This window comes from Cervus elaphus, chromosome 4 (assembly GCF_910594005.1).
Source record: "Cervus elaphus chromosome 4, mCerEla1.1, whole genome shotgun sequence".
Taxonomy (NCBI): Eukaryota; Metazoa; Chordata; class Mammalia; order Artiodactyla; family Cervidae; genus Cervus; species Cervus elaphus.
In genome coordinates, this window is record NC_057818.1 from 4,461,811 (window position 1) to 4,515,155 (window position 53,345).

The 53,345-nt window shown below is 47.6% G+C and overlaps 2 protein-coding genes and 1 long non-coding RNA gene across 6 annotated transcripts; 2 read left to right on the plus strand and 1 right to left on the minus strand.

Moving 5' to 3' along the window:
* Nucleotides 1-1,622: 1,622 nt before the first annotated feature.
* Nucleotides 1,623-29,366, plus strand: ZFP1 (ZFP1 zinc finger protein). 4 transcript variants are annotated; one of them, XM_043898062.1, is made up of 5 exons: nucleotides 1,623-1,849; nucleotides 8,004-8,062; nucleotides 18,084-18,703; nucleotides 23,429-23,555; nucleotides 25,295-29,366. In XM_043898062.1, the coding sequence occupies exons 3-5, from the start codon at nucleotides 18,542-18,544 to the stop codon at nucleotides 26,377-26,379; spliced, it is 1,374 nt and encodes a 457-aa protein (XP_043753997.1). In that variant the 5' UTR covers nucleotides 1,623-1,849; nucleotides 8,004-8,062; nucleotides 18,084-18,541; the 3' UTR covers nucleotides 26,380-29,366. The 4 variants fall into 4 exon arrangements, with proteins under 4 accessions (XP_043753997.1, XP_043753999.1, XP_043753998.1 ...); XM_043898064.1 differs by lacking the exon at nucleotides 18,084-18,703 and having other exon boundaries at nucleotides 1,627-1,849; nucleotides 23,413-23,555; XM_043898063.1 differs by lacking the exon at nucleotides 18,084-18,703 and having other exon boundaries at nucleotides 1,629-1,849.
* On the minus strand, nucleotides 15,153-46,881 carry LOC122691506. The gene is made up of 6 exons (XR_006340427.1): nucleotides 46,768-46,881; nucleotides 29,963-30,228; nucleotides 19,932-20,065; nucleotides 19,026-19,106; nucleotides 17,170-17,322; nucleotides 15,153-15,340 (listed from the first exon to the last, which is right to left on the minus strand). It is a non-coding gene; the product is annotated as an uncharacterized LOC122691506 (long non-coding RNA).
* A 5,042-nt stretch (nucleotides 46,882-51,923) lies between these two features.
* On the plus strand, nucleotides 51,924-52,944 carry LOC122690458 (proteasome assembly chaperone 3-like). Its single transcript, XM_043897425.1, has one exon. It carries the CDS (start codon nucleotides 52,271-52,273, stop codon nucleotides 52,637-52,639), a length of 369 nt encoding a protein of 122 aa, XP_043753360.1. The 5' UTR covers nucleotides 51,924-52,270; the 3' UTR covers nucleotides 52,640-52,944.
* The last annotated feature ends 401 nt before the right edge of the window (nucleotides 52,945-53,345 follow it).

A 53,345-nucleotide genomic window follows, 5' to 3' on the forward strand; every position in this document is an offset into this window, starting at 1 on the left:
AAACTAGTTGCTTCCACTACACACCTATTAGCATGGCCAAAATCCACAACACCGACAACAGCAAAAGCTGGCAGCGATGTGAAGCAATAGGAACTCTCATTCATTGCTGGTGGGGATGCAAAATGGTACAGCCATTCTGGAAGGCAGTCTGGCAGTTTCTACAAAACTATATTTTCACTATACAACCTAATGTGTTCCTTGACATTTACACAAATGAGAAACATTTTATTTCCATGCAAAACACTGCACAGGGACGCTTAGAGAAGCTTTTGTAATTGGCAAAACTTGGAAGCAGCCAAGATGTCTTTCAGTTGCTGAATGGGTAGATAAAATGGTGGTACATGCAGACAATGGAATATTCAGTGCTAAAAAGAAATGAGCTGTCAAGCCATGAAAAGACATGGAGGAACTTTAAATGCATATTACTAAGTGAAAGAAACCAACTTGAAAAGGCTACAAACTGAATGATTCTAACTATATTACATTCTGAAAAAGACAACTGTAATAGGGAAGAAATTTTGTATTCTATTACAAGTTAATCACTAAAAGGATGTTGCCTCAAAGCTTACATTATACATATGGGAATATGTATATTCTCTGGGAACCCTGCTTCCCAGGTCATGTGCATTAAGCTAAAATACCCTTCTTCAGCTCACTGTAAGCACCTTGACCAGGCCTACCTGTGAATAACTGCACGAAGGAGAAATTAATATATCCTCTCCAGAGGCTGCCGGAAACCAGGAACTGTTTGACTCCACCCCCTCCCCTTTTAGGGGATGTGTAAAAGATGCCTGAATCCAAAAGTAGGCAAGATGGTTCTTTGGGACATGAGTTCATCTTCTTGGTCTGCTTGCTTTCCCAGTTCAGTCGCTATTCCTTGCCCCAACAACTTGTCTGTTGAGTTATTGGTCTTGCGTGCAGCTTGGACTCGGTAATAATCCAAGCTGTACAGTAAAAAGGTCAGTGACTTTCAGGGACTTAGGGAGAGGGAGGGAAGGATGAATGGATGGAGCACAGGGGAATTTGTGTGCAGTAAAACTATTCTGTGTGATACTGTGGTGGTGGATCCATGTCACCGTATGTTTGTCAAAACCCACAGAATGTTCAACACCCAGCGTGAACCCTAATGTAAACTATGGACTTTGGGTGACTTGTCAGTGCATGTTTAATTGTAACAAATATACCACTCTGGTACTGGGTGCTCTAGTGGGGGAGGCCATTCATGTGTGGGCACACGTGGTACACTGGAACTTTCTCCTCAAATTTTACTGTAAATCCAAAACTAAAAAAAAAAAAAAAACCCTACTGACAGCGCATACCTTTATAACCAATTTTATTTATTTTTAATATCAGAAAGGTAATAATATTATATATAGTTATCTTTGAAAGGTGAGATCATGGGTGATATTTGCTCTATTTTATATATATTTTCTAATTCAAATGCTGTGATCATAGATTACCTGTGTAATCTTTAAAAGCTAGGATTCTTATTTTGGGGGAGGTGGTGATTGTAACTCATAACACCCTTTGGTGGAAATGAGGTCCAGGCCAAGGGATTATCAGGTTCAGCACTCATCCGACCGGCTAAACAAGGTGAAAACTTTCCTGAGAGTCCCTACAGTGTGGCCCTGCGGGCTTATGGGAAATGTAGTCCCGAAGTTTGACGGACCACCCCTCGGAGGACCCTGGGACGGCGTGCAGCCCCTTACATCTGCGCATGCGCACTGCTGCGAGCGCGCCGGTGGCCGCCCTTCCCCCACCTGCAGCCGCGAGTGGGTGACAGGGCCCCGGTCTCCGCACCTTGACCCAGCCTGGCCCTGCGCCACGAGCGGAGGCTGTGCCCCTCCAGGTAGGAGGGGGCCTGCCAGGGCGCCCCGCGGGGCCGCGGGGGCCGAGGGGCAGGGGCCGAGGGGCGGGCTCGTGCCCGCGCGCGGCGGGAGCCCAAACTTCGGAGCCCCTCGGGGCGGCGACCCTCGGGGCGGCGTCGGCGGCTGCCCGGCGCTGTCGGCGGCGCGGGGCTGGCAAGGCCGCCCGGCCAGACGTGCGGGGGCGGGGACGGCGCGGGGGCGGGCGGCGGCGCGGGCCGGCCTCCCTCCCTTTGTCCGGCGGGGCGCCTCCGACCGGCCGCGAAGGTCTCCGGCCGCGCCGCCGTGCTCCGAGAGCCGGCGGGCGTGCGCGCGTGCTCGTGACCCGGCGGGCGGCGCAGGGCGAGGCCGGGGCGGGGCCGGGCGCGCCTCAGAGCGCGCGGGTGCCGCGTGCGCCGCGGCCGCAGCCTCGCGAAGGAGGGCGGCCAGAGCGCCCTGGCGAGGCGCGGACGGCGACGCCGGGACCTCCCCGCCGGGCCCTCAGCCGGGGCTCCCCGAGGCGCGCATTTCCACTGCGTCTCCGCTCGTTCCCGCCCTTACCCGAGGTGGCGCAGCCAACTGGTCCCGTCACACGAACGGCACAGTTTTTATTTTGCCTCTTAATCTTGCTCACCAGTAGTTTTTACCGGGGAGGCGTTACGATTCTTTCAGTGGTTGAATTGACTGCTCTTCTTTTATTGGACATCCCCAAACCTCCACCGTTTTGAGATTATACACCTTTGCTAATGATTCCCACTGATACTTTAGAATAAATTATATGTTAAAAATCTGTTCGTGCTTCGACGATCCAGTTGATGGTTACATTTAATTAGGGGGCATGGACACCTTTATAATGTTGGGTCTTACTATAGGCCTTCCCATTTGTTCAAATTTTTCATTTTTTCCCCCATTAAGAGCCCTTTGTAAGTTTTTTCATGAGTATTTGCGTTTTTATCTTATTCTTTTGTAATTTATTGCTATTGAAGATGGAATCTTTTCCCCATTATTTCATTTTTTCTCTCGTATTTGATATTTCCCACTTTGCTTATTATGTGTATCTGAGATTTCTCCTCTTTCTCCCTAATTAGTGTAGCGAGTGGTTATTAATTTTTTTAATATAAAAGAATAACTTTTTAATGTCTGTACCATCTGTAGTAATGTCTCTCCCATTATTATTGACATTGATTTTAATGCTATAACTGTCCTCTAAATACTGCTCTAGCTGCACCCCTCAAATTCTGGTATGTTTTGTTTTTCATTTCCATTTAGTTTTTTAAACTTCCCTTGTGACTTCCTTTTTCACCCATTGGTGGTTTAGAAATTTGTTGTTTAATTTCCAAACATTGGGGATATTCTAGATCTCTGTCTATTGCTGATTTCTAGTTTAATTCTGTTTTGGTTAAAGAATATACTTTGTTACATAATTCAGTTCTTTAAACCTTGTTGACTTGTATTTCCCTGGAGGTCCAGTGGTTAAGGGTCCACTTGCCAATGCATGGGACATGCTTCAATCCTGGGAGGATTCCACATACCTGGGGCAGCTACTGTCCATGCTCAGCAACAACATAAGCCACCACAGTGAGAAGCCTGCACACTTGGATGAAGAGTAGCCCCCACTCGCTGCAACTAGAGAAAGCCTGCTTGTAGCAGTGAAGACCCAGCACAGCCAAAAATAAAAATAAAAGTTTTGTTTTATTTTATGGCCAAGGATATGTTATACCTTGAGGATGTTTTTTATGTACTTTAATGACTATTGTACAGTTAGTGGTAGAGTTTTCTATAAATACTAAATGGGTCAAGTTTGTTGGTAGTGTGGTTTAGTTTTTTTGTATCCTCACTGGTTTTCTATATGAGTGTCTTGTCACCTACTGAGAAAAGAATCCTGAATTCTTGAGCTACAATTGTGGATTTTGCCTATCTTTTCTTTCAGTTTTATCAACTTTGGGTTCTTATATTTTGAAGTTCTTTTGTGCATAAACATTTAGGATTGTTACGTGTTCTGGTGATTTGATATGTTTGTCATTGTCATTTATCGCAGTGACATTATGTAATATCACACTTTATCCCTGGTAATTTTTCTTAGTCTACTTTGATATTAATCAGTCCAGCTTTCTTTTGATTAATGTGTGCAAGGAATCTTTTCTTATCCTTCTACTATTTTTTTCCCCACTGTGCTGCATGTCATGCAGGATCTTAGTTTCCCAACCAGGGATAGAACCCATGCTCCTTGCAGTGGAAGCCATCTTACCCACGGGACTGCCAGGAGAGCCCCTGTACTTTTTGTTTTGATCTAGCTGTTGTTGGTGAAAATTCAATTAACAATCAAGAAGAAAATTTTATTTGAGCCAACCTGAGGATTATAACCCAAGAGACAGACTTAGGAGCTCGGAGAACTGTTCTGCCTGTTAGATGTTGAAGGCATAGTCATATACTTTGTTTTGAACTTTTAATTTTGTGTTGGAGTATAGCGGATTAATAAGGTTGTGATAGTTTCAAGTGAACAGCAAAGGGACTCAGCCATACGAATACATGTATCCATTCTCCCCCAAACTCCCCTCCCATCCAGGCTGCCACATAACACTGAGCAGAGTTCCCTATGCTGTCCGGTGGGCCCTTGTTGGTTATCCATTTTAAATACAGTGCTGTGTACATGTCCATCCCAAACTCCCTAACTGTCCCTTCCCCTCAGCAACCAAACAAAGTTTGTTCTCTAAGTCTGTTGAGTCTTCTTCTGTTTTGTAAGTTTACTTGTATCATTTCTTTTTAGATTCCACATATATAAGGGATATTAGACACTCTTCTGACTACTTCAGTCAGTGTGACAATCTCTTTTCCATTTTTTTTTTTTTTTTGAAGTAAAGCATGATACTTTTATTAATACTTAAAAAGATAAGGAAAGACCTTTGGAGAATAATACAAGAACAAGAAGTCATAGGAGAGAACCAAAGCAAAAGATTAGCTATGAAACTTATCGTTGTTGGTTAGTTGCTAAGTCGTGTCCCACTCTTTTGCTACCCCATGGACTGCAGCCCACCGGGGTCCTCTGTCCATGGGATTTTCTTGGCAAGAAGACTGGAGTGGGTTGCCATTTCCTCCTCCATCTTGTCCATTTTTGAGACAGAGGATCATTTACCAAAATGACATACTGACATAAAGTTCACCAAGTATACAGTAGTTCAAGTAAGCACATGCAGAGTGAACCTCAAGTCATCATGACCCCTTACAGAGTTGAGAAAGAATGTTACTCTTTTAAGAAGTTACATTGCTCACATCAGAAGAAAACATCATTATGGCAAGTAGGCATTCCTACCTTTGAGGAGGTCTGGTTAATGTGAAACGCAGATGGACGTATCATACTAAATAGGGAGGGAGGAGGCTCAAATAAACTTCTTGAGTGAATCACAGTGAACTTTTAAATATATTCCAATGCTTTGTGTGTAAGGTAAGATCTTTAAAACTATACTTCCATCAACAATTTCATCATCTCATCTTTTATGCTATTAATGTCATATTTTACTTTTACATATCCTATAAGTTCACAAAACTTTTCTGGTCTTTTTGCTTTAGACAATCAGTTATCTTTTAGATTGATTGAAAGTAAGATAAAATGTCTTTTATAGTTCTCTTCATTTTAACCACTCCCAGAGATCTTTATTTCTTTGTGTAGATCCACATTTCTGTCTGGTATCCCTTCTACCTGAAGAACGTCTTTAAAAATTTTTTATTAAAAAAAAAAAAGAATTTCTTTTTTATTGTAGTATAGGACTACTGGTAATGCATTCTCTGTTTTTGTTTGATAAGGTTTTTACCTTATTTCACTTTTTTTTTTTTTTTTTTCCCCGAGATATATTTGCTGGGTATAGAATACTGGATTGGTAGTTTTTTCTTTTTTTAAAGATGTCACTACATTGCCTTCCAGCTTATATAGTTTCTGATGAGAAACTGATTTTTTATGTTGAGTCCTCTGTACAGGCAAACCTCAGAAACAGCATTCAGTTCCAGATCACTACAATAAAGCAAGTCATATGAATCTTTTGTTTTCTCAATTCATATAAATTTGTTTGCCTTTATACTGCAGTCTATTAAGTCTGTAATAGTGTTATGCCTAAAAACAATGTATATAACTTTATTTATTTGGCTGTGCTGGGTCTTAGTTGCACAGGCGAGATCTTTGATCTGAGTTGCAGCACGTGGGATCTTTAGTTGTGGCAGGGCCGTCCCTGGTGGCTCATTGGTAAAGAATCTACCTGCCCATGCAAGAGAATTGGGTTCTATCCCTGGGTCGAGAAGATTCCTTGGAGGAGGAAATGGCAACCCACTCTAGTATTCTCACCTGGAAAATTCCACAGATGGAGGAGCCTGGTGGGCTCCAGTCCATGGGGTCATAGAGTCAGACATGACTTCCTGACAGCACACACAAGGGATCTTCCGGTTGGGGCCTGTGAACTCTTAGTTGCAGCATGTGGGATCTTGTTCCCCAACCAAGGGTCAAATCCAAGCCCCCTGCTTTGAGATCGTGGAGTTTTAGCCACTGGACAACCAGGGAAGTCCTCTACATACCTTAATTTAAAAATGCATTATTACTGGGACTTGCCTGATAGTCCAGTGGCTAAGATTCTGTGCTTCCAACGTAGGGGGCCTGGGTTCAATCCCTGGTCAGGGAATTAGATCAACATGCCACCACTAAGAGTTTGTATGCTGCAATGAGGAGATCCTATGTCTGAACTAACACTGAAGATCCTGCATGCTGCAGCCAAGACCCAGTGCAACCAAATGAATAAATAAATATTTTAAAATGTTATTACTACAAAGTGCTAACCATTATTTAACAATGCTGAGTTGCCACAAACTTTTAATTTGTTTTTTAAGAAGAACAATTTAAAAAAAAAGATATGTCTTTATGTAATATGTCAGGTTTTTTTTTTCTGGCTGCTTTCAAGAATTTCTCTTTAACTTTGACTTAAATATTATATGTCTAGGTGTATCTTTGTTTTGTTTTTTGATACTTACCCTTTTTATCCTAGTTTTTGGATCTGAGGTTTGATATTAGCCATTTTTGGAAAATTCTTGGACATTATTTCTTCAAATACTACTTGTAAAAATATTTATTTATATATTTGGCTGTGTTGAGTCCTAGTTGCAGCCCGTGGGATTGTCATTGTGTCATGTGGAATCTTTTGTTGCGGCCCCCAGAGGATAGTTGTGGCATGCGGGCTCAATAATTGCAATGAGCATGCTTGATTGCTCTGAGAGGCATGGAATCTTACTTCCTCAACCAGGGATCGAGCCTGCACCCCCTGCATTGGAAGTGCGGAGCCTTAACCACTGGACTGCCAAGTTTTTGGCAACACATTATTTTTGAAAATAATTATTTATGTATTTGCCTGTGCTGGGTCTTAGTTGGGGCGCATGGGATCTTCAGTCTTCATTGCAGCACATGGGATCTTATTTTTAGTTGTGGCATGCGAACTCTTAGTTGTGCAAGTGGGATCTAGTTCCCTGACCGAGGATTGAATCTGGGCCCCCTGTATTGGGAGTGTGCAGTCTTAGCCACTGGACCTCCAGGGAAGTCCCTCCAATACATTTTTGTTAGGCCATTTGATATTGCACTACAGCCCTTGGATTCTTTGTCCTTTTCTTTTTTTAAACTTCCTTTTTGTGTCTCAGTTTGGGTAATTTCTTTGGACCTATCTTCAGATTTACTGAAAATTTTCTCAGCTCTGTTGTAGCACTGCATATTGAAGATGGTCTTTCAACTCTGTTACTGCATTTTTTTTAGCATTTCCATTTCTTTCTTGATGGTTCCGTCTCTTGAAGTTCCCTGTTTGTTAATGCATTTTGTAAATCTTTTCCACGAAGCTTTAATATATGAATCATAATTTTAAATTCCCTGTTTGATAATTTAACCAGTTATGTTTTCTGTTGTTTTGTCAGGTAATATTTGTCTTAGTCTTACCTTTTCAGATGTTTCATAATGTTTGATTGAAAGTGGGTTCTGCCAGCATGATCCTTTTTGCCCTTTCTGAACAAGCAAAAGGACTAGCCCACGAGGTGGAATTTTCTCAGATGATGTGTAAGGATTTATAAACAAGTCATCCTGGAAGTTCTGAGGCAAGTCAGACCTTTAATAACAATACCTTCTGTTTTCCTCTATTCCAGTTCTGCCTTCATAGTTCTCTGCCTTTATCCAGAAGCTGCAGAAAATGAACAAATCCCAGGTGAGTTGTTTATTCCTAATATTTCTGTGCATTTGAGGAAATATATAAGGACCTAGAAAATGAAATGAAAGGTATAAATGAGTAAAATTCAGAAAAACATAGTAAGAATAATCAATACCAGCAGACAAAAAGTAAAATCAAGTTAATCAGGTATTAAAAAAAAAAGTTAAGTAAATCAAGTTAATTAATTAAGCAATTCTTGCATTGATTATGAATACCACTTCCTTGGTTCTCGAGTATTAGGTCTAAATTAGTTTTATGAACGTTCATATAGATGGTGTTTTGAGCAGCATTCCCAGGAAGAAAAACAGGTTATTATTTTGTCTCTGGTTATTTCATATAGCATTCTTCAGGGTAATACAGTGTGTATTTTATTTTTCCAGTGAGATTAACATGATGCCAGAAAACTCACTAAAGATCTGGATATGTATTTAAATTCTCCCTCTAACTTAAATGAGTTCTGTTGTCATTACTTTCTTGAGTAGCATTCCAGAATGTACTTCTACATATTTACACAAGTACAGCTTATTATGAGATGGCATACTAATTATACTGTTCTGTTTATATGTGTTTTGTTTTGCTTTTAATGAATAGACTTCATTTTTTTAGAATAGTTTTGAGCTTACCGAAAATTTCAGTGAAAAGTACAGAATTCCTTTTCTCCCTCTGCACACATGGTTTCCTCTGTTATTAACATCTTGCATTAATGTGGTATAGCTGTTAAAATTGATGAGCCAGTACTGATACTCCACCTAAAGTTCATAGTTTACATTAGGATTTGCTTTTGGTGTTGTGCATTCTGTATGTTTTGACAAATGTGTAATGACATGTATCCACCATTATTGTATCTTAGAGAATAGCTTCACTATTCACAAAATCCCCTGTGCTTCATCTATTCATCCCTCCCTCCCTTTCCTTGAGCACCTGGCAGAATTGGAGGGGCAGTAATATAATGTGTATATATATATATAATATATATATATAATGTAATGTATATATATATATCAGTGGTTTCTTTTTCCAGAATGTTACATAGTTGGAATCAGTCAGTATGTAGCCTTTTCAGACTTCCATTAATAATCTGCATTTAAAGTTCTTCTATGTCTTTTCATGACTTGACAGCTTGTTTCTTTTTAGCACCCAATAATATCTCATGGTCTGAATGTACCACTATTTATTTACCCATTGAGCAATTGAAGGACATCTTGGTTGCCTCCAGGTTTTGACTGTTACGAATTAAGCAGCTATAAACATGTCTGTGTAGTGTGTTGATGAATGTGAGTTAATCATTTGGGTAAATGCTGAGGAAGACTAATGCGGGGTGGTACAGCTAGATGGTGCAGCAAGAGTAGCTTGTGAGAAGCTGCCCAGCTGTCTCTCAGAGTGTCTTAGTGTCTGCACTCCCACCAGCAGCGAGAGAGTGCGTGTTGCTCCACGTCCTTGCCAGCGTTTGGTGTTGTCAGGGTTGTGAACTTTGGCCACTTTAATAGCTGTTTCACAGTATAATTAGATACTTCTCTGACATCTTAAGTGTCTTTACACACGTTTACTTTACCATCCGTATATCTTTAGTGAAGTGCCTGTTAAGGTCTTTGGCCCTTTAAAAAAAATTATTTTTTAACTGAAGTATAGTTGATGTACAATGTTGTGTTACTTTCTGCTATACAGTGAAGTAATTCAGTTATACATACATATGCATTCTTTTTAAAAAATATTCTTTCTCATTATAGTTTATCATAGGATATTGAATATAGTTCCCTGTGTTATATCTTGGGACTTCGTTGTTTATCTGTATGTAATAGCTTATATCTGCAGACCCTAACCTCTCACTCCATCTCTCCTGCAACCCCCGCCGCTTGGCAACCACAGGTATGTTCTCTGTGGGCATGATTCTGTTTCTGTTTCACAGATAGGTTAGTTTGTTTTATTTTTTAGATTCCGTATATAAGTAATTTTATATGGTATTTGTCATTCTCTTTCTGACTTACTTCATTTAGTATGCTATTGTGTGTGGCCCACTAGTGGATTCCATTATACTTAAGTATCTGATCTCTTTTGGATTCTCTTCCCCTGTAGCTTATGACAGTGTTGAGCACACTTCTTTGTTCTGTCCAATGCTTGTTCATTTTTCTTTGATGTATCTGTGGGTGTCTCTTTATGACATTCTGTCTGTGTATAAGTGTGTATGGTTTCATCCCAATCTCCTTGGTTATTTCTTCAATCACTGTATATTTGCCTTTTTTAAGCCTAAGCCTTTGTCTAACTCTGGGAATCTCTTTGCATTTCCTAAGTTAATTCATTGTATTTATTTTTAGATTGAGGTTTAGGGAATCCCCTGTGCTGTTTTTCTTTTCAGATTGCATTTGTAAGGCATTCCCTAAGCCAGTTGTCTCTGTCTCAGTTACTTGATATAGTGTGATCATCTCCAGTATCTGCCATGTTGCTGCAAATAACACGATTTCATTCTTTTCTAAGGCTGAGTAATCACAACTTCAATATATAAACCTGGGTGCATAGGTGTTGTGGTTGCTTCCATATCTTGGCTATTGTAAATAATGGGTTCCTGAACATTGGGGTGCCTTATTTCATAGTATAGTTTTCCATGCATATAGGCTTGGACAATCTTGCTGTAGGTCTGGGTTTCGTTTTAAAAGAACCCGCATAAGGTTCTGCATCTTGTCTCAGCAATTTCCATTCCCACAGGCAGCGGAGGAGGGTTCCCTTGTGGCTCAGCTGGTAAAGAATCCTCCTGCAATGCGGGTGACCTGGGTTCAATTCCTGGTTTGGGAAGATCCGCTGGAGAAGGGAAAGGCTACCCACTCCAGTATTCTGGCCTGGAGAATTCCAGGGACTGTATAGTCTATGGGGTCGCAAAGAGTCAGACACCACTTTCACTTTCAGTATTTATCCCTGTGTTGAGGTATTATGGCTGCTTTGGGGCCTTGGCGCCGGGAAAGAGTGCCTTCCTGAAGTGTGGGGTGCCTGTGTTGTTTCGAAGGATGCATTTCCCAGAATACAGGGCCTGCTGAGGGCTTGCAGGATCTCCTGGTAGGTGCTCGTTTTGTTTTCAAGGAACCTGCATGAGGTTCTCCATTGTGGCTGGTCGCAATTTCCATTTCCAGGAGCAGCGGAGGAGGGTTCCCTTCTCTCCCTGCGGGTCTCCAGCGTTGATTGTTCTGATTTGCTGGTGAGGGCTGCCTGATGATAGTTGGTTGTAGGTTTGCTTGGCATTTCTCTAAGAGTTAGGAGGCGGAGTTTCTTTACAGGTGCGGATAGTTGGTTTCCACTAAGTGTGAGGAAAATTTACCGTTTGCGGTCGGGTTTTGAAAGTCGGGCCTGTTTTGAATTCTGTCTCTCTGAGCTACCCTAGGTTATTTGTCGAGGGCGGGGTCATTTAGCTTAATCAGGCAGGCCTCTGACTGGGAAGAGCCTGTTCAGTTCAGTCACTCAGTCGTGTCCGACTCCGTGCGACCCCGTGAACTGCAGCACGCCAGGCCTCCCTGTCCATCACCAACTCCCAGAGCTTATCCAAACCCATGTCCACTGAGTCAGTGATGCCATCCAACCGTCTCATTCCCTGTCGTCCCCTTCTTCTCCCGCCCTCAATCTTTCCCAGCATCAGGGTCTTTTCCAAGGAGTCAGCTCTTCGCATGAGGTGGCCAAAGTATGGGAGTTTCAGCTTCAGCATCAGTCCTTCCAATGAACACCCAGGACTGATCTCCTTTAGGATGGACTGGTTGGATCTCCTTGCAGTTCAGGGACTCTCAAGAGGCTTCTCCAACACCACAGTTCAGAGACCCTGGTTTGACGATGTTGTTCCAGGAAACGGCCACAAGGCGGAAGCACTTTTGCCGGCTCTGGTCAGTCAAGTGGGCACCCAGAACCTGAGCTGTAGAGTAGCGTGCAGACTGCCCGAGTAGGCACCAGAGAGCTTGGGTGTCCTTCCTCCATGCCCCTTTCCTTTCACAAAGCCCCCTCACCACCCCCGGCCTGGCCAGAGCCATCTCAGCCGCCAGAAAGGTGCTGTGTTGAGGCTGTTTCCTATATACGTGGATTCTGTAAGGAAGAAGTTAAAATTGGGAACCCCCCACCAGGAGAAATGGAGATGGGAACTTTAAAATGCTTCCAGCCCAGAGTGTCCAGGATTTTGGGGGTGCAGTAGCCCCGGTATAGGTGCAGGAGTGCCTGGCAGTTTGCTTAGCTGTGGCGTGTCCCAGAGGGGACCAGGCGCTGTAGATGCAGTGAGGGCTTCTGCGCCCGCACACCCTCCACAGCCCTGGGGCCGGGCCGGGCCTGGCCGGCCCGGGGAGCCGAGGGGCTCCAGGGGTGTGCCAGCACCCCGGGCAGCAGGCCTGAGGGGTTGGGTATGCGTTTGTTTTCATTTTCTCCTTTCCCTGAAACGTGTATTTTGCACTGGAGCCTATCGATTCCTGTTGCCATGTTTGTTTGTGGTGGAACAAGCAGTGGGTTATGTTCACACGTCTGTTCCTTTTGGACTTACTCCCCCCGTAGCTGCTGACAGTGTGGGGCGCACTTCCTGATTCTGTCCGGCCCGTACTTGCTCGTTGTTCTCGATGTGTCTGTGGGTCTCCCTGACCATGTGTCTGTGTCTCCGCATGGATTGTTGAATTCCAGCTTCCTCGGTGATCTTCGCACCCCGACCCCCACCCCCAGGGTCCGTCTTGAATTTGATAAGCTTACGTTTGCTGTGTAACTGGGAGTCAGACTGTGTTTGCTAATAAGTTTTAGTTGATTGTATTTTTCGATTCCACCTATAAACAATACCCTGTGCCATTTTTGTCTGTCTGTGTGACTTACTTGACACACCAAGATCATCTCTGGATCCTTCCACGTTGCTTCAAATGGCATTTTTTCATTCTTTCCTATGGCTGAGTAATTGAGGCATATATGAAGCATAGCTTCAGTGTTTACCCCTGTGTGCAAGGACTTTATGGCTGCTTTGGCGCCTTGGCACCGGGAAAGAGTGCCTTCCTGAAGTGTGGGGTGCCTGTGTTGTTTCGAAGGATGCATTTCCCAGATACAGGGCCTGCTGAGGGCTTGCAGGATCTCCTGGTAGGTGCTCGTTTTGTTTTCAAGGAACCTGCATGAGGTTCTCCATTGTGGCTGGTCGCAATTTCCATTACCAGGAGCAGCGGAGGAGGGTTCCCTTCTCTCCCTGCAGGTCTCCAGAATTTATTCTGATTTGCTGGTGAGGGCTGCCTGATGATAGTTGGCTGTAGGTTTGCTTGGCAATCTCTTAAGAATTAGGGAGGCAGAGATTGTTTCAAGGTGCGGATAGTTGGTTTCCATTAAGTGTGAGGAAAATCTACCGTTTGTATTTGGTTTTTGAAAGTCGGGCCTGTTTTGAATCCTGTCTCTCTGAACTACGCCGGGGTGTTTCTCAAGGGCGGGTTCCATCAGCATCCCGCAGGCCTCTGTCCGGGAAGCACCTGTTCGCCCCTGGTTCAGCGGTGTTGTTCCCGGAAGCGGCCACAGGGCGGCAGCACTTCCGCCAGCCGCGGTCTGCGCGGTGGGCACCCAGAACCCGAGCCGGTGTGGCGTTCCTGGGTCGTCAGGGAGAGTGCAGACCGCCGAGGAATCGCCGGAGAGCCTGGGTGTCCTTCCTCCGCGCCCCTTTTCTCTCACAACCACCCTCCCACCCCCTCCCCCTGGGTCTGAGACGGCAAGAGCCATCTGAGACCCAGAAAAGTCCTGTTTTGAGGCTGTTTCCTACATAGGTGGAGAGACTGTAAGAAGCTGAACTTGGGGACCCCCCTCCCAGGAGAAATGGAGACAGGGGGACCTCTCCAAGTGCTGCCAGCCCAGGTGTCCGGGATTTTGGGGGTGCAGTAGCCGGGTGTAGGTGCCAGTGTGCCTGACTGGTCAGCTGTGGTCTGCTCCAGAGGGGCCCAGACGCTGTAGAGGCAGCGAGGGGTTCATGTCCCGGCAGCCCTCCTTGGTGCCCCAAGCCCCACAGTGTCCAGCCCATAGATCTAGGCTGCTGGGTCCCCAGGGCTATGACACCACCCAGGTCACCGAGGCCCGGGTGGACGAGAGTGGTCATTTTTTCTTCATTTTCTCCTTTCCATGTAACTTTTTTTCATGGAAATATAATAGTTTTACATTGTTTTTAGTTTTAGATAGAAGAAATTTATTTAGTTATATATGGAGTTCTAATCAAGTTGGTCTTGAACTTATCAGAACCTTTAAAGTCATGTATTCGGTATTGTAAAAGTATTTATTAAGTTAAAAAGAAGTATGCTGAAGACTCCATTTTGTCCGGACTCATAACACCGTCACTCTTCCTTGCTGCAGTCTGTCCTTCTGCTGAGGGAGCTGGGAGGATGCACCAACAATGCCCCCCATTGGATGCGCTGGCTGTTTCCTGTGCTCGCTACCACATACTGTTGTCCATTAATGTCCTTCTACAGCTAAGGCTGTCCTTGGACACCGGAATCATGGTGAACTGTCTTTCTTCCAATAAAACTGGAATGTTACCTCATCTCCACGGGTCCTTTCACAGGGGTTCCCACCTCCATCCTTCCTCTGGTTCCACCTCCTGCTCACAGGGTCCTAACAGGTGGTTTTCCCGGGATTGCAAGTTACTCAGGGATGACAGTATCGAGGAGGACATAGTGAGCCTCAAGCCGGTGGTTGTTTGGTCAGGTGTGTTCCACTCTGATTTCCATGTCACAAACAAGACTTTCTCTATGGCTCACTTTTCCTGAGACCACAAAACGGGCTGAAGGAAATTCTGAAGCCTTCTGGCCATTTTTCCTAGCAGCAACTCTTATACTGGTGCTTACAGGCACTTCTGTGTACTAGGTCTGCTGTGCCTTAAATGACAGGTGCCCTCACAAAAATACTGTCGGTAATTGACAACGACTTCAAATAGAGAAAGACTTAAGAAACCAGTTTCAAGAGTTAAATTTTACTCACATTGTTTAAGAAATTAAGAAAATGAAAAGATTTGTAACATCACTAATTTTGGGGTAAATGCCAGTCAGCAATACAATGAGCTGCCCCTATGGCACCATTCAGAGCGGCCCTCCTCACAGAAATTACAAAGAAGAAATACAGGAGTGGGAGAGGATAAAAGGGAAACCCCCGGCTTCTGGTGGCCATGTCAGTGGTAACAGCCTCTAGGAAGATCAGTGTGGGGGTTCCTTAAAAATCTTAGAAGAGGTACTTCACTGGTGGTTCGATGCTTCAGGCTTCGCTTTCCAATGTAGAGGATGAGGCTTTGATCTCTTGTCGGGAAGCTGGGATTCCAGATGCCTGGTGGCAGTAACAACCAAAACATTACACAGAAGATGATTGTAACAAATTCAATAAAGGCTTTAAGGATAATCCACATAAAAAAATAATCTTAAAGAAATTCTAAGAATAGAGCTGCCAGATGATTCAGGAATTCCGTTCCCAGACCTGTGTCTAGGGAAAGCACAACTGGAAGAGACACGCACCCTAGGTTCTCTGTAGCACTGTTGCTAGGAAGTATTTATGTATTTGGCTGCCCCAGATCTTAGTTGTGGCACAAGGCATCCTCAGTCTCCACTGCAGCATGTGGGGTCTAGCTCCTTGGCTGGGGATCAAATCGGGACCCCCTGCATTAGGAGCTCAGAGTCTGAGCCCCTGGACCACCAGGAAGTCCCACTGTAACGCTACTGACAGCTGCCAAGCGTGGAAGCACCAAAGTGTCCACTGGTAGGTGAACAGATAAAGCCAGTGGAACACTACTGGCTCGTGAGCCAGTGATGCCATTGGCAGCAGCACGGAAGGACCTGGAGATGCTGCTGCTGAGTGATGTAAGTCACACTCAGAAGGCACGCGTAAGGTGTCATTCATAGGTTGAGTGTAAAACTTGGTAGTCATGAACTAATTTACCAACAAGAAAGAGTCACAGCTATAGAAAACAAACTTATCATTACCAGAGGGGAAAGATGGGGCCGACGGACAAGCTAGGAGGCTGGAATATACATACATTCTTGTATATGGAGAAGAGCTAATGGACAGGGACCTACTGTACTCAAACTGTACTTACCTAGATGGAAAAAAGTCCAAAACTGAGAATGTAGGCACCTGTCAATATGTGAGTCAGGTTGGTGTACACAGAACAAACAGTATTCCCCAGTTTAAAATACAAATGGTTATTCAAAGAGAAAAACAGAAATGCCTACTATATTCCCTTGGGCCCCGTTCACCAAGGCTGTGTCACATCCCTGGTGCCTGAGCAGACTTGGGTCCCAAGGCTGGACTGTCATGAAACGCAGGGTGCTGGGGCGGATGTACCAAGAAACGTGTCGCCTTTGACCCGTCGTGCCTGGTCCCCTCTGCGTGGAACCACAGTCTTCCAAGTGCAGGGGCAGCCAAAACAGGACTTGGGCAACCAAAGGACGGTGGCCCTTTTGGCCTGGAAGAGATCTGAAAGGTCACCTCATCGCCACCTCTCCTGTGGGGGGTGACCATCTCCAGCCTGCCCCGTCGGAGCCGCCCGCCTCCGATGACAGCAGCCACAACAGGAGGTTTCAGGGCTCGGGCTCTGTCTGGAGGATGAGGGGCAAGAGAGAGGAGACACAGGCCCTTGGGTGTCTGGTCAGGCGCGTCCCACTCTAATTTGTAACCAAGGAACGGGGCCTTCCCTCCCTCAGGCTCACATTCCCTGAGTAACCAGAACCGGGCAAGAAGAAACCCTGCCACCTTCTGGCCATTTCTTATTAAAAAACAGCTTTAAAGTCAGTGCTTAGGGGCACTTCATAATCACCAGACCTTTGGAGCTGTAAATGACAGGGGCCCTCAAAAAATGTCTTGGGTAGATAATCACAAACGACTTCAAATAGGGTAGGCTTTCAGGAACCCAAGTTCAAAAGGTAAATTTTACTCATGAAAAGCTCCTCAGCATTGCTAATTATTGGGGAAATACAAATCAATACTCCAGTGAGGTATCCCCTCACAGCAGTCAGAATGGCCATCATCACAGTCTACAAACAAGAAATGCTGGAAAGGCCATGGAGAAAGGGATCCCTCCTAAGCCACTGTTGGGAATATAAACTTGGTAACAGTCACTGTGGAGATTAGTATGGAGTTTTCTTTACAATCTAAAAACAGACCTGCCAGATGATTCAGTAGTTCCACTCCTGGGTGTCTGTCCAGGGAAAACCACACTTCGAAAAGGCACATGCTCACAAGATTCCCTGCAGCACTGTTTACAGTAGCAAAATGTCCACTGACAGATGAATGGATAACGATGTGGTAGAAATATTCTGCAGCCATAAAATAAAATAATGCCATTTTCAGCAACACAGATGGACTTAGAGATAATAGTGAAGTCAGTCAAACATATAAAGGCAAATATGATACCACTTACAGGTGGAATCTAAGTGAAAGTAGCTCAGTCATGTCCAGCTCTTTGTGACCCCATGGACTGTACAGGCCATGGAATTCTCCAGGCCAGAATACTGGAGTGGGTAGCCTTTCCCTCCTCCAGGGGATCTTCCCAACCCAGGGATCGAACCCAGGTTTCCCACATTGTGGGCAGATTCTTTACCAGCTGAGCCACAAAGGAAGCCCCAGAATACTGGAGTGGGTAGCCTCTCCAGGGGATCTTCCCAGCCCAGGAATCAAACTGGGGTTTCCTGCATTGAAGGTGGATTCTTTACCAACTGAGCTATCAGAGAAGCCCAGTGGAATCTAAAAATTGCTACAAATGAAATAATTTACAAAACACAATCTCAGATGTAGAAAGCAAACTTACAGTTACCAAAGGGGAAGGGTTGAGGAGAGGGATAAATTAGGGGGTTGGAATTATCATATACACCCTAGAAAAGAGATCATTAAGCATCTACTGTATAGCACAGGAATATGTACATACCCATGTATGTTAGTGAATCGAGTTGCTAAATACTTAACCACAACATTAAAAAAAAAATTTTTTTTTGGTATGGACCATTTTTTAAATCTTTATTGAATTTGTTACAGTCTTGCTTTTTTAATGTTTTGGTGGGTTTTTTTTTTTTTTTGGCAGCAAGGTGTGTGGGGTCTTAGCTCCCCAATCAGGGGTCGCACCGCACCCCTGCACTGGAAGCCGAAATCTTAACCACTGGACCTCCTGGGAAGTCTTAGCGAACGTGACATCTTAAGTGAACTACTCACCAGTGTAAAACCAAAATTAAATTCAGAAACAGAGACACGCCTGCTGCATTCCCTTAGACCTCACTGATCCCGGCGGGTGTCACATCCCTGGAGCCACAGTGGGCTCGGGCCCCAAGGCTGGACTGTCTGTGGCTGAGCGCCCCCCGCCCCCGACCTGTAGTACCAAGAGCGCCCCGAGACCTGCAGCTTCACACGTTAGGAGCTTCGTGTTTGTCCCCGCACCGAACATAGCTCGGGCACATATTCTGTGCTTACGGATCTTTCAAGTGATACAGAAGTGAGACCCTTCTCCTGAGGTCACAGGTGTGTGGACAGGAGGAAGAGGCTCAGATGAAAAAGGAAAGAGTGAAGTTTGGGGGAACTCTGGAGAGGGAGGGCACTAGCCCATCCTTCAAACAGCACCCGATCTTCCGCACGCCCTGTCACAGCCACACGCTCCATGTTCCAGGTCCTCTCACACAGGCCTCCGGCTGTCAGCCCAGGACTCAAGCAGTAAGTTTCTGAGCCCAGAGTCTTGCCTCTGGTGCGAGAATGCGCCGTTGGAGCACAACCAGCCTCCCGCAGTGTCCAGGCTCTGTGCCTGTTGGTCAGGCTGTAGGTGCCCAGTGGGGTCCTGCCAGCAAGATTCTGTCCCCTCTGTGAAGCAGCCAGTTTGGGCCAGAGAGTCAGAAGCACATGCTGAGCAGCTCCTTCTCTCTGGGCACTCCCTGAGGTTACAGCAGCCCCACCTCCAGGCCATCTCAGATGCCGAAGCCCCCGACTGGGCGGGAGACCTCCAGTGGGCGTCTGCTCTGAAGGCGCACTAGCCTCCTACCTGCTCTCAGCCCACGCAGCTGCATGGTTTGGGGACCTCCGGCAGATTTCCTCCCTCTGTCTCTGTCTGCAGTGAAGTTACCTACAGAAGTTGAGGGTTTCATGGAGAAGGAAGATCTTTGAGTCAGTGTACCTCAGCCCTGAGAAATTTATATCAAAAATGAACCTGAAATACTATGTTTGTCTCCTTTTGTTTCTAAAGAGAAACAGCTCTAGTTTTCTAACTCATACAAAGTTATTTTCTTTGAGTACCTAACTTGTGCTCATGTAGTTCGTGCTAACAGAAATACAGAGATAACAATTTCTGGTCTAAAAAATCATAACATCTAATGGGGACAGTAAGAGAAATAAGGTTTTTTTGTTTGTTTGTTTGTTTTTTTAAGAAAGCAGATTGAAATACATGCCACATGAGAAATACAACCAAAGTCCTCCAGGATTTAAAAGAGGAGGGACTCAAATTATGGAAGGTCCCATCTAGGCCATCTGTGACCTGATCCAAGTGGGAGGATCTGTGCAGAGAGAGGAGTCAGGGGAAGGAGGGTGGAGGAGGAGTTTGAAATGTGTTGAACGCTGGGCTAGTCACTAGTTTAAGAGATAATGGATGACGTTTCTATAGGATCCAGCTGATCCTATAATTAGAGCTATACTTTAGAAAAACCATGCTAGTTTATAATGTGGAGTAGATGAGAATACGAAGAGACAGGAAATCAGAGTTAGGAAGCGTTGGTAGCAGCTGAGATGCAGTGAAAGGAAGCGAAGGTTAGACTTGAGGGCTCTACAGCTTGCCTCTAAGGGTGAAGACTGATCTTGGTCCTCTGTACTCAATTTATTCCTTGGGAAATTAACCAGTGTTCCTGTTTTTGTAACGAATTTCAGAAGTGATCTGAAAACAGGAATAAATACTTACTACTGGGAAAATCTTGCTTGTTGACCTCAGTGATATTGATCCTAGGCATCGATGCCTGCCACCAGCATTCTCTGCTCCCAGGCCGCACGGTAAAGATTCCTGCAGGATGTTGTAAGACAATACTTCTGGGCTACCTGAAAATTTGTGCAATATGACTAGGTCATTTGTAGTGTTCGGATCTTTATCTCATATTTTTTTCTTACTTCCTATAAGTTTTCCTGGGCTTCCCAGGTGGCACTAGAGGTAAAGAATCTGCCTGTCAATGCAGGAGACGCAAGAGACGCAGGTTCAATCCCTAGGTCGGGAAGATCCCCTGGAAGAGAAAATGGCAACCCACTCTTTTTCTTGCTTGGAAAACCCCATGGGCAGAGGAGCCTGGCGGGCTACAGTCCATGGGGCTGCAGAGAGTCGGGTACAACTGAGCATACACACATAACTTCCTGAGTCTAAGAACTTTTAAGATCTGTTCTCAGCAACTTTCAGGCATGCAATACAATATTATTACCACAGTCACCCTGCTGTACATTATCTGACTTACTTTCTAAGGGGAAATTTGTACCTTTTGGCCCCTTTTACCTAACTTTCCTACTTCTACCATCTAGCGTCTGGCAGCCAGTCTGTTCGCTGTATCTACATGGTTGTGCTGATTTTTGTTTTTTAGATTGTACACATAATTGAGACCATAAATCTTTATCTGACTTATTTCATGTAGCATAAGGTCCATGTTGTCACAAATGGCAAGATTCCATTCTTCTTTATGGCTGAATGATATTCCATCAGTGGATACTCAGGTTGTTTGCATATTTGGTTTTTGTAAATTATACTGAAATAAACACGGTGATAAATCATCTCTCAGTATCCTCGGGGAGTTGGTTCCAGGACCCCCCTTAGATACCAAAGTCTACAGATGCTCGAGTTCTTTATATAAAAGGCGTGGTATTTGCATCTAACCCACATACATCCTCCCATATACTTTAAATCATCTCTAGATAACTGAAGCTCCTCTCGGCTGCTAAGCTTCTGCACTGTCCGTCGAAGCCTCCGTGCTTCTGCGGCACTCTCCTTCCCCTGGCGGTCCAGTGGCTAAGACTCCACACTCCCAGTGCCGGGGGCCCAGGTTCAATTCCTGGTCAGGGAACTAGATCCCATATGCCACAACTCCATGCATGCGCACGTGCCAGCCAGCCAGCTGGTGGAGTTCGGTGTGTGCATGCCCACCTTGCCCGCCTGCCTCACGCCAGGTGGGGAAGGGGAGTGCACTCAATATGCCAGCAAATTTCGAAAACTCAGCAGTGGCCACAGGAGTGGAAAACGTCAGTTTTCATTCCAATCCCAAAGAAAGGCAATCCCAAAGAATGCTCAAACTACCGTACAATTGCACTCATCTCACATGCTAGTAAAGTAATGCTCAAAATTCTCCAAGCCAGGCTTCAGCAATACGTGAACCGTGAACTTCCAGATGTTCAAGCTGGTTTTAGAAAAGGCAGAGAAACCAGAGGTCAAATTGCCAACATCTGCTGGATCATCGAAAAAGCAAGTTAGTTCCAGAAAGACATCTATTTCTGCTTTATTGACTATGCCAAAGCCTTTAACTGTGTGGGTCACAATAAACTGTGGAAAATTCTGAAAGAGATGGGAATACCAGACAACCTGACCTGCCTTTTGAGAAACCTGTATGCAGGTCCGGAAGCAACAGTTAGAACTGGACATGGAACAACAAACTGGTTCCAAATAGGAAAAGGAGTACGTCAAGGCTGTAGATTGTCACCCTGCTTATTTAACTTATATGCAGGGTACATCATGAGAAACGCTGGGCTGGAAGAAGCACAAGCTGGAATCAAGATTGCCCAGAGGAATATCAATAACCTCAGATATGCAGATGACACCACCCTTATGGCAGAAAGTGAAGAAGAACTGAAGAGCCTCTTGATGAAAGAGGAGAGTGAAAAAGTTGGCTTAAAACTCAACATTCAGAAAACTAAGATCATGGCATCTGGTCCCATCACTTCATGGCAAATAGATGGGGAAACAATGGAAACAGTGACTGAGTTTATTTTTTTGTGCTCCAAAATCACTGCAGATGGTGACTGCAGCCATGAAATTAAAAGACGCTTACTCCTTGGAAGGAAAGTTATGACCAACCTAGACAGCATATTAAAAAGCAGAGACATTACTTTGTCAGCAAAGGTCCATCTAGTCAAGGCTATGATTTTTCCAGTGGTCATGAATGGATGTGAGTTGGACTATAAAGAAAGCTGAGCGCTGAAGAATTGATGCTTTTGAACTGTGGTGTTGGAGAAGACTCTTGAGAGTCCCTTGGACTGCAAAGAGATCCAACCAGTCCATCCTAAAGGAGATCAGTCCTGGGTGTTCATTGGAAGGACTGATGCTGAAGCTGAAACTCCAATACTTTGGCCACTTGATGCAAAGAGCTGACTCATTTGAAAAGACCCTGATGCTGGGAAAGATTGAAGGCAGGAGGAGAAGGGGACGACAGAGGATGAGATGGTTGGATGGCATCACCGACTCAATGGGTGTGGGTGTGGGTGGACTCCGGGAGTTGGTGATGGACAGGGAGGCCGGGCGTGCTGCGGTTCATGGGGTCGCAAAGAGTCGGACACGACTGAGCAACTGAACTGAACTGAGGTAACTTAAAGTGCCGTGTATAATGTAAAGGATATGCAAATAGTTATGTCTTTATATACATATATATATATATATATATTGTATATATATATAGGCACCACACCTGTAAGAATGGCTATTTCACTGTGATTTTGATTCGCATTTCCCTGATGAATAGTGATTCTGAACACCTCATGTACCTGTTGGCCATTTGTATGTCTTCAGAAAAATGTCTGTTTCCTCTGCCTGTTTTTTTAATCATATTGGCGTTTTTTTCTGCTAAATTCACCCCTCATCAGATGCGTGACTTGCAAGTATCTCCTGTCATTTGGTAGATTATTTGCAGCTCGTGTCTGACGAGGTTTCCGTCTGTTGGCGGTTTCCTCTGCTGGGCAGAAGCCTTTTAGTTTGTAGTCTCATGTGTTAGTTTTTACTTTTCTGCCTTTTTCATGGTGTGGATGTGGTAGAGAGATCTTTACCCATGCTTCATAGTTTATCTTGTAATTGGAATTTCATATTCTGCCTTTAAATATTCAGAGCTTTAACTCTTTAAATATTGTCTAGTTTGAGACCTCGAAAGTAATGCGTATACGAGCAACACCACTAACTGGTAGCATTAAATACTGCACATTAATATTTAATCTGAATGTCTGCCAAACATAACAGCGCTGGGATTTATGGGAATCTGAATAAATGCTTTAACTATTATAAAGGTATTTTTGGAGGCATGACAAAACAATGAAATTTTACAGTTGGTGTCATATGTAAATTTTAAAGATGATTCTTTTACAACATAAAGTATGTTTTTATGTGTCCTTCCTGCATCACCAAATGCTGATCATATCAGAATAAATAGCAATATGCCATTTCAGGGATCAGTTTCATTCACCGATGTGACTGTGGACTTCACCCAGGAGGAATGGGAGCAACTGGACCCCTCTCAGAGGATCCTCTACATGGACGTGATGCTGGAGAATTACAGCAACTTACTGTCAGTGGGTAAGGACAGCTTTCGGGTATAATTCAAGGTTTCGGTCCTCTCTCAGTTACCCAAGATTACAAGCTTCTGAATTACTAGGTGGTTTTGGTCTCAAGCTTCATGTATTAAAGCTGAGGTAGTACAGAATCTGAAGTTCTGCCGCCTTTATTTTCAGGCTTTCACAAGTCCAAACAGTTAGGAGTGATGTTCCATTATCAAGGTCTCTAATATTATCAAACCAGATTTTCAAGTTGGGTCAGTAAGAATAGTTGTGGGTATCAGAGTTAGAATTTCCAGTCAGAACTTTCTAGGGAGGGACTTCTCTGGTGGTCCAGTGGCCAAGACTTCACGTTCCCAATTCAAGGGGTCCAGGTTCACTCCCTGGTCAGGGAACTAGATCCCCCGTGCATCACTCAGACCCATTGTAAGCCAAATTCTGCCCCCCCCCCCAAAAAAAGGAACATACTAGGAAAAATGTGGAAGGTGGGAAGGAGAATCTTATAGAAGCCAGTGGAAGTGATATCCTAGAGATTATGAATGGGTTGGTACCTTTGAAGTATTGTTTAGGAATCTGTTTTTCAAATCCCTAAACCTTTAGAGAAAGCTGAGGACAGATGACTTGTGCACCTCATATCTTGAGTCATGCCTCCAAACATCAGTCTCTTCCTGCTTAGCTTTTTTCCTGTTTCATTTTTATATCTATTCGCCTCTCGTACTCAAGCCTTGATTCTTTCCTAGCATGTTTTAAACCTTTGTTTCACGATTAGTTTCTCTTTCATTAGTATTGTCATCTAGCCAGAATGGTGACTTCTGTATTGTAGGTCATGGGAATTGGAATATAGCCTCAAGGGAAATACACATTTTTCAGTACAAGAGTGACACAGATGGCCTCAGGACCCCGAGGGTCAGGAATACCCAGTAATACAGAGATGGGAGTAAAGGGTCGCACAGCATAGGTGATCCTTGGGATTCCTTGGAATAAAAGCAGGGACTTAGACTGGTTTGAGAAAGAAATTAAACACATGAAAGGAGAAAAATAAGATATAATGATAGAAACACTTTCTCCAACAACTTTGATTGAAAAAAATAGTGCACCCAGCAGTAGCATTGAGTGATTCTGTCAAAAGGATCCTGGATGCCTTTTATATTTTCTACAGAATATATGAGTTTCTGGATTTTGCCTTCCAACTTGCAAAAGTCTGACTTTGGAGATTTGGAGCTCCGCATAGGATTCTGTCTGCAAACCTGTGAGAATGTTGCCTTTAGGAGTTACTGGTAAACTTGCTAGAGGAACAGAGGAGAGGAAAGGGGAAAGAGCCTTGAGTGTGTTGATGTGGCACCCATCCGACCACAGTTAAGAGTCTCAGCATTGGCTGCTCAACTTAGATCTGTCTGGTTTTTTCCCTTAACATCTACTTAATATCTTGTTCTGTGTCAGCTGGTGTCCTTGAGGACACCAAGTCTCATTTGTCTCTGGAATTGCCAGCCTTCCCACATCAGTTGTTTTTATTTCACTTTACCCACTTTTAAGGCCGTTTTGTAATCTGGGGTGTTGTCTGTGTCCATTTTGCCACAGGCTTTGTCTTTTTCTTTCATTGTTTAAGAGCTAGGAAACCTTGGAACTGGGGACTTTTTTATACTGAAAGACTGGGTCCCAAACTAAAGAAAAAGACAGCCCTGCAGTGGAGCATTTGTGGAGCTTCACATTCTGTAACATTATGGTGAAAAGGTTGACAGTATTTCATGTGCTCTTTCCTAGAGGTATGGAAGGCTGATGACCAGATGGAGACGGACCACAGAAGCCCAGATGAGCAGGCGAGACCGCTTGTAATCTTTAAGGACCAAACCACAATCGAAGAAAGAGATAATAATCTCTTTGGAAAAACATTTAACCTTAGTGCAGACTTTGTTTCTTTAAGACAAGTACCCTATAAATATGACTTATATGAAAAAACTTTGAGATATAATTCAGACTTACTTACTAGCAATAGGAACTATATAAGAAAGAAAGCAGATGACTGTAATGGATTTGGAAAAGCACTCTTCTATCTGAAACAAGAGAAAACCCATCCTGCAGTGGAATACTCGGAATATAATAAAAGTGGGAAAGCCTTCAGCCATAAAGAAGCCATTTTTAAACACCAGAAAATTAGGAACTTGGTGCAGCCGTTTATCTGTAATTATTGTGACAAGGCTTTCTCGTTTAAATCGCTCCTCATTAGTCATAAAAGAATACATACTGGAGAAAAGCCTTACGAATGTAATGTGTGTAAGAAAACCTTCTCCCATAAAGCAAACCTCATTAAACATCAGAGAATTCATACTGGGGAGAAACCCTTTGAATGTCTGGAATGTGGAAAAGCATTCACCCATCAGTCAAACCTCATTGTACACCAGAGAGCACATATGGAGAAGAAGCCCTATGAATGCAGCGAGTGCGGCAAGACATTTGCCCAGAAATTTGAACTTACCACACACCAGAGAATTCATACTGGAGAACGACCCTATGAGTGTAATGAATGCGCAAAAACCTTCTTCAAGAAATCCAATCTCATTATACACCAGAAAATTCACACAGGGGAGAAACGCTATGAGTGCAGTGAATGTGGAAAATCCTTTATCCAGAACTCACAACTCATTATACACATGAGAACTCACACTGGAGAAAAACCCTATGAATGCACTGAGTGCGGAAAAACTTTCAGCCAGAGGTCAACTCTTAGATTACATTTGCGAATCCACACGGGAGAGAAACCGTATGAGTGTGCTGAGTGTGGGAAAGCCTTCAGCAGGAAGTCCCGACTCAGTGTCCATCAGAGAGTTCACACTGGGGACAGACCCTGACACTGCAGCCCACCTGTGCCAAGGAGAACCCGTCCCACGGCGAGGAACCTCACCAAGGTGCTGAAGGAGCATGGGAACTCTTACTGCAATCTGTCAACTCAAATGTGTAAAAACGGGGTCCCCTAAGAACAATATTGTACCAACAGTTAGGTATGATACCCAGGTAAACAATATGTACTAGAATACATCCAACTGTAAATAGACAAACTCACCTGTATTACAGTGAGCTTTTAGAAATCCTGAGTGAATTATTCAGTAATGAAGTATTCTGGGCCGCATAAAGGAGCTAAAGACAGTACTCTACGGATTCAGTGGTTATGTGCAAGAATATGCCACACACACACAAAAAAAATGATGTATTTTAGATCTGCACATGTAAATTTAACAGACACTGAGAGTTTGACATTCTTTTCCTAATAATTAGGACATCCAAACACAATTTTCCATCCTGAGCGTCACGTATTTTTCAGTACCTTACAATCCAGGATGCATTCCAGAGAGCACACGTTATCTCCTTGTGGGCACACTGTTACTGAGTTGCCTCGTCAGTCAACAGAAGACAGTTTAGCCTTCTGGGTTTGCTGAAGACTTCCCAGAAGTATTACTGACACATAAGTAGGCAAGTGTGAGATAACTGGGAAACTGAAGAGTGAAAAGGAGGCAGTGTGCGGCACGGAGCACGGGCTGTAAAGAAAGCCGCACGGGTCGTGTGCCTGTGTTTCACTGGGGTGTTTACGTACAAATGCATGTCTTACCAAAATGCTGTATAACCCAGGAACCACTTGTATTTTTCTGTGTTTCCCTATTTCTCTTAATATTTTATACATTGTCTTGCAACAAATAGGATGCGTGTGTAGTTCAAGTGTCACATTTCAGAGACTTAGAGAAATAATTTATTCTAAGTAACTGTCAATAAATGTCATATTGCTTTTTAAAACCTCCATATGCATAGTCCACTTTAGAAATAAACTTCTGCAGAATTCTACTTAAAGGAGATAATTCTGCTTCCATGAGTCTGTCATCAACCAAAAGCATTTCCCTATGGAATCTGACTTATGTAAGTTATCTTTCTTTTAAAGACTCACAAACACTTTATTAACCTAAAAAATTTCTTATTTTTGCATAACTCAGATACCATTTTAGGCCTCATTTCAAATACACAAGTTCCTTTCCTTATTCATCACAGATCATGTGTTGATTCAGCAAATGGCTGCTGTAACTGGCCTTTCTTTCTTGTTATTTTTGGTGATGTGCTGTGACTGTATATGAACATGAGTGATTTTCTGAACAAATCTGTCAGCATATCCATAGTCCAGTAAGTCTTGTCTTTCTAAACTGTCATCTAATGGCAAGGAAGCCGCGGAAGAGGGTCACTTCATACACTGCTGTTAGAAATATAAATTGTGACAGCCTCCTTGGAGATAATTATGACTCTGTCTTTTAACATCAAGAACATACATCCCGTTGACCCTTGGACAGCACTGGTTTAAAATGTGCAGGTCCGTTTATCCACAGATTTTTTTCAGTGAGTATGTACTCCAGTCCTCTGTTGGTTGAATCTGTGGATGCAGAACCTTGAATACAAAGGACCGACTTAAGTTATACTTGGGATTTCAACTACACTGAAGGTCTGTGCCTTTATCCCCTGTTGTTCAAGGGCCAACCCAGCAGACTTGCTTTTGGGAATCCATCCCTAAGAAAAAAAGTGCCAGCACCTTAAACTGTATATTTATCAATGTATATTGTATTTTTTGGTAAGGACAAAAAAAGGAAACAATATGAATGACCATTGGTAAGAAAATCATTGAACAAACTATGGTAAAGATGTACCACAGCTAGAACGTAATCCATGGAAAAGAGCGTGCAGGGGCAAATGCCACCAGGACAGATGGGGTGGGGGACTGTGTGTGTGCGTGTGTGTACACCAGGACAGATGGGGTGGGGAGAGTGTGTGTGTGTGTGTGTGTGTGCACAGCAAATTTTGTAAAATTAAAATCTAAAAACTGTGTTAATTTGTATAGCATTTTACAGGTCTGGAGAATAGAATTCTCTGAAGTAAAAATGGAGGTTTTTCATGCATTCCTTGGTCGCTGACATTTGTTTATGGTGGAACACCACCATAACCCATGAAAGTGGACACGGTCCACAGCACAACAAGGAGGATAGCTCCGTCACCCTGGGCAGCAGCCAGCTGCTGTGCTGTGCCCTTAGCCTGTGTTCCCAACAAGAGCGCATATCTGACAGTCACTGCTCACATGATGGAACCTTAAAAAAAGGCTAATAAAGACAGAAAAACCATTGGAAAAAGTGCAGGGAATGCCAAGGTTATTACTACTATAAATTAGCAAATTATACTGCTTTGAGAAAGTTCAACATAACCGCCTTTATAGCTGCACAGATGACCAAAAGGGTGACTGTCCTTCCATGAGCTGTTTGCTCCCAAGGCCCTAGAAATCCAGATGAGAGCTCATCATGTCTTCTTTTCTAAGTGCCCTGGGATTCTCATACAGCGGACTGGTTTTAGAGGAACCTCCTCCTAAAGATGAGTTCTTTGCCTGGACATAGGGCTGTGTGCACCAACCTCAGAGCAGGCTGGGAGCAGGGGCTGTCTTTTCACTGGTGAGCTGCAGGCCAAGAGGGACAGACAGTTTGCACAACAAACTACTGTCTTGACTCCAAGACCCACATCCACATACCTGGCCCTGTGACCTTTACTCCACTGATTTTAATTAGACATTTGTTTTCCACTTCCACAGATACCTTTTTCCTAACTAGAGTGCTTAAGTATTTTAACTTTTCCACATTGTTTCATGCTCTGTAAATCCAAAGTTGGAATCCTCTTCATGGTATAAAGCTGGCCTGGCTGAGTGGAATTGGCCTCACTCTCCTGTTGGCCTCAGGACTGGTCAGACGGGGACAGAGCTTAGCAACTCTGAGATGTGAGACCAGGGTCCTGAGGCCCCAGGAGGCTCGGCTCGGTGTGGTGTCGCTGGAGGTTCACCCCGGCGGCCCTGCCGTCTCCTCTCACGTTCTAACCTCTCGGGTACAGTCCGTCCTCATCTCTTCAGCTGAGTGACCGACACACAGCCCTGTTCCCAGCCGGGCAGCTGGTGTGGGCAGTCAGGGCACTGTGCCCTCCTGGGCCGTGTCTGGCTCAACCCCTTATCTGAAGCCAGGTCCCGCTGGCCGAGGGACAGTGGACTCTCGGGACCTGGTCTCCACGTGACCGTCTTCCGACTCCATCGGGCCCGAGCTCTGGTGTCTTGGAGAAGGAAGCTCGTGGTGCTGAGCGCGGTCAGGGGAACACGGCTGGGCCCCTGCGCCCTGTGTCCCAGCTCTCGGCTGGGTGCTGGTGACCATCTTCTCCGCAGGTCCGCCCTCCTCCTGCTCCAAAGAGCGGCCACCCTCTGCCCCGGACACTCACTGAATCGTGCCATGTGCGACACGTTTGACTAAAGGAGAGCCCACCCTCTCCCAGTTTTAAAAGGGCAGTCAGGATGTTAAAATGCAACACACAAGCCAAGGCACACCTCCAAAGGTTAGACTCGTGAAAGAACCCAGAGATGGGCACAGGAGAACTTACGGGAGCGTAAAGGCCAGGAGACGTCGGGACTGTGGCTCTTGACATGAATCGTGGCAGTGGACGTGGAGACATTCATTCATGCCAAAAAGACGTGAGCACCAAGGGAGCGAAGGCGCTGCCCGGACACGATGGAGAACAAGAGGACGCTGTGACAGGGCCTTCTGCCCTTGGAGTCTTTACATGTTGGTGGAATATCTGGGAGCAGACACTCGGAGCAGAGGACAGGCTCCGTGAGGCTGGAAGTGCCGGTACCAGCAGGCCTGTTCCTATGAGAAAATATGAGAAGCCACAGTTCAGTTCAGTCGCTCAGTCGTGTCCGACTCTTTGCAACCCCATGAACCACAGTACGCCAGGCCTCCCTGTCCATCACCAACTCCAGGAGTCCACCCAAACCCATGTCCATCAAGTTGGTGATGCCATCCAACCATCTCATCCCCTGTCATCCTCTTCTCCTGCCCTCAATCTTTCCCAGCATCAGGGTCTTCTCCAATGAGTCATCTCTTCGCATCAGGTGGCCAAAGTATTAGAGTTTCAGCTTCAACATCAGTCCTTCCAATGAACACCCAGGACTGATCTCTTTCAGGATGGACTGGTTGAATCTCCTTGCTGTCCAAGGGACTCTCAAGAGTCTTCTCCAACATCACAGTTCAAAAGCATCAATTCTTCGGTGCTCAGCCTTCTTCACAGTCCAACTCCCACATCCTGACATGACCACTGGAAAAATCATAGCCTTGACCAGACGGACCTTTGTTGGCAAAGTAATGTCTCTGCTTTTTAATATGCTATCTAGGTTGGTCATAACTTTCCTTCCAAGGAGTAAGCGTCTTTTAATTTCATGGCTGCAATCACCATCTGCAGTGATTTTGGAGCCCAGAGAAATAAAGTCAACCATTGTTTCCACTGTTTCCCCATCTATTTGCCATGAAGTGATGGGACCAGATGCCATGATCTTAGTTTTCTGAATGTTGAGCTTTAAACCAACTTTTTCACTCTCCTCTTTCACTTTCATCAAGAAGCTTTTTAGTTCCTCTTCACTTTCTGCCACAAGGGTGGTGTCATCTGCATATCTGACATTATTGATATTCCTCTGGGCAATCTTGATTCCAGCTTGTGCTTCCTCCAGCCCAGCGTTTCTCATGATGTACTCTGCATATAAGTTAAATAAGCAGGGTGACCATATACAGCCTTGACGTACTCCTTTTCCTATTTGGAACCAGTCTGTTGTTCCATGTCCAGTTCTAACTGTTGCTTCCTGACCTGCATACAGGTTTCTCAAGAGGCAGGTCTGGTGGTCTGGTATTCCCATCTCTTTCAGAATTTTCCACAGTTTATTGTGATCCACACAGTCAAAGGCTTTGGCATAATCAATAAAGCAGAAATAGATGTTTTTCTGGAACCAGCCACCAGTGACAGACAGAGGGAAGCTCGGTCCCTCTGAAGTTCTGAAAGCAATCCTCTTGCTTTTTTGTGAGAAGCCACAGCGGGGCTTTAAATAAGGAGTAGCATCATCTGCTTTTTAAAAAGTAAATGAGCCTCATGCTAACAGGGAGGTGAATTTGGGCAGAGCTGCCCAGAAGTTGAAACCCCTACTTAGAAGCCTTGGATGGAGTTCTGCCCGTTCACAGCTCCCGCCTGGATTGCTTTCTGAACTTCAGAGGAACCGAGCTTCCCTCTGTCACTGGTGGCTGGCAGTTGAGACATCATCTTGCCAGGATCCAGGGTCACTTCCTTCCGCTTCCCTGGATCTGGTCTAGTGTCTTCCGGCATTTGCCCCATTCTTCCTGCCTCCAGCCTAACAAAACCCCTGAGGATTGCCTGTGCCTGCCTCAAAACTGGGGATTCCACACCCCGAAAACCGCTTTGAGCAGTGAGTGCAGGTTGTCTGGGCCGACACCGGCACCTCTCGTCTGCAGCTGGGGCTCAGCGGGGGAGGCCTCCTGTGCTCCGCGGGTTGCTGAGGTTACTGAGAGAGACAAAAGGCGGGGCAGCGCATGGGGCAGTGGAGGGAGAGCAGGGCTGAGCGGGGAACCCTGCGATTCGGGGGCGTCCTGGCATGGGGACAGCTGGAGGCCTGGGGGGCAGTGGCTTCAGGTCATCTTGCTCAGGACAACAGACTGGGCAATGTTAGCACAAGCCTGGCTTCCACTGTGCTGAGGACCAGCCTCGGGGCGGGCCTGGCTTCTGGGTACAAGGCAGCCTGAAGAGTGGGTCCAGGATGGCCAGGCCTGGGGAAGGAAGAGGCCGCTGACGGGTGCCCTGCGGAGACAAAGACTTGTCATCGGGGGAGCGGACCACCCAGAGGAGTGGATAGGAAAACCTGACCTCAAGGGGGTCAAGCTGGTGAGGGTGTCAGCATGGCCCCCCTGTGGCCTCAGGAGGTCAAGGGTGCACAGAGGTCAAATGACAACAGCAGCTACCCCCAGACCGGTTCGTGGTGGTAATAACAGTGAGACAGGCTGGCACCCGGACAGAGGTCTCCTTGAGGAACGAAACACAAGGAAACCATAAGGGGCTAAAAATAACTGTGCAGGGGGCAATGGGCAAATTCTGGACAAAAAGATACCAAAAAAGACCCCCAAACCCTGACACTCTGGAGAGCTGAGATCAAAAACAGGGTGTCAAGAGCAGACAAGTACAGTGCGTGTCCCCCAGAGGCAGGCGACCCCCTAAGCCGCCCCCTGGCTCCCCCCACACGGGACCAGCGGCCCCCTGGGAGAGCAGGCCGGGGGCCTGTTCCATGGCCTCAGCCTTCCCACCGCAGTAGGCCCCGGTAAAGCCCCACCCGAACTTCCTGCCGGCCTCTGTCAGTGTCCCGTGACGGGAAGGCCAAGAGCCCTGGCTGGAGTCAGCCTTGGCGACGCCCATCGTGGGGCACCTGTCCCCTTCCAGGGAGGGCATCGGGCACCTCTGGGGCCCCGGGCACAGCCTCCCCGCAGGTGACGAGTGGCCGCCTGGACACATTGTTCCTCATCGCCACGTTTGGTGAGGCGGCCTTCCTGGCCCCGGGCCCGCGGGAGTCTCCTTCAGGAGACACTCTGCCCTCCCCTCTGCCCCTCTCCCTCTCCTCCATCCTCTCCTCCAGAGAGTGGGCATCGGGCAGCCACAGCATCACTCTCTGAGCCTGTGAGCCCTGCCCACTCTGGCCGGCGTGGCTCCCCTGCCAGGCGACGCAGAGGTGGGGGGTTCACTGACACCGCGCAGACCCCAGTCCAGTGGGCTCTCCCCGACGGCAGCTTCTGAAAGACGTGCAAGCCTCCTCCCATGTTGTGGCTGGGTCTGGCCGTTCCTGTCCTCCGACCTGTTTTCCTGCCTCTGCCTCCGTCTCACTCCTCCTGTCCCTCCTCCCTCTATGCCCCCCTGGGTCCTCACCCCACACTGCCTTCCCCTCACCCTAAAGACGTCCTCTCTGCGTCTGTAAGTTTTCATCATTCATCTCTCTGTTTTAGGCTTCCCAGGTGGCTCAGTGGTAAAGAATCCACCTGCCAATGCAGGAGACGCAGGTTCAATCCCTGGGTCAAGATCCCCTGGAGGAGGAAATGGCAACCCACTCCAGTATTCTGGCCTGGAGAATTCCATGGACAGAGGAGCCTGGCAGGCTATAGTCCATGGGGTCGCAAAGAGCTGGACACAACTGAGTGACTAACACTTTCACTTTCTCTCAATTCTAATACCATCTTGCAGCTGGATTTTACTGTCCCAAGATGGGAGAATGGACTGAGGTTCCCTATGTTCAGGCATTTGTAGTTCTTTACCAAAACCCTGCTCTACAAGGTTGCTATAATCAAAAGCCTGGGGAATGATCTCCTTCTAACCTTCCCCAGCTCTCAGGGGTGGGGGAAACCAAGTCTCCCCTGCTTCTCCAGAGCCACCTACTTCCCCAGATCCTTCTGGTGGGTCCCAAACTCCAGCTCCCTGCATCCCTTTATGCCCTCCGTGACCCCAGAGGGGAGAGACTAGTCCTCTGGGTAACTTGTAGTGGAACTTCCTATCACCCAGGATCAGGGCAATATGCTCTCTTAAAGATAAAGTGAAAGTGTTGGTCACTTAGTCATGTCCGACTCCTTGCGACCCCATGTGTAGCCTGCCAGGCTTCTCTGTCCATTGAATTCTCTAGGCCAGAATGCTGGAGTGGGTTGCCATGCCCTCCTCCAGGGGATCTTCCCCACCCAGGGATCGAACCCGGGTCTCCCGCATTGCAGGTGGATTCTTTACCGTCTGAGCCACCAGAGAAGCCCATGCTCTCTTAGGGAAGTGGTAAATAGCAAAGAGGCAATCAGAGTACATGTGCCCTTCTCCTGAACTGATTTAGCCCAATGCAGAGACTGGGCCGGTTCTCTGAGGACTCTAGTAAGTTTGCTGAAGGGTTTCCGGCTCTAACTCTGGCCTATGACTGAACTTGGAAGGATGTCCTAACAGTCCACTCCACTTGCTGTGGTCCTGAGGAAAAACAGAGACCCTGGGCAGCAGTCCAGGGCATATGCTGACCAGCTTGCCAGGGACTGCTGGGGTCCAGCCTCAGCAGGATCCAGGGGTACCCTCAGGATGAACGGCGCTGGTGAGAGAGAGAGAGAGAGAAAGAGATCAGACTGGGGTGTGCAGCAAGGTCTGGCGGTGCTTTATTTTTCACTGTAGCTCTTACACCCTAAGTTAGTACATTTCTAAGGGGAAGATAAGCACACAGAGTTAGTTTAACATTACATCAGCTTGTCCTTCACGAAACCAGGATGTTTTCTGCATACTTCTTTGTTTATGAGAGTCTTTTTCCATAGTAGATTTTTCTACATTATCTTCTGGCCTTGGGGCCTATTGCCATTTTATGACCTAGGTGAATGCAAAGCTGTTTTCCATAATCTATGCTTTATTGTTCCATTTTGCCTTGAGCTTAACAGAAAACAGAAAAGTTGCAGTCTCATGGTACAGCAGGTTGCAACATAGTAGAAATACAATCCTGTTAACACAAAGGTCAGTCCTTTTGCAGAAGTTATCAGTTAAATTTATCTAAAAGGTTTACCACACAAAGACTCTGCAGCTCCAGTGAGGCAGCCCCTGTTTAGAATTCCTGGTTAAAATTAACAATTATCTTATTGTTTCCACACTAGGGCTAAACTCTTATTTTTCTAAATCTTTAACTATATTAACAATAGTTTCCACTGCACAACCTCAGCACATTAAGAGCAAAAACACAGAAAGCAAGCATTGAGCCAATAACCACTTTTAGAATAATATTTTTGTGTTCTCTAATAGGGCTTCCTCACCCCTGAAGGCTCTGTGCCTATTAGGGCCTTTTGTGTGATCAGGTTCTTTATGCTGTTTATGATTAAGGTGTTGTGAGCAGTCATGTGCATTAGTACGCATTTGCCAAGCAGGCTAGAATGCCAGCAAAGGAGTCTAAATTGAAACACTCCTTTCATCCTGGATAATCTTATAGGATACCACTGTCCAGGGGACATATTGATTAAAGTTCTAAGTTGATTCTGTTTGGAGAGAGATCGGAAGGCCATCTACCTGTGTCACAGAAATTAGGGAGTAGTCTAATATAGCAAGCATCAGAAAGACAGAGATCATCTTTAAGGTGAGCGCCGGGGCAGCTTTTCGAAATCCCTGAAGTCCTGATCTGCCTTGCTTGTCAGGTCTCCTCTTCACGACCTTGTCATGGGTGGGATCTTGTATGCTGGCTCCTGGCAAGGGACCAACCTGGGCATTTTGTTATGAGTGGAGACGGAGTCCCAGTCAGGCGCCCCACTGGAATTGCAGCTCTCAGGGGGGAACAGAAGCCAGGAAGCTCACAACTCAGTGTGTATAGAAGGAGCGGGAAAGTGTGTCAGAAGCCAGTTAATATGAAAAGGTTAAAGCAATGATCCAAGATGAAAAAAAAAATTCAGCCCTCTTTCAGGGATGCCTTGTGCAGGCTTTTAGAATATTCACAAATACTGATGCATCTACTCCTGAGACTCAATACAGCTGGGACAACACCTCATCAGCCAGTCTGCTTCTCATTTTAGGCACAGTCTCCAGAAGTTAAATGAGGCCCACAAACCCCGATGCCCCAACTCTTAGAGATGTCGGTTGGGGTATTAATAATTGAGAATAAGCTGAGGAGGAAGAGAGAACCCAACGTGAAAACATAGAGGCCAGGGGTCAAGTGAAACTGATGGTCATAGCTGTCAGCCATGCCTTGTGACCTCAGGACAACCCAAAGGGGCAAGGAAGTTTCACCATCTGTCAGGAGGTAAGACCAGCCAGGGAAATGCTTCAAATGCAAGTCACCCGGCCCGTAGGCCCTGAAGTGCCTGAAGGAGCCCCTCAGCCCCTGCCGGCCTGCAGACGGAAAGGTTGTTCCAAATGGTGCTGTCCCCGTCCTGAAGGGGCGCAGGGGTCTTGTTCCTGAGAGGGCCACACCGACACCTGATGTGGCCCAGGGCTTCCGGCGGCTCACCCACAGCAGGTGTCTGTCTCCAGCGGGGAGCCCCGGGTGGTGCCTGATGTGCCTGGTAAGAAAATCAGTTTTCCAGTTGATAGGGGACTCACTTCCTCTGTCCTGACCTCTCACGTTGGGCCGCTTTCCTCCAAAAGCTGTACCATGAGTGAGGTCCACTGAAAGCCTCACACCCGTCTCTTTACTCGGCCTCTCAGTTTGAACGAGTGTCCTCCGTCCACGGAATTTTCCAAGCATGAGTACTAGAGTGGAGTGGATTGCCATTTCCTTCTCCATCTTCCCAACCCAGGGATCGAACCCAGGTCTCATGGGAGACCTGGGTTCGATCCCTGGGTTGGGACGATCCCCTGGAGAAGGGAAAGGCTACCCACTCCAGTATTCTGGCCTGGAGAATTCCATGGACTGTATAGTCCATGGGGTCACAAAAAGTCAGACACGACTGAGTGACTTTCACTCACCCACTCAGTCTGAACAGTGTTTGACCTCATGTGCCTTTCTGGTTGTGTCGGGGTTGAAAGGTCGGGGTATGCCCCGGGAAAGTGCTGCAAGGCAAATTCTGGAGGCTGGCTAAACTTCCAGGGGCTGGCCCCCTGCAGCCTGGTCCAATCAGGTACCAACATAGAGCCCTCGGACACTGACCACCGCTGTAGCCCGCGCTTTCTTCCTTATGTGAAAAGACCTGGCCTGGACGCTGGCCCGGACTATAAAACCCCTCCCCACCCCTCATACCTTGCAGACTCCCTTTGTCTCCTCACTCACCCGCCCCCGGGGGTTCTGCCCGAGAGCGACGCTTAATAAAGGCCTTTACCACCGGTCCTTAGAGGCGGCGTTTTTCCTAACATCTGGCACCCCAACGTGAGGCCCGAGGTGAGGGCCCCCGGCACTCGCCGTTGAGGCCCCCTCGAGCTCCACCGCCGTGGAAGCCTCGGACCCAGGCGGCTGACCAACCCCCCGGACGGCAGGATATGGAGTAAGTCCCTTCGGCTTTGGGGCCTGCATTCCCTGACGATCACCTCCTAGGGCCCCGTAACGAGTGCGCACTTACTGGGCCCTCCCGGTCACCAGCTGGTGGAGAGACGTCCCCAGCAGCTGAGTAGACCTCCAGCTTTGGCCTCCGGCTTCGGCCTTTCCGGTCACCAGCTGGTGGGGAGACGTCCCCAGCGGCTGAGTAGACCTCTGGCTTCGGCCTTTCCGGTCCCTGCGGTCATGAGGAAGACATTCCCCGCGACTACACGGACCTCCGGCTCCCCTTGACTCGTCCGAAGACGTTCGGACAGTGGGGGTTGCCTCCACGCCCCGTGGTCGTCATGGGATCGACAGCCTCCAAACCCGATCCCTAATACTCCACCCCCTTAGAGTGCCTGCTGGCTAACCTGCAGACTCTAAGGCTAAAGAGAGATATCCGCCCCCAGCAGCTCACTTTTCTGTGTTCACAGGCCTGGCCTCAGTATTCCCTAGATAATGGCTCACAATGGCCAGCCACAGGGACACTAGACTTTGACGTCCTCCGTGATTTAGATAATTACTGCCGGAGAACGGGAAAATGGCCTGAGGTCCCCTATGTTCAGGCCTTTCGGGCGCTGCGCTCTCGCCCCTCCCCCTCCTCTCCGCCCCTCCTAACCCCTCCCCCTCCTCTCCGGCACCTCCTAACCCCTCCCCCTCTAACCCCACTCCGGCCTCTTTTGCTCCTGTTCCCGCCCCTGAGGCTTCACCGCCGGCCCCAGATCCTCCGGCCCTTAACCCTGTCTTGTATCCTCCCCTTCCCCCCGTCACTCCCTCCCCTTCTCTGGTTAGCTCCCACACTCGCTCCCATAGCAACCCTCCAGGGGCCTCCCCGCCCCCTCCCCCAGCCCCGCTACTCCCTCTGCGACAAGTGGCCGGAGCCGACGGCCTGGCCCAGGTCCACGTCCCCTTCTCTCTCCAGGACAGCACAGATTGAGGCCAAGCTGGGATCCTTTTCCTCCAACCCCACTCAGTACATTAAGCAGTTTATTGGTCTGACCCACGCCTACGCCTTAACATGGCAGGACATATATGTCATCCTGGGGTCTACCACCACCCCCGAAGAGAGGCAGGCCATTTGGACGGCAGCCAGGGCTCAGGCCGACCAGCGGCACTGTGCCAACCCTGCCCCCGAGCGCCCCCCGGGAGCTCAGGCAGTTCCTGACACCGACCCTGATTGGAACTACCAGGAAGGGGGTGGCGGCCAGCTGCGGGTACGCTATATGATAGAGTGTATCCTCGATGGGATGGAAACTTCCTCTCATAAAGTAGTAAACCTCCTCAAACTAGATGAGGTGACTCAGGGGCCCGACAAAAACCCAGCCATGTTTCTTAATCGGCTGACTGAGGCCCTTGTTCAATACACCAGACTGTCCCCTGAGTCCCCCATGGGGGCAGCTACCTTGGCCAATCGTTTTATCTCCCAATCCGCACCTGACATCCGAAAAAAGCTGGCCAAGGCCGAGGACGGCCCTCAGACCCCTATTCGAGACCTGGTAAAAATGGCCTTTAAGGTTTACAATGCCCGTGAAGAAACTGCTGAGGCCAGCCAAAAGGCAAGGCTCAAGCAAGAGGCCGAATTTCAGGCAAGCCTCCTAAACCAACAAACCCAGGCCTTAGTAGCGGCCCTGTGGCTGGCGGCGGGCTCGGGGTCCCAAAACCCCCCTCCGGGGGCCTGCTTCAAGTGCGGCCAAGAAGGACACTGGGCCAAGATGTGCTCCAATCCGCGGCCTCCTTCCAAGCCGTGCCCGTTGTGCAAACAGCGAGGACACTGGGCTAGTGACTGTCCCCGGGCCTCTCGGGCCCCGACCTCTAGGGGCCGGGGACCAGAGTGCCCCAGGGAGACCTCCTGCCCTCCTCCGGCCTTCGAGCTGCTGAGCTTCGACGATGGCTGACATCGCCCAGACTCGGAAACCCCGATAACCCAAGCCAAGCCCAGGGTAACGCTCCAGGTAACGGGTAAGTCTGGTTAATGCGGGGGCTACCTATTCGGTCCTTCCCTCTGTCGGGGACACTTTACGTCCTTGCCAGGTTTTGGTTATGGGCATTGACGGCCAACCCTCATGTCCCCAAACCCAACCACCACCCTGTCAATTAGATTCCTGCCTATTTACCCACTCCTTTCTGGTCATCCCCTCCTGCCCTACTCCTCTCTTTAAAAAAAAGAAATATACTCTCACAGATCTCCCAGCAGGTGGCTACGGCCCTGGACATTGACTGGCATCTCCACATCCCCCATCGGCCCCAACCGTCAGGCCTGGAACAAAGGCGCAGACAGCTCCAAGAAAGCCCCCTCTGGACCGGACTCAATGGTTTACTCCCATACCTCTTGCCCTTTCTAGGCCCTATACTCCTGCTGGTTCTGGGCCTCACCACAGGCCCCTGCCTCGTCCAACTTATTCTTCGCTGGGTCCAAGAAATAGCGCAGGCTGCGACCGGACGGGCCATGCTCCTAACAGCTTATACTCGACTCAATCAAAAAGACATAGACCCACTTCACAATCCTGCATAAGCTGACCTTTTGTCCCGGCTGGCCCCTACCCCTCGTCGCCCCCGTTCAGCAGGAAATAGCCAGAGAGAACCGGCGCCCCTTGTCCTATAACAAAAAGGCCAGGATGAAAGGTTGGGGCATGCCCCGGGAAAGTGCTGCAAGGCAAATTCCGGAGGCTGGCTAAACTTCCAGGGGCTGGCCCCCTGCAGCCTGGTCCAATCAGGTACCAACATAGAGCCCTCGGACGCTGACCACCGCTGTAGCCCACGCTTTCTTCCTTATATGAAAAGACCTGGCCTGGACGCTGGCCCGGACTATAAAACCCCTCCCCACCCCTCATACCTTGCAGACTCCCTTTGTCTCCTCACTCACCCGCCCCCGGGAGTTCTGCCCGAGAGCGACGCTTAATAAAGGCCTTTACCACCGGTCCTTAGAGGCGGCTTTTTTCCTCCCGCGACGTTTTTCCTAACAGGGGTGTCCTGCCCCATTACTGGGGAGACACCTTCCCGTCTCCCTTGGAGCCATAGTACAGTTAGGCCCCGAGCAGCCACTTTCCTGACAAATCAGTTGGAAGAACAAGGACCTGTTCCCAGCCATATTCTACACGCAGTAAACCCTGCAGTTTGGGGCAAAGGAATTCCTGGGGAAGCTATAAGTGTCCAACCTGTAAAAATTAGCCTTAAGCCAGAAGTTGCTTATCGTAACAAAAGACAGGACTGCATAAAGTTGGAAGCAAAATAAGGTTTACAACCTCTCATAAATTTTTAAAACATGGCCTCTTAGTACCCTGTCAGTCTCCTTGTAATCTCCTGTTCTTCCTGTTGTTCGGCCAAATGGGGAATATCGAACGGTACAAAACCTCAGAGCAGTGAATGAGGCAGTGACCTGATACACCCCCTATGGCCAATCCTTACAGTGTATCAGTCCAGATTCCTGGAGATGCCAAGTGGTTCACTGTGCTTGACCTCAAGGATGCCTTCTCTTGAATCCCATTTCAACCCTCATCTCACTGTTTGCCCGTAAGTGGACTAACCCCTACTCAGGGCAAATGCAACGATACAGCTGGACAGATTTACCTCAGGGTTATCGGGACAGTCCACACTTGTTCACACACGACCTAGGAAACTAAGGGAAATGCATGCAGAAGGGGCCACGATGCAGCACACGGGTGATATACTGGAAAAATGCAAACCAAAACTACAACCAGGGTCACCGGCGCCAGTCATCAGCGAATCTACGACAATAAATGGAGACCCCCATGGAGAAAAGGGGACCCTCCTACACTGCTGCTGGGAATGGAAACCTCTAAAAAGTCACTATGGAGAACCACATGCAGGTCCCTCACAAAACAAAAGCAGAGCTGGCGTCAGATCCTGCAACCCCACTCCAGGTCCTATATCCGGGTAAACCATCCTTCCAAAAAACACATGCAGCGGAGAGTTCAACACCACACTGCTTAGACAGCCAAGGCTTGGACATCCACAGTGACCTTCCCCAGAGGGATGGATTCATACAATGTGCGATGCATATTCCAGGGACTATCAGTCATACAGAGAGAAGGAAAGCATGCGAATTGCAGCAACACTGATGGACCTGAAGGTGATCACACTAAGTAGGACAGAGAAATGCAAATCGCATATGAGACCACTTAGAGGTGGAATCTAAAAATGGATACACATGAAGTAATTTACCAGACAGACACAGACTCGCAGACAACAAACTCAGAGTTACCCAAGGGAAAGGGAGAGCATGGGGTGGGCAGAGATAGTTTAGGACACTGGGATTGAGCCATACACACTTCCAGATTTGACAGACAGAAGGAAGCCTATGAATAAGGATGTACGGGATAGAACAAGGAGCTCTGTTCAACTCTGTCATAAGCTAGATAAGATCAGAATCCAATAAAACCAGATACATGTATATGTATAATAGAATTAACTTGCTGCGCCCCTCAAATAAATACAACATGGTAAAACAACTCTATCAGAAAATGAAAATCACATGAACGATAACACAGATGCCTCGTTTTCCCTCGCACTTTGGCCCCGTCCATGGGGCCTGAGCGGGCTTGCCTCCCAAAGTGGGACTCTAATCGGGTGCGGGAGTTGGAGACGACGTGCCAGCAGAGGAGCCCCCGGATCCGAGGTGCCAGTCCCCTCCAGATGGGACCACAGGCTCCACACCCGCTCAGGCCCTCCGGGGACGGCAGTGCGTCTGCTGCACCCAGTAACTGGTGGTGGCCCTGGACTGGAAGAGCTCCCATTAGTCACCCTATTTTCACCTCTGCTGGGGGTGGGGTTCCCGCTTCCAGCCTCCTTCCTTAGAGTCACTCCTGACACTAACAGGCAGAGCTGTCTCTGCATAGCACTCTGGAGGTGGGTGGGATCCGTCTGAGGGCTGAAGAGTAAGGGACAAGAAGGAATGACAAGAAGGCAATGGGCGTCTCTTCTGGCACTTTATACTCTTCAACCAGGGAACAGGACCATTGCGAAGGCTCAGGTTGCCCCAGTTCACCGACTGGGACATGAGGAAGTGCCGCTGCCTTATGGCCATTAACTAAAACAACAACTTTAAAACTGGTGCTTATGAACACGATTTATTGCTAACAGCCTCTATGGAGAGCACCCCTAGTGGAGGTGATGGAATTCCAGTTGAGCTATTTCAAATCTTCAAAGATGATGCTGTGAAAGTGCTGCACTCAATATGCCAGCAAATTTGGAAAACTCAGCAGTGGCCACAGGACTGGAAAAGGTCAGTTTTCATTCCAATCCCAAAGAAAGGCAATACCAAAGAATGCTCCAACTACCGCACAATTGCACTCATCTCACATGCTAGCAAAAGTAATGCTCAAAATTCTCCAAGTCAGGCTTCAACAGTACGTGAACTCTGAACTTCCAGATGTTCAAGCTGGATTTAGAAAAGGCAGAAGAACCAGAGATCAAATTGCCAACATCTGCTGGATCATTAAAAAAGCAAGAGAGTTCCAGAAAAATATCTACTTCTGCTTTACTGACTATGCCAAAGCCTTTGGCTGTGTGGACCACAACAAACTCTGGATAATTCTGAAAGAGATGGGAATACCAGACCACCTGACCTGCCTCTTGAGAAATATGTATGCAGGTCAGGAAGCAACAGTTAGAACTGGACACGGAACAACAGACTGGTTCCAAATAGGGAAAGGAGTACGTCAAGGCTGTATATTGCCATCCTGCTTATTTAACTTATATGCAGAGTACATCATAAGAAACGCTGGGCTGGAGGAAGCACAAGCTGGAATCAAGATTGCTCAGAGAAATATCAATAATGTCAGATATGCAGATGACACCACCCTTGTGGCAGAAAGTGAGGAACTAAAGAGCCTCTTGATGAAAGTGAAAGAGGAGAGTGAAAAAGTTGGCTTAAAGCTCAATATTCAGAAAACTAAGATCATGGCATCTGGTCCCATCACTTCATGGCAAATAGACGGGGAAACAGTGGAAACAGTGACGACTTTATTTTCTTGGGCTCCAAAATCACTGCAGATGGTGACTGCAGCCATGAAATTAAAAGACACTTGCTCCTTGGAAGAAAAGTTATGACCAACCTAGACAGCATATTAAAAAGAAGAGACATTAATTTGCCAACAAAGGTCTTGTCTAGTCAAAGCTATGGTTTTTCCACTGGTCATGTATGGATGTGAGAGTTGGACTATAAAGAAAGCCGAGCGCCAAAGAATTGATGTTTCTGAACTGTGGTGTTGGAGAAGACTCTTGAGAGTCCCTTGGACTGCAAGGAGATCCAACCAGTCCATCCTAAAGGAAATCAGTCCTGAATATTCATTGGAAGGACTGACGCTGAAACTCTAATACTTTGGTCATCTGATGTGAAGAGTTGACTCATTTGAAAAGACCCTGATGCTGGAAAAGATTGAAGGCAGGAGGAGAAGGGGATGACAGAGGATGAGATGGCTGGATGGCATCACTGACTCGATGGACATGGGTTTGAGTAAACTCTGGGAGTTGGTGAGGGACAGGGAGGCCTGGCGTGCTGCGGTTCATGGGGTCACAAAGAGTCGGACACAACTGAGTGAGTGAACTAACTGACCGATGCAGGTTCCTTTCAAAATGACAAAACAGCTAGCTTAAGATACTGCATTCCCACTCTGGGGCCCATATCTGGACAAAATCATCTTCAAAGAGACACATGCAGTCCACCGTGGCCCTGTGAGTAATAGCCAAGCATGGAAAGAACAAACACATCCATCCGCAGGTCAGTCGTGTCCCGCTCTTCTGGCCCCATGGACCGCACCACGCCCGGCCTCCCTGGCCATCACCAACTCCCAGAGTTTACCCAAACCCATGTCCATTGAGTCAGTGATGCCATCCAACCATCTCATCTTCTGTCGTCCCCATCTCCTTCCACCTTCAGTCTTTCCAAGCATCAGGGTCTTTTCCAATGAGTCAGCTCTTCACATCAGGTGGCCAGAGTATTGGAGTTTCAGCTTCAGCGTCAGTCCTTCCAATGAACACCCAGGACTGATCTCCTTTAGGATGAACTGGTTCGATCTCCTTGCAGTCCAAGGGACTCTCAAGAGTCTTCTCCAACACCACAGTTCAAAAGCATCAATTCTTCAGCACTCAACTTTCTTTATAGTCCAACTCTCACACCCATACATGACCACTGGAAAAACCATGGCTTTGACTAGATGGACGTTTGTTGTCAAAGTACTGTCTCTGTTTTTAATATGTTGTCTAGGTTAGTGGACTGAAAATGTGCTACATATATTCAATGAACTATGTACTCAGCCATAAAAAAGACTAAAACCATGCCATCTGCAGCAACATGGATGGACCGGACATGATCACAGTAATTCAGAGAGAGAAAGACAAACAGCATTTGCTATCACTTACAGGGGGAGTGTACAAGTGGATACACATGAACTAATTTATCAACAGAAGCAGTCTCACAGATTTAGAAAACTTTTTTAAGAGCTACCAAAGTGAAAGAAGGGGCATTTTGGAGGGAGGTAGAGATAATTCACGGACAAGGCAATGGCACCCCACTCCAATACTCTTGCCTGGAAAATCCCATGGACAGAGGAGCCTGGTAGGCTGCAGTCCATGAGGTCACTAAGAGTCAGACACGACTGAGTGACATCACTTTCGCTTTTCACTTTCATGCGCTGGAGAAGAAAATGGCAACCCACTCCAGTGTTCTTGCCTGGAGAATCCCAGGGACGGGGGAGCCTGGTGGGCTGCCATCTATGGGGTCGCACAGGGTCGGACACGACTGAAGTGACTTAGCAGCAGCAGTAGAGATAATTTAGGATGTTGGAATTAAACCATACACCGTTTTAGATAGGATGGATAGATAAACAGAATACTGAAAAGGACCTACTGGATAGAACAAGGAACTCTACTCAACACTGTCATAAGCTATATGAGAACACTGCCCAGAAAGGAGCAGACACGTGTGTATGTGTAACTGAATCAGCCCGCAGTACACCTAATGAACAACACCGTAAACGCACTGTACTCCAGTATACAAGTTACATGAAAAGATGAAAATGAGAACAGAGGCCTACGTTATTCCCCTTGGCACTGGAGACCCGGGCTGCTGCCACATCCCTGGGGCCTGAGCAGGGCTGGCCCCCGAGCCTGGGCTTCCGCCCATCAGTAGGAGCTGGGGAGGGTGGGCCAGCAAACGAGCCCCACCTTGGATCCTGGGTCCCGGGTCCCCCCGGATGGGGCCAGAGCTTCCCCCCAGGCAGGTCCTCCTATTGCTAAGTCAACCCCCCTGCACTCAAAGCGGTGGACACTGTGGCCAACAAGAGCTTTCAGCAGTCACCCTGCCCCCACCTCCGCCGGTGCTGGGGTGCCCACTTCAGCCTCCTTCCTCCGGGTCCCCCACCGTACCTACTTGGGACAGCTGCTTCAGTGCAGCACTGTGGAGGGGGTAGGGGTATGTCTGAGGTGGGGGAAGGATGGGGCAAGAAGCAATGACACCTGAAGCCTTAGGTGTCTCTCTACTTTACAACCCAGGAACACAACCACTGCCAAGACTCGGGGCCCCCATTTGCCAAGTGGGGCAAGAGGAAGTGCTGCCGCCTTGTGGCCCTTGTCTGGAACAACAACTTTAAAACCGCAGCTGACCGGCACTTTTCACAGAAGGCCTGTGGCTTCTAACTTTGGCCACCTGATGCAAAGAACTGACTCATTGGAAAAGACCCTGATGCTGGGAAAGACTGAAGGCAGGAGGAGAAGGGGACGATAGGATGGGATGGTTGGATGGCATCACCGACTCGACGGACATGAGTGTGACTAAACTCCGGGAGTTGGTGATGGACAGGGAGGCCTGGTGTGCTGCAGTCCATGGGGGTCACAAAGAGTCGGACACAGCTGAGTGACTGAACTGAACTGTGGCTTTTATTTTTTTGTTTGTTTGTTTTTTCTATTTTGAACTGTGGCTTTTAAATGACCTCCACCAGAAAGAAAAATCCAGCTGCAGGAAATAGAAAAAGAAATCCAAACAGGGCCTACTTTCAAAACTCAATTTTAAGAGGCAAATTTAGCTCACACTTAAAAAAAAATTTTTTTTTAAGTACCTGAAAATAACTTCAGCCTCCCTGGTTCTTAGAGAAATGGAAATCAAAACGATAATGATCTAATTCCAGATTCCAGTCATAACCAGATCTACCAATAATAAATGCTGGAATAGGTGTGGAAAAAAGGAAAGCCTCCTACGCTGCTGCTGGGAATGGATGTTGCTAACAGCCACTTCGGAGAACATCATTCAGGTTCTTTTGAAAATGACAAACAGAGCTAGCACGAAATCCTGCAGTCCCACTCTGAAGTCTATGCCCAAGCAAAGCATCATCAAAAAGACACATGCACCAACCTTCACTGAAGCACTGTTTACAACAGCAAAGACATGGAAGCAAACAGAACGCCCGTCCACAGACGAGTGGATACTGAGATGTACTACGTATACACAACGGACCCTAAGTCAGCCATAAAAAGGAGTAAACCGCGCCACTTCCGGCAACATGGAAACTGCTGTAAACAGTCTCCGCGTCCGCGGGCGGCGGGGCTTCCGCTTCAGCCTCTTCCTCAGAGCTGCTCCTGATAGCTGTCCAGGACAGCTGCCTCAGCACAGCGCTCAGCGTGTGGGCTATGTCTACGGAAGGAAGAATAAGGGGCAAAATGTAACGACGCTCAGGGCCCTGGGTGTGTGTTCTGGCACCTTGCTCTCCAGTTTATAATCCGGAACATGCCTTTTACGAGGCTCTGCTTGCCCCAGTTCAGGAGTGGGGGCATGAGGAAGTGCTGCCTCCTTGCGGCTGTTCATTGGAACAACAACTTTAACACCAGATTAAAGAGCACATTTTCTTCAGGAGGCCCGCAGACTTACTGCCGCCCACCCCCCCTCCCCCACTCCCCTCCCCCCCTCCTCTACCCACCCACCCCACCTCGCCTACCCGCCACGCCCCACCCCCACCCCCCGAGAAATAGCTTGCAGTAGGTAACAGGAAAAGAATTCCAAATGGGACTGACTTTCAGGGCCAATTTCAAAAGGCAATTTTGGCTCACACTGGAAAAAACAGAACCTGGACCTGAACAGCGCCCCAGCCTCCCTCATTCTTAGAGAAATGCAAACCATAGTATACAAATGCAAACCGCAGTGCAAACCACTATAATGAGCTATCAATGGGCACCAGGCCTCAGCAAATCAACAAACTGTAAATGCTGGAGTCGGTGTGGGGAAAAGGGAACCTTCCTACGCTGCTGCTGGGGATGGAAATCGCTAACAGCCACAATGCAGAACATCACGTAGCTGCTTTCAGAATGAAGAACAAAGCAAGCATAACATCCTGAAATCCCACTCCAGGGCTTATATTTGGACAAACCCCCCTTCAAAAAGACACGTGCACCTCAACTGTCACTGCAGCACAATTTGCCACAGCCAAGGCATGGGAGCAACTGAAACTCACACCCGCAGATGAACAGATACTGGAGGTGTGCTACAGGTCTGCAATGGACTCCAACTCGGCCATTAAAAGAGGGAAATCATGTCATTTGCAGCAATGCAGATGGACCTGGAAATGATGAAACTAAGTCAGGGAAAGACAAATAGCATATGATAGCACTCACAGGTGGACTCTGAAAATGACGCACATGAGCGAATTCACCAGGCAGATACAGACTCCCTGGCTTTGAAAACAAGCTCACAGTTACCGAAGGAAGAGGAGGAGGCGGGGGAGGGGCAGGGCAGGAACAGCGGCAATGCAGGGTGCTGGGAATAAACTGCACACGCTTCTGCACAGACAGATACAGACAGGGCACGCTGAACAGGGATGTGCACGGTGGAACAAGAACCTCCACCCAACACTCAGTCACAAGCTCTATGGGAAGAGAATCTGGAGAAGAATACATACCTGTATGTGTAGAACTGAATCAACTTGCTGTACCCCTCAAACAAACCAAGCATTGTAAATCAGCTCCCCCCAACAGAAAATACAATTAACGTGAAAGAATAAAGCCGAAAACAAACAGCTCCTCCCCTCGGTTTTGCTGCCCAGGGCTGGAGTCAGCGCCCTGGGGCCTGGGCACACTTGCTTCCCCAAACTGGGCTTCCGTCAGCTTGAGGGGCTGGGGTGCCAGTAAATGAGCCCCCCTGGAGCTGAGGTCCTGGTCCGCTCTGGGTGGGACCACAGATTCACACCCAGGCAGGCCCTCCTACACCCACACCAGGCCTTCCGCTCGAGAAGTGTCTGATGCCCTGCGCCGGCAGATGTTTCAGCAGCCGTCCTGTCTCCTGTCTGCCCGTGGCAGGGTTTCCATTTCCAGCCTCCTTCCCTAGGGTCCCCCCACAGCTACACGGGCAGCGGCCTCAGAGCAGCACTGGGGCGGGGGCTCGGATATGACTGGGGGTGAAGAGTAAGGGGCGAGAAGTGATGACACTCGAGGCCCTGGTGTTTGCTCTGGCGCTGTGCTCTAGTTTACAGCCCAGGAGCACGCCTGGTGCTAAGTAAGGCTCGGGTCGCCCAGCTCCCCGAGTGGGTGTGAGGAAGTGCTGCCACCTCGTGGCTGACAGCTGGAACAACAACATTAAAGCTGGGGCGAGCTGAAACTCCCAATACTTTGGCCACCTCAGGCGAAGAGCTGACTCACTGGAAAAGACCCTGATGCTGGGAGGGATTGGGGGCAGGAGGAGAAGGGGATGACAGAGGATGAGATGGCTGGATGGCATCACCGACTCAATGGACATGGGTTTGAGTAAACTCTGGGAGTTGGTGATGGACAGGGAGGCCTGGCGTGCTACGATTCATGGGGTTGCAAAGAGTCAGACACGACTGAGTGACTGAACTGAACTGGTGGCTCAGCTGGTAAGGAATCCGCCTGCAATGCGGGAGACCTGGGTTCGGTCCCTGGGTTGGGAACATCCCCTGAAGGAGGGAAAGGCTGCCCACTCCAGGATTCTGGCCTGGAGAATCCCATGGACTGTATAGTCATGGGGTCGCAAAGAGTCAGACACAACTGAGCAACTTCCACTTTCAGGTGGCACAACTGGTGGATGGTTCTGCCAACGTAGGAGACGCAAGAGACGCGGGTTCGATCCCTGGGTCGGGAAGCTCCCTGGAGGAGGAAATGGCAGCCACTCCAGTATCCTTGCCTGGGAAACCCCAGGGACAGAGGAGCCTGGTGGGCTACAGTCCACCGGCCAGCAGAGATGAGACATGAGTGAGCACAGTGCGGGGACGGGCACATTTTGTTCAACAGGCTCTAAATGAGCCCGCTCCCGGAGAAGCATACAACAGTGGGTAATCAAGAAAGACTCGTGAACAGGGCCAACTTTCCAGACTATTTTCAAAGGGCAAATTTGTCTCATACATAACAAAAAAGCACAAAACCCGGACCCGAAATGACCTCTGCCTCCATAATACACAGAGACGTGCAAACCACAGCCACAACAAATCCACAGACTATAAATCTGGGAGAGGGTGTGGTGAAAACAGAAGCCTCCAGTGCTACTGCTGGGAATGGAAACTGCTAACAGCCACGATGCAGAACATCATGAAGCTCCTTTCAAACAAAGAACAAAGCTAGCATAAGATCCTGCAATCCCACTCAGGACCTATACTCGGGGAAACCATCCTTCAAAAAGACACGAGAATCCCATGATTCACTGCGGCGCTATTTACAATAGACAAAGCACAGAAGCAATCAAAACTTCCCTCCAGAGATGAACAGATACTGAGGGTGTGCTACATGTATGCAATGGATATTATTCAACCATAAAAAAGGAATGGAATCATGCCATTTGCAATATGGATAGACCTGGAGCTGATCAAACTCAGTCAGAGAAAGACAAATAGCTTATGATATCACTTACAGGTGGAATCTAAAGTGGATACACATGAACAAATTTCCCAAACAGAAACAGACACACAGACTTAGAAAACAAACTCGGAGTCCCCAAAGGAAAAGAAGGGGCTGGGGGAGGGGTGACGGCAGGGATAAGGATACGCAGGATGTTGGGAGTAAACTGCACACACTTTTAAACACATAAATAGAAATAGGTCGTACTGAATAAACACATACAGGACAGAACAAGGAGTTCTATAATAACTCCAACAGTCTGTCATAAGCTCCATGGGAAGAGAATCTCAAAAAGGACAGATACATGTATGTGTAGGACTGAATCAATTTGCTGTACACCTCAAACAACAACACTGTAAATCAGCTCTGCCCCAACAGAAAATGAAAATAACGTGAAAGGATAAGACAGAAAACAAATGGCTACTTTTTCCCCTTGGGTTCCGTGGCCTGGGCAGGAGTCACCTTCTGGACCCTGAGCAGGGTTGGGTGATGTGCCAGCAAATGAGCGCCCCCTTGGCTCCGGAGTCACTAGTCCCCTCTGGATGGGACCACAGGCTTCACACCCAGGCAGGCCCTCCTATAGCTACACCCAGCCTTTTGCACCCAAAAAGTGGCTGAGGCTCTGGGCTGGAGGAGCATACAGCAGTCGTCCTCTGCTGGTGGTGGGTTCCCACTTCAGCCTCCTTCCTTAAAGTCGTTCCTGAGAGCTACATGGGACAGGTGCCTCAGGACAGCACTCACCTGCAGTCTGGGACATGACTGGGGGGAAGAATAAGGGGCGAGAATCGGCGACACTCGCGGCCTTGGGTGTCTGTTGTGGCGCGGTGGCCTCAGTTTACAGCCCAGGAACAGGCCTTTCGCTAAGGCTCAGGCCTTAGCGTGTCCCCATGGGAGCTGTGGGCAAGTGCTGCCGCCTTGTGGCTGTGAACTGGAACAACGACTTTAAACAGCTGCATAAGGGCACCTTTTCCTTAGGAGGTCTGTGATGCTCTAAATGCCACAAGCACCCCCAAGAATTATCCTGAGGTAGGTGATACAGAAAGAATTCCAAGTGGGGCCGACTTTCAGGGCCAATTTCAAAAGGCAAATATGGCTCACACTTAGAAAAAAACACAAAGTCTGAAACTGAAAAGACCTCTGCCTCCCTAAGACTAACAGAAATGCAAACCATGTCACCAGCTGTCATCTGGTAACAGTCCTCACCAGATCCGCAGACAGTGAGTGCTGGAGTCGGTGTGGGGAAAAGGGAACCCCCCTGCGCTGCTGCTGGGGATGGAACTGCTAACAGCCACAATGCAGAACATCATGCAGCTCCCTTCAGAACCACAGACAAAGCTAGCCTAAGAGCCTGCAGTCCCACTCCAGGGCCTATATGCAGGGAAAACCATCCTTCAAAAAGACACGTGCACCCCAGCATTCACTGCGGCACTATTTACAGTTGCCATGGCGTAGAAGAAACACAAATTTCCATCCAGAGATGGATGGACACTGAAGATGGGCTACATATGCAAGGGACTGTTACTCAGCAACAAAAAATTATGAAATCATAGCATCTGCAGCAATGTGGGTGATGTGGAGATGATGAAACTAAGTCAGAGAAAGACAAATAGCATATGATATCACTTACAGATAGAATCTAAAAGTGGACACACATGAATGAATTTATCAAACAGAGTAAGACTCACAACTGAGAAAACAAACTCAGATTTACAATGGAAAATTAGCAGCTCGGGGAGGGGCGAAGGCAGTGATAAAGATAACATAGGATTTTGGGAATAAAGCAAATACACTTCTAATACATTGATACAAAGCATACTGAACATGGATGTATGGGATAGAATAAGAAACTCTACTGAACACTCTGTCATAACTCTATGACATAACTCTATGGGAAGAGATTCTGAAAATGCACATTTTCATGTATATGCTGAGTTGAATCAGATAAACACAACATTGTAAATCAACACTACTCTAGTGCATCACTTCCGGGCACCGCGCGGTGCCATTGAGCAGACTCAGCTATGGAAGGTAAACCACTGGTGACATCCAAACAGAAGACTGCAGGGGTGTGTGGAGTCCCCACTCAGGTGGTCTGCACAGCCTTCAGCAGTCACATGCTGGTAGTGGTGACCCAGTTGGGGAGGATGGGTACCCTGGTCTCCCTGGAACCCAGCAGTGTGACTAGTGACATCGGCAAGCCTGTGCTGACCACTCAAGTCCTGCTCGGGAAGGATGAGCCTCTTGTCCATGTCTTTGCAAAGAACCTGGTGGCATCTGTGTCTCAAGAAGCTGGAAACAGAGCCGTTCTCCTCGCCTTGGCCATGAAGGACAAGAACATGGACGTGGTGAAGGCCCTGAGGGAGGTGATCCAGATGTGCCAGGTGTGGTGAGCCTGGAGAGGCCACCCCGGCCATCCCGAGGGACGCAAGGATCTGAAGGTCCTCCTTGAGTTAGGAGGAGGAGCTCTCCGGCTGTGGCCCTTGAAGCTAGAAGAAGCACAAACTCCTCAGGCTGACCTTGGTTTGGAGGCTGACGTCCCCCATGGAGGGAGGACAGGAAACATGTCCTGAGAAGGTTGTGAGTCCTCCTCCCCAGGTCCAGACAGCTGTACCTGTGTGAGAATTGACGGAATGAGTCAAGGCCCTTAAATGTTGGGGGAAAATTTTTTTTTAATTAAAAATAAATGCATATCCCCCCCCCCAAAAAAAACACTACTCTAAAAGAAAGTAAAATTACATGAAAGGATAAAACCAAAGACAAACGGTTACTTTATGCCCCTTGGGTTCAGTGAACAGGGCTGGAGTCACCTCCCTGGGGCCTGAGCAGATTTGGTTCCCAGGTCAGGACTTTGGTCAGTTGGGGGAGCTGGAGAGGACGCGACAGCAAATAAGCCCCCCTTGGATCTGGAGGGCCTAGTTCTCCAGATGGGACCCCAAGCTTCACATCCCTGCAGACCTACACCAAGCCTTTTGCATCCAGTACATGGTGGATGCTCTGGGCTGGAAGAGTCCCGATCGATAGCCATCCTGTCTCCACCTCTCCTTTCACAATGACAAAGCAGCCAGATGTTTAAGACATTGCAATCCCACTCCAGGG

Coding starts and splice junctions, on each gene's coding strand:
- ZFP1 (XM_043898062.1), top strand. CDS start 18,542: ATGAAAAAGGAAAGAGTGAAGTTTGGGGGAACTCTGGAGAGGGAGGGC. Junction 18,704..23,428: donor GTCAGCCCAGGACTCAAGCA/GTAAGTTTCTGA, acceptor ATGCCATTTCAG/GGATCAGTTTCATTCACCGA. Junction 23,556..25,294: donor CAGCAACTTACTGTCAGTGG/GTAAGGACAGCT, acceptor GCTCTTTCCTAG/AGGTATGGAAGGCTGATGAC.
- LOC122690458 (XM_043897425.1), top strand. CDS start 52,271: ATGGAAGGTAAACCACTGGTGACATCCAAACAGAAGACTGCAGGGGTG.